The sequence below is a fragment of the Thermobia domestica genome, chromosome 3, assembly GCF_964235325.1.
Source record: "Thermobia domestica chromosome 3, izTheDome1.hap1.1, whole genome shotgun sequence".
NCBI classification, from domain to species: Eukaryota; Metazoa; Arthropoda; class Insecta; order Zygentoma; family Lepismatidae; genus Thermobia; species Thermobia domestica.
The window spans coordinates 292,386,545-292,458,633 of NC_137456.1; the positions used below are offsets into that span (position 1 = coordinate 292,386,545).

Here is a 72,089-nt window from a genome sequence, read left to right on the forward strand (position 1 = left end):
ATGGTTTCGGAAAGAAAAACGTAGCTCTCAAATTTCAAAAGAATTTTGACCAAACCAACATAAAAGAGCACACAAATATGACACCCACATTTTGTAGTAAAGCACGTGCCGACAACTTAACGCAGGTTAGTGAACAATGAAAAGTTTTCGCAAATGAAATTTGAAGGTAATTCAAAATATTCCCAAAATGTGTTTGATAAAATGAATGACATCGATGGAATTATAACGATTATTAATATTTTTAAATACTTTCACCACATTTTGTTATATGATATATGCAGCTCCAAAGCCAGGGAAGCATCATTGAAATATAATATAACAGTTTCATTAAGACCTACCATATTATCAGTAATTTTCTCAGAACAAAACTTAAACGTTTTCATTGTCCTTACTCTGAAATATAATTATTGGATAAATTTGTCATTATATTATGTTCAATTTTGAAATATCCCTACTTATATTTTGAAACTTATATAACATGTGGTTATTTAACGTAATATACCTTATGAATATTAACGTATTGTAGTGCGTTAATATTCAATGAATTTCCTATTTTCATATATAATCATAGTTGTATACACAACTAGGTCTATTACAAAAAGTGTCCTATCTTTCAGAAAAGATTGATTTTTGCGATTGAATTTTTATTACCTTAAACAGCCCGTGACACATCTATTAAGTATCTGCGCTTTAGGAACTGATTTTGATAAAGCTTGGTAAACTAATAGGACACATTGCAAAACTAGTGTAACTAGGAAAAATTCGTCGAAACGGCTGTAGTTTCTGAAACACATTCTATTCATTAAAGATTACGTTTGCCGCGATATCTCGGGAACGGCTGCACCAAGAACAAGCAAACTTTGAAAACTATAGTAGATACATAAAGGTTTTAAAACGAAATTAAAACAAATTGTCTGCACCTGTGAAGAACTGCGCATTATTAGCAAATAATTTTCCAAAAAATGATAACCGATATATTTCTCTAGTTCTTATTTGGAACAACATAACATGTATAACACAATGCAAGAAAAAAATGTAGACTCAAACGTTAGCGTTTCCAAGCGACTGAGGTGAGAAGATGTTGGGGATTTCTGACCCTGATACCCCCATTTGTTATGGTATTCCATCTGGCTTCTCAGTAAACATACCTTTTTATTACTCCAGTGTGGAATTCATATAGTTTGCGTTATTACTCGCCATTTTCGGGACGTAGTGATATCAAGTACTTTAAGCCATCAATGTTGCCAACAGTAATACAGTATTAAGAGAGCTTAAGTATAAACTATCAGGCTTATGGGCGCGATCTATTCGAACACATCAATGCGATGCAGACATCTATACTTAAAAGAAACTTGAAAAAATCATTGGCAATTGGATTACGTATACGTAGATACTGTGGCCAAGAGACGATGCTTTTGGGGTTGTCTCATTTCTTCGCGTGAAGCAGTCTCGTTCACAAAATTAATGTATAGTTTCTCTCATGTCTTGGTCTCGAAGCCTGTGCCTCGTGTCGGTTGTCGTGTCGTCTCGTAGAACATTGTCGAACATAATTCGGGAGTCAATGAAGGGAAAACCTACTAAATGCGAGTCAAGACCCGAACAAGCCTTAGAAACTACCCTCGCAGATTTCTCATATTAGCCTTTGCTTTATAAAACTTTGTAGTATTGCTACGAGACGAGACGGGGTATTGGGTTTCCCATCTCGTCACCTTACAACACTATCGCATGGCACGTCTTTTATACAATACACTGGTCTCATATCGAGTGTTTTTTCCTTGTTGAGACGAGACAAGACATGAAAAAGGGCTCGTCTCGAGGAACACTAATAAATGTAACTGCAAATGTTCAGTACGCAGCGTAGGCGGTCGGTAACCAAAGGTCCTCTCCGTTCACGTTCATTGGGAAAGTTGAAACCGGCTGGAATGTATCCTGGTAGCAGTCGAGAAATATATTTGTTAATATAAACAGATAGTATTGTCTATGTATCATTGTCCTCACTATCTTCATCCACTATTGTTGGAGTGAAAGCAAACATGGATGATATAGATTTTGCTGGCTATGCTAATACAGATTCATATCTAGCGTGACTGCAATAATAAATAACAGTAGCCACATGCGAACAACTTCCGAGTGTGCGAAGTCAATTTACACACCTAGATACGCGTCCTTCTATCGCACCTAAACCCTGTTTCATGGCCTCGTACTTAACAAAAACTGTGTACGTTTTGTTTGATTGGAGACGAGAATTATTTTGACACGAAAAAGACCACTTTGTAATTGGAAGCCATTTATATGGACAACAATATTTTTGATGTGTGTAGCTCGACAGCAGATAGCATGAGCGAGTTGACATGTAACGGTTGTAAATATCTGAAGGTTTTAGATTGAGAAAACCGGGAAGTCTGGGAAGTCTCTGTGATCTAAAATCATGTAATCAGATCATGCTGTCAATAAATTGTTCACTTTAAGGTATTCTAATATTGGGTTTTCCTCACCGTGACTGAATTCATGCTCTCAACTATTGCAGTTGAGTTCTCCTGATCAGAAGATATGCGTGTTCCAAACACGTTATGAGTGACAGCAGCATGTTGAAAGTAATTTCTTATTCTATGTATCTCTTTGTTTCGTACGATGTCTAAAATATCTTAAATTACATACTGAGCACTCCGTGAATGTCTTCGACCGTCCAACGTAGCTTTGTGACAATTTGCGACGAATTCGCTTCTTTAAAAGTCAGCCTACTTTGTTTGTTCTTAACAGCTGGCATTAAAACTTGAATACCGTGAATTGCGAGAGTCTCCTTTATATTTTGAAATCCTCTGTTTACAACTAAAATGTATTTACATGTTGACAGAGTGTTGATCTCATCATCTGAAGACAGAATATTTCTGAGAATATATTTGAAGCACTTTGTTTTGCTGTTAAAGAACCATACCTATCAACAATGTAGCCGGTAGTTGTTGCTAAAGTAAATGGTTTGCAATGATAAACGTGCTTATGCAGTGCAAACGAATCTTTTAAGTAACTGTAATTAAAACTTTTTTGTTGCTAAGCGTAAGTTTCAACTGCAATTAAAATTATATTCTCAGTTGTTTCTAATAATTGCAACGCAAAGTTAGATTTTAATTTATTGCAAATCTTCGCACGATCCAAGATTACACTTCCGAGATAATTAGAAACAATGTCTGACTTCAATGCCTTTTAAACTAAAGTGAAAATACGAGAAATATAAATACAGGTAGGAAAACCAAGAACATAAACCAATTGACGGTTACTAAGATCCGTTCTCATTTTACATAGGTAACTGAACAGTGCAGCTTCTCGTGATATTTCTAAGCTTCAACGAGTTTAGTTTCCCTACAAGTTCATGAAAGTTTTGTTTTGATACACCTGTGAGATCGTAGTACTCACTATCACGTTATAGTCTAGTAGCTTAGCGACTGGATCATGCAAAATGTGTTACCAACATACCACTTTCAGGGATGATAGACCTATTAATAAGAAGTAAATCCTGATATAGACCCAAATCGGCGGGGGTCTTGTTTTAGGTATATGACGTCATCAATATGGCCGCCAACGAATTTCGACTTAACTGAGTTTAAAAGTGTATAACTCCATTACCATTGAAGGTAGAAACTTCCTATTACCTTTATTTTGCAAAGAATACATTGTACCTTTATTGTCATTATAAATACTTGCCTTATATTGCCGCCATTTTTAAATATGGCGTCTCAAACTGGAAAAATGTTTATTTTCAAAACGATTTTCTATGATTTATAGCAAATAACTTTGAAACTGCTATGACTATGGGAAAATACTTTGATATAATCATCAAAGGTCATTTCAATAGCTTTCGAACGCAACCAGAATCATTGATGTATCTCAACAAATAACCGAGATAATCAATTTTTTGTAGGACTAAATGTCGAACTTTCGTGAATAATGTTCGAATGTATTCGTAGATGTAGTTATATGGCATTTGTAGTTCCATTGGCCCTTTGATAATAGGAACATAGTACCGCTACCAGTATGTTCCTTTAAACGTGGAAAATAGCAAATCACAAGTGTTTATCTTTTGTCCGTGCTGAAAACCCTTTATAATGTCATAAATCCATGATGGCCGCCGCGGTTTATCTCCGGTACGAGAAGTGAAAATTTCTCGCCACAGAAAAATAATAGAAACATGCAACAACATGCTCTTACTTTGGATGTGAAAAAGTCTTGACATAACATGTGATTGACTCTCCTTTGTGTCTACAAGCCAGTATATGACGTCATAAACACAGTATGGCGCCATGGCTTACATACGGATTATGAAAATTATTTATTTCTCGCATTAGAGAAACGATAGAAACGTGCAACAACCATCAATATCTTTCTTCATATGTAGAATCATAAAGACATAAGGTTTGTCTTTTCTTTCAGGCGAAAGGCGAGTATATGACGTCATAAACCCAAGATTGCCGTCGACTCTTAAATATGTGTAATGCATAATATTATATAATTTATTTTTTTCCTCGCCCAATTCAAATTTTGGCCCAATTGGTCCCTGTATGTTCGCCTTGGATCATATCAATTATGTCCGTTGGATGTCAGTATTCGTAAAGTCTTTGGGAGAATTGAATGTACGAAACCCACAAGTATATGATGAATTTCAGAAAGGTAATTTTGTGGAAAGAAAGACTAACAGTAAATATTCGTACATGTCCCACGACCTGTTACATGAACAATGTAATAAGGATCTAAAATGTGAAGGAGGTGCCATTGGTCTATTTGATAATGAATGTGCTCTTCTGAGTTGGATGGTTTCGGGTCCAGTGATTGCAGGATTACTAACCGAACTTGAGAAAGAGGCAGAAATAAGTGACGATTCAGATTATCACAGTCATCATGAAGATACAGACGCTTTTTCCTCTAGGTTCAAAAAACATGTGAAACCTTTAATAAATGCATGTGAAGATGATGACAGAAATACATTTGCTCAATAAAATGGTGCCCTATTATGCGTTGCCACATATGCTGTTATGGAAGAGAAAGAAGCTGAGCCTGTCTTCAAAGCAGAAGAATTGGGAAAACAACAGGACAAACATTTGTTCGGAAACGGCTCGTTGAATGCCAGATGCCTTTAAGAGAACCGATTAAAAGAAATAAACTTTCGCTTTTTCACACATCGCAAAAAGAAGGAACGAAGAAAGGACTCAAGGAGTCAATTTTAAAGAGTTACTGTAACCTGTTTTATCGCTTATACATATCTTGTCAAAGTCGAGGTGGAAACATCAAAGATTTCTTTGCTCACGAAAACCTTTCGTACCCTCCGTCACTCTCTTCAAATGGTGAATTGCGCAAGGGAGCAAAATCAGATATTATTTCTTGCTTAGAACCACTTGGAACATCACAATACGATGTACCTAGTGTATCGTGTGTTATATTTGATGAAGCAGTATTAGCTCACATGCTGAAGCCTATTCCGGGACAGACGTTTTCAATGTATTACACTAACACATTTCAACCATTTTTAGAAAAGTTTGCGAGTGATGTCGTCAGAATAGATATAGTCTTTGACAATTATGATCCCGACAGTCTGAAAAAAGAAGAGGACCAAGAATACTTGTGAAAGACTCCACAATGACTCCCAAAAAATGGGCATTGTTTTTGAATAATTCTGAAAACAAAACTGATTTATTTCGACTTCTGTGTAAACACTCACAGAACATAAGTGATTCTGGTGGTAAGAGAGAGATTGTGTGTGCATGTGATGATACCGCAATCAGCAAACTCTAATATGGACGTGATAAGCCTTATGCCTGCAAATAAGAAGAAGCAGACACACGCATGTTCTTGCATGCATTGCATGCCAGCAACCACGGACATAAGATTATCTCAATTAAAACTGTCGCTTCTGATGTTGTTATTTCCGTTGCTTTATTCTTTGAGCTCAATGTATCACACTTGTAGATTGAATATGGGAGTGGTAAAAATAAGAGATATATTCCTGTCCACGAAATTGCAACAAGGCTAGGAAAGTCTCACTCGAAAGCCCTGCTCTTTTGGTACGCATTTGCAGGGTGTGACACAGTGTCCACTTTTGGTGGTCATGGCAAGAAGACAGCTTGGCAGGTGTGGCAAGAATTCCCTGAAATAACGGATATATTTATCAAACTTTCAGTTACTCCTGTTGAAATTTCAGCTCAGGACTTTGCAGCTCTTCAACGCTTCACCGTACTCCTGTACGATCGCTCTAGTTCTTTACTAAATGTTAAAGACTGTCGACAAAGATTAATGACGAAAAAGAATTGTTCTTACGAAGGGATCGCACCTACATAGACAGCCTTATTTCAACACTGTCTGCGAGTTGCCCTACAGGCCGGGTATTACTGGTCTCAAGCTCTCCAGAAAGTGCCCATAATACCCGAAATTTGTAAAGGGGTTGGAAGAAGGTTATTATCCTCTGTCGTGGTTATTATCCTCTGTGGTCCTTACTTCCAAAAGTTTCTGCGCACTGTAGAGAACTTATTCGCTGTGGTTGCAAGACTCCTTGTCAACATTCTTGCAAGGGTCAAAACTTGGGGTTAATGTGCACTTTGTTGTGTACCTGCGATGGACAGTGTGATAGAGTAGATCATTTTATTGTGAGTTGATCTTGTCTAAATAAGAAATGTGATTAACAAAAATTACTTCCCCTAGTTCTCTGAAGTACGTTTCAGATGTTAAGTTAATAGTCATACTATCTCACAAATATTTTCTCTTCCTAATTCTTAACATATTTAATTGCATAACTGTTTATTGTGTTGCAAATTTATCTCTCGCTGATATACTGTTAAATTTATACATTGAGTGTGTTTCATAAACATTTTAATACAAACTCCAAAAAATATCAAATTAAGGTGGGTGGTGGTTTGAAAACGTGACGCCTTTTGCCTCGAGCTATTTTGTAAAATAATATGAAAAGCATAATTTTCAGACAATTACATTCTCAATGGACTGATTAAAAATATTTTAAATGTAAAATATGTCTTTCGAAATGCACAGTTCCCATATTCATTGAAATATTCATTTAGCGCAAATACTAGTGCAAGCCTTATACTTTCATATAGTGCATAATTCTTTGTTTAATAACATGAAAAATATTCACTCTCGGACAATTAATATTAAAGAGAATATATTTCAAAATTATTTTCGAATAATGCATAATTTCAGCTTTGTTAGTTTTTCAGTTTAATGCATAATATAATATTCAAAATACATACAGCGGCTACTTTGTATAACGAGGTCATGCACTTAAACAAGACAAATACTAAAATTTGGACGCAAACACGATACATCTTTCTGTTACTTCATGATTTAACTTATTTAAGGAGAAAAAATAGTGGTTTTCCACGTTTCTATCACCTTTTTTAGGTGAGAAAAGCACAGTTTTCTTCATGTATATTTAAGAGTCCAAGGCAATCTTGGGTTTATGACGTCATATACTTTCGCTTCAAAGAAAGCACAATAACTTAAGTTACTTTTTGATTCTACATATGAAAAAAGATATTGGTAGTTGTACGTTTCTATCGTTTCTCTAATGCGAGAAATAAATAATTTTCATAATCCGTATGTAAGCCATGGCGCCATACTGTGTTTATAACGTCATATACTGGCTTGTAGACACAAAGGAGAGTCAATCACATGTTATGTCAAGATTTTTTCACATCCAAAGAAAGAGCATGTTGTTGCATGTTTCTATTATTTTTCTGTGGCTAGAAATTTTCACTTCTCGTACCGGAGATAAACCGTGGCGGCCATCTTGGATTTATGACATTATAAAGGGTTTTCAGCACGGACAAAAGATAAACACTTGTGATTTGCTATTCTCCACGTTTAAAGGAACATACTGGTAGCGGTACTATGTTCCTATTATCAAAGGGCCAATGGAACTACAAATGCCATATAACTACATCTACGAATACATTCGAACATTATTCACGAAAGTTCGACATTTAGTCCTACAAAAAATTGATTATCTCGGTTATTGCTTGAGATACATCAATGATTCTGGTCGCGTTCGAAAGCTATTGAAATGACCTATGACGATTATATCAATGTATTTTCCTATAATCATAGCAGTTTCAAAGTTATTTGCTATAAAACATAGAAAATCGTTTTGAAAATAAACATTTTTCCAGTTTGAGACGCCATATTTAAAAATGGCGGCAATATAAGGCAAGTATTTATAATGACAATAAGGGTACAATGTATTCTTTGCAAAATAAAGGTAATAGGAAGTTTCTACCTTCAATGGTAATGGAGTTATACACTTTTAAACTCAGTTAAGTCGAAATTTGTTGGCGGCAATATTGATGACGTCATATACCTAAAACAAGACCCCCGCCGATTTGGGTCTATATCAGGATTTACTTCTTATTAATAGGTCTATCATCCCTGAAAGTGGTATGTTGGTATCACACTTTGCACAATTCGGCCCTTTTATGCTGCTAAGCTACTAGACTATTACAGATTCTCGGGCAGCTTTGAAATTAGTTTCTAATATTCGTGTTCACTATCTGCGTTATAAACAGACGTGAGGTCACTTTTAGCAGTGGTTCCAGATGACGATCCTTTTCGAATGTCTGGTCTAGAAAACGACCAAGATTGTCGTAACGAAACTGGTGTATTATTTACGTAACGGGACACACGACAGTGTTGTAAGGAGACGAAATGTAACAGGCTTAATATCCCGTCTCTTTCTGCAGTAAAACTTCCCAGTAAGAAATCTGCGACCCTAGTCTCTAAAGCTTATTCGGGTCTCGACTCGAGTTTAGTAGCTTTTGCCTTCATTGTCTCCGAGTTTTGTCTCGTAACGTTCTACGAAACGAGGCGACAACCGACACCAGGCACAGGCTTCGACACTAAACCATGGGACGAAACCAGCCATTAATGTTGTGACGAGACTTTTTCACGTGAAGTGATGAGACAACTCTAAAGGTCTCGCCTCATGGCAACACTACCTATATATAAGTAATCCCATTGCGTATAAATTTGGCAAATTTCATTAAAGAATAAGTGCCTGCATCAAACTGATGTGTTCCAGTCGACCGCGACCATAGGTTTGATAGTTCATCCTTACGGTCTATAATATATTACTGTTGCGCGACATTGATGACTTCAAGTACTTGATATCACCTTGAGCCAAATGTGGCGACTATTAACGTTAAGAATATGACGTTTACATTGGTGTAATGAAAATGTATGACTGAGAAGCCAGACAGAGTACCGTAACTACTGGGATTATCCGGGGTCAGATCAGCCCAACATCTTCTCACATCAACATGCTTGCAAACGATCACTTTAGAGTCTACATGTTTCTTGTATTATGATATACTCGTTATGTAGTTCAAACTAAGCAAGTGAAAAAGTATATCGGTCTTCACGTTTTCTAGACATTTGCATGAGTAGAATTATTTGCGCATTGTGCGCAGTTCTAGGCAAATGCAGACAATTCGTTTTAATTTTGCTTTAAAGTCCTCGTGCATCTAGTATGGTTTGCATAACTTGCTTGTTTTCGGTGGAGCCTTCCCGAGAAATCACGGCAAATGTCATTTCCAATAAACCAACTAATCTCAAAAACTACAAAGGTTTCGATAAATTCCTGCCAGTTACTTTGGTTTTTAAGGGTGTGCTATTAGTCTACCAAGTTTCCTCAAAATCGGCTGTGGTGGTCTAGACACGTAATGAATATGCCCAGGCCCTTTGAGCTCATATATTGTGCAAATGATCTAAAGTTTCTTACTTTTTCAGGAACTTTTCTTCTATACCATTCCGAAGCATATCTTCAGGACACATAGCGAACGCAGGTATAGGGATTCTAAAATCTTTATAATTCCTCTGTACAGTGAGTACTGTTGGATTTTCTTGAAATTTATTCCAGGATTCTAGAACTAAGTGGCAGGCACTACTAAAAGAGATTGCTATAACAAAAATCCAGAATATCCTGCAAAAGAAATTTTAAAAATTTTATTGTTAAAAGTGTTTATACCATTTTTACAAACATGAAAGCATGTGGTATTTAATTTTCTTTTATATTAGAAAATATACCAAATTATGAAGAAAAGAGTCATTTGGTACAAAAAGCAGAATTTATGAAACACATACAAAAATAGATATAGAAGACCAGGCTAGTAACGATTGCGCTTATTACTATACTTCCAGTGCCGGTGGATTATGATTATTTACTCCGTCGAGTCTGAACAAATGAATTGTTACAGGGTGTTTTGTGTTTGGAAATTCAATATAGGAAATGCTACATATAAGCGAATTGACCAGTCTTATGTACTGATTTTTCCCCACTTTAAAGTGCTTTATTTAAGCGGTTCCAATTAATAAAGGTTAAACTAGCTTGAAAACAGACTGAAAGTAATTGTTTCATATTTAAATCGTAAATCACATGATGGTCTTGTGAAATATTTTAATACTACAATTGTAGCTACTCCAGAGATTTTGCGACACATTAAATCTGTGTGTTGTGTCTTCGTCTAGCTACAATTGTAGAGTGTATTACTCATAGAATTTTCACACTTGATAATGACAATGAGTTCTAATGTTAAAAAAGACACATACATATATATAAGCGAATACATGGGTAGCATCTGATTAAGTTCTTCAAAAAGTTCCTTCTTTGCGTTGTATATTGGATACAGCGTTGAGAAAAAGCATACTGCACGTATACATGTACATGCCAACGTTGTGGAATTCAAGAACAAGAGATGAGATTACAGAGTATCTAGTTGTTGTGTGCGTGTGTTGATACTTCGAATTTCATATCCATTCCCAGTTCACATGAGAAACATTTGGAGAATTGTCTGATACCCAGATGGTGAACGGAAAGACGCATTACTTGTTTAATGTTAAAATAATAATGTGAATGGATATATTATTTTCGTTTTGATAATATCAAATGATAGCTTTAGGCTAAACACCAGCACACACGTAGTGATTGTTTGTGGAACTCCTCGTACCAAACATAAGTGCTCTAATATTGAACAACCGTGCCGCTGTATTATAATATATATAATAGAGTTTTTATCTGCCTGTCTTTATGTCTATATGCAGTCTGGGGACCAGAGCAGTGAACCGAAAATTATCGAAATTTGGACATGGTCTCAGATTAAGACGAAGCGTTTATTGGGTAAGCTGCAGTAGACGTTACTTTCAATCTAAAGCACCTCATTTAAGGAACACCCCTAATTGGGGTGGGATATGGAAACGTAAAAATTATAATAATTGAAAACGATTGAAATTAGTGTCACTTTTCCTCTTTGATGAGATTGATGGTGAAACTCAACTTTTCCTTTCAAATTTATCCCCCACATGACTTAAAGAAGGACCCCTAACAGTGGGGCTATCAAGACGTGTAAATGAATCAAAATTATTAATATTAGTGTCAAATCCATAATATTTGTGATCGTTGAGATTAATTGTGAAACTCCAATCGTAATCGGTACATTTGGTTGTGGATCAGAGTGATCACTGGGGGAACATGTAGAAGTGGTCGATATTTGTGTCAAATACATAGTTTTTGTGGTCGCTGAGTTTAATGGTGAAACTCAAAATCACGTTTACTTTCCAATTTATACCCCACAATTCTTAAGGAACAACCCGTAACAATAGAGCTATCAAAACATGTAAAATAATTCAAAATTATATATTTTAATTTCAAAACCATAGTTTTCGTGGTCCTTGAGATTAATGATGAAACTCCAATCGCATTCAGTACATCTGGTTTGTATTAGGGTTACACTGTGTGAGGGAATACCAAGACATATAAAAAACAATCCCAAATTTTCTATATTGTTTCAAATCCATAGCTTTCGGGGACGCTGTGATTAATGGTAAAGCTCAAAATTCACTTTCATTTTCAAATTTATCCTCCGTATGTGTGAGGTAAAAACTTCTTACTGTTTGTACAACAGATTTAAGCTACGGAAATATCTGATTTTGTTATTTGATTATATAAGGGGATCTGGTATACAAATCCGCCGATCATTGATGATTCTCTTATAAACAAAAAGGCTTAACTATTGGCATATTTATTATAAAATGATCAATCAAATAATAAAGTAAATAATAGTGGAAGTGCGGTTAGCTTTTAGAAGCTGATGTACATCAAACTATATATTTCCAGGAGATAATTTTGAACTTCAATATTTCATATAAATCACATTTAGAAAATACTGTTCGCAATATGCTTTACAAAAAACACCTCATAACTATGTTTCATATTGAAGTAGTAAAATGTATACTGTTTCAATCTGCGTTGAACTTGATTGTTGTCTCCAAAAGAATCCATTTTGGTAGTACACCATCTTGCAACAAAGCGGTACATGTGCTGAAATGTGTAAAGTGTTGTCTTGCAAAATACGAAACGCAGACATATTTCTTTAAAGGTAAATAAAACATTTTAGTGAAGTTCTCTTGGATGTAGGTTGTCAATATGAACAATTAGTTATAATTAAATAATGAATTAAAGTAAATCATCATAGTAGTATAGTAGTTTTGAAATTGAAGCAGTGAATTACGAAATAAGACTACGAAATAAGTGGCCAACAGTTTAGGTTCTAACGCTTCTTTTCAATTGATTAATTATTGGAGATATACCAACCGTTCACTAACTTGCTAGAGGGAGTTGAAATAAAATTACATATTTAAAGTAAATATTAACTGACTTGAAGAAAGCGCTAAAATTAATAGAAAGAAGATCAAAACAAAACATTAAAATTAGAGTGCGGAAAGTCGAGAAAATATATTTGCAAATGTCTACTAAATTTTGTAAGTCTAACCAAGCAAAAGAAATTGTGAAACAGATATAATATTTTATATGATTATTTTATGAGTTATTAAATTGTTTTCTTTGATACAATTTGTAATCGACAATTGTAATGAAATATTGTATGTTTGAAATGGTTTTATTTGAGTATGCTAATAATTCTTTTTAGCTATTTTTATATTGTGGATTTTACTAGTTTTGACATTGGTTATTTGTTATTTAATTTTTCATGATTTCTTCATTATAACAATATATTTGAATATCTGATCTAGAGATTTTAGGCATTCGTTTACTATTGCCTAGTTAGATGTTTCATAGTATACCATAAAACTATAATCTAACCGCGGAAAAAAATGTAGAAACTTGCGAAATATTTATTTACTGAATCTAAGAAAGAAGAAAATCAGTATGTTGATATTATGTGTAGACATTCACACAGAATAGACATAATTACGATATTATTTTCTTCAATGTCTATTTACACAGGATTTTATCACATTCGCTGGAAGTTTACATTGAATCATAATAAAATAATATTCTTTCTTGTAATAAACCGGTGCTCATAATTATAATTTATAGACTATTCAAAGTAATGAGACAAATTGAAAGTTAATGATATACATTTTCATCCGTTGAGAAGATTTATGGTCACTCACCAATAGCCGTCCTTACAAACTTAAGAATTTTACACAGTATTAGAAGAAATAGTATTATAGCGAAAAAGAAAAGAAAAATTAATATCAATAAATCATTTCCGAAATTATGACTGCTCATATACAGAAAATTTAATATGAGAAACTTAGGAATTAAGAAGTTTTAATGTCTAGCTGGGTAAACTCTCGTTATATCCTAATAAGATAAGGGTGTGACCTCAAGAAATAGAATACCGCTTCCAACCTAGAACAATATTAAAATCGATTCACCCACATTTAGGCTGTGCATTTAACATGGACTCAGCAGTTTTATATATATCATAAATAAGTAATAATAAAATAACCTACATCTACTCTATAAATATTATATTCATTTGGTTTAACTTCCTATTTTCTCTTAAATTTTGATATTAATAACCTTTGAAGGTATCTAAGTAATCTTTGTACATAATAATAAAAGTTACAAAATATTACCTCCATTCTTTATAAATTTTCTTGTTCACTCCCAGTCTCATTGCCTGACACGTGTAAATATGTAATACTGCCTCAAATACTTTCCTAACAACTTACTAAATTGTACAACTAGTTGGGTGGAATTTCGTAAGACACAGCCAGCAGTGTTCTACGCAATAATGTTCGTACTGAATATTTATATCAACCCACGTCCGTGAGCAAATAGTTTCTCACTTCGACTCATTTATTACAAGATTAAGAGGGGTAGGGTAGATATTTCGTCAAAGTTTAAAATAAAATTAATGGAAAATGAAGAGTGGAACAAATCAAGATTTGTAGAGTAGATGTTTCATGATTTTACAACTAATATTTGCATTCCTAGTTACAATTAAATTGTGTATACACTACAATATAATTGGTGTTTCGAGTGCATTAGATACGTTCAATTCAATTTACGATTTTTCGGAAACCACAAAAATATAACATTTTTTAGATTCATATATATGTCCCTAGTGAGTTTTGCATACCTGTCACAACACGACCTTCTTTGTCTAACAGTTTCAGCCCAACCGTGGAATCCCGTTGACAGAAATACACGTCCAATTAATTGCCACATTATGTGTAATTCTTCTGTTTCACATAAAGGAAAATCTGAAAAAAAAGATTGTAAATTTAAAGTATATATAGATATGTGGGGGGTGTAAGTGTGTGTGTATCTGTGTATGAAGTACACATTATTCTGTAGGAAGTCATTAAAGTAAGTTACCATACTTTATTAAATGGAGCAATTTGCTTAAGGCTATATCATACTTATAGATGAGTAAAAAAAATTTCCAATGAATGGTGAAGGTGGTTTTAGGGTGGCTCCAAGAAACACAACATATTTATATTTCAGGAACGTTATAGTGCGCAAAATTTGTCAGTGGTATAAACAAGAAAAAACAGAAAAAAATATTTACTAGTCTTCCGGTTCCACATCGCCGTTGCCAAAAGACTCCTCTCGATATTATTTACAGTTCTTGCTATGTGAATCACTATTGAAGCTAAATTCGGTAGACTGTTGTGGACGTTGAGTGCATGTACAATTAAGACGCTGAAACAATTGAAGAGATAAAGTAGAAAGAAAGAATGTCTCTATATGTTATTGATTCCGTTTCTGTTCTATGGTTTAAGGGGTTGAAACCGAAAATGGACGACTTCAACTACTTAGTTTTTAAATAAAGAGTTCACATTGGAAACGTATTTTCCTCTCAAATCGATTCTGCAATATATTTATTTATATGTTTCACTGTGCCACATTTTTCAAATGGTGGATTACAAATAGCCGTTCTACAAACCTTCCTACATATTAGCATCTCATTGTTTTGAAGTCTCACAGCGTATATGCCATTCTTATTCATCTGATAAAAATAATATACTATCAGCAAAACACTATTGGTGAGTGCTGCCTGATTATTAATATTTCTAGGTTTTATCTTTTATCGGTTTTGAAATAATCTATAAACATTGATAGTATTAACGATAATTCAGTTCGAGTTACTAATTTCTTTCGAGTAAGTAATCACTGCACTTTATGTGTTTATTGTGTTCTTCTGTTGGCGTATACTTAGTGGTGTCTGGTAGAACTTAGAATAAGTAACAATGTGCTACTTAATCATGGTTTGTTCTTTTTTTTTTAAAAAAAATACATTTTCCATCACGTGGGAATCCGAATAGTCATATGCGTTTTCCTTGCTGGTTCGATACTATTTCAGGGGAAACAGAGATGTCTTACTTATAATATAGCTGTTTGATACCTAACAAAAATTACGGAGTCTGTGTGATTTGTGTTTCTGTAAATTGTTGGAACTTTAATATTTCGTATTGTAAGTTCGCACATAAGACAGTCTGAGAGAGGATGAATGTTTGTGGTTGTTGCTTTATTTGGTAGATAGGCCCTATGTGTGCTATTATACAATGATTATAAACTCCACCAAAGCTCGATCTCTGTAGTGTACATGCTAATAACTGCACAAAAGTAACCTATGGATTCCAGGAAAATGTCGAACATTGATATCAATATCATTTATACGGAAAGTTTGAAAAGTAGGAATTCTGTTTAATATTACTTGCAACAGATTATCATATCTCGGGATTTAGATAGCTTTACTTGTTTTCAGTTTTGACTATCAAATTATCTGCATTTATTGTTATTTATATTGTTATTTACGATAGAAGTATGATAAGTACTTTGAACTATAATATAGTTTTAAGTTGGTTAACTGTTGAAAAAATACGAAAATAAAGTTTTACTTGTAAATGTACATTAGTCGAGGACGTAGCTACTGATAGTGTTGATTACAGTTTTTCTCGAGAAAGAATTTCATTACACTAGAGATGAAAAGCAGTACTGCAAACATACTTGTAATTCATATTGAGCATGATAGTAGCAATGTTCATTTCAGATTTTCCAGGGTGGGAAGATTGAATAAACGATGGGTGAATATAGTACTGCCAAAATTCTGGTAACTCAGATTGAGCACGCTCGGGGAAATGCCCTAGAAGGAATTTCGAAGTTCTAGGCCCCCGAGTCACCTCTATAATCATCACTGACTGCTATTTCAATAATGTGTTTTATGGTCTTATGTTCATGTTCCCACCCTTTCCCTCCCCATCCAACTGGACACTTGATACTTTTTCTATTCCAAATTTTGCGCTAGATTTCTGCCGAAACCTTGCTTTTTTGCTCTCATCTGTTTCAAGTTATTTAGTTATTTTAGTTTAGATTCCCTTTCTGCATGGAGGTTATAAGAGACGTGGACTCAAAGATTAAGTTGAAAATTCGAATACAGTAATCGTACAAATTTTGTGAGGGACTCCCAACGAGAATCGAACGTGGAACGATCTGCATGAAAGACGGGCGTGCTAACTACTAGAACAACGGGAAGGGCGACACAATTTTCGAGACTCTTCAAAATTAAGTTTTATTTGCATCTTTTAAATAGTGTGTACTTGCAATATAAGAGACAAACGTAAATTAAAATGATAAGTAAATCTTAACGAAAGCCTTTCAAACGTTTAAAAACATGCTGAAACGGCAAGAAATCTCTTACTCTCCCTTCTACGTCGTGGAGCTATTTAAAAAGTATACTATAAAAATACTTAAAACACTCTACAGTCGTACCTAAAACTCTGGATGTCAAATAGACTAGTTTTTTTCTTAATGTATAAGCTTACATTTATTGAACTCAAAAGTTACACTCTACCTTCTTTTTAAATTGACTCAAAACTGCCACTATTCGTTTTAGCACTAACCAGAACTATGGATTCGTCTTAATGCCCACCATTTTTGATTTCTACTAAAATGACAGTCTTCCAGATTCCTCAGGGATGACCTTGAAAGGCATGGAAACAGTAATTATCCATCTCAGCCACTGACCCGAAAACTATGGATTCAACACGAATATCGATAACTCCAATTATTTTTAAATAGTCAGTTCTCCCATTAGCTGGGATGCTAGGGATTCCTTACATTCCCGAGTATTTCTTTCCAGATTGTAAGGCATATATGTATCAAGTTTAGTTTTACTAATTGTTACATAAATAAGTAGAAGAAATGTTTTAAAATTTAAAATGCTGATTCTTGAACTGGAAGTGAAAGAAATCAACGACTTCCGGTTTAAGATTGATCACTGAAAAGAAAAAGACGTTAGTAGAAAGCTAGAAGCGCAATTGAAAATCGATTAACACTAGACTGCTCGCGGGGATTACTATTGAAGTCCAGTCGGTTTCAGTTTTCTGGTATTTGAGGGTTGGCAACACTTGTGACCTTAAGCGGTCGTCTACCTTCATCCCCCATTTCTACAACACCATTAGTCGAGTGATAGCACCCAAACTCAACGAACTGATATTATATGGATTGTTATTTTCGCATGGACTATTATTGTAATCCGTGCGAGTACTGACGTGATAGTTTGTTTTCTTGCTAACGTTTTAACTGTTCTTGTTTTGGATGTATTATTTCACATTATTCGCTCAAATATATGATATATATGTTTAAAATGTCAGAGCAAGAACAGATACGACAGTGGCTAACAGAAACTGAAAGTGACGACGAAAGTGTTTTGAGTATTGCACACTAAGATGAAATAGGGGAGGGTGTTGTCGAGTAGTGACACTGAAGAAAGTGGTAGTGTCGATTTGGAAGAAGTAGAAGATGAAGATAGTAACGATGTTATCCAGGAAGTCAGGCTTCACGGAGAATTTTACATTGGAAAGGGCAGAATTACCAGATGGTATATTGATCCAGTGCACCCAAGAAATACGCGAACACAGCGTCATATCATACCTACACTGCATAGCTATTACTTCATAGAACAACACTAAATTTGGAGTTGACATATTGGACAAATTATGTCGAAATTGTGATACGCACAGACGGCCACTCACTCTCCTCTTCCACGTGTTAAACGTTGCTGAAGCAAACGCTCTCATTGTTTTCAAAGCAAATAACAATGATGCTATGATCAATCGTAGAGACTTCCTGCAATCTGTGGCTATGGAACATATCGAGCCTCTGTAGGTGACAGAAACACCCAAAATTTTGCTTACTTTTGACCTTATTTTCAAGTGTAAAAGTTAAACCTGGAAACAATTTAACAACTTATTTTTATAACAGACTTTAACACTTTAAATGCAAAGTTCCTCTTTTATTTGAATTTTTAATCAAATAACAAGAAAATAAACGAACATTTACAAAAATATAGTAAATTGCATACGCAATCTAAAGTTTGGCTTGTAATCCTATTTGTGCATTAAGAAACAAAATGTTTGCCATGAAATGTGTTCTTTATTGCTTCTGAAAACCCACAAAAATAATGTAAAAAATACCAATTGAATAACCGCTAAGATATATACATGGTCGCTTACTCTGAGGGAAGAACATAGACTGAAAGTATTTGAGAACAGGATCCTGAGAAGAATATTCGGACCCAAGAGGAACGAGAATGGGGAATGGAGGAAGCTTCATAACGAGGAACTACATAGTTTATACGGTTTACCCAACATTGTTAGGATCGTCAATGCTAGGAGGCTGAGGTGGACAGGTCATGTAGCTAGAATGGAAGAAAGTAGAAACGCTTTCAAAGTCTTGACTGGTAGACCCATAGGAAAACGACCATTAGGAAGACCTAGGCGCAGATGGGAGGATAATATTAAGATGGATCTCGCAGAGATAGGAATACAAAGTAGAAACTGGATCCAATTAGCTAAGGATAGAAGTCAGTGGAGAGCTTCTGTGAACGCGGCACTGAACCTCCGGGTTCCATAGGCCATAGAATTAGTTAGTTAGTTATATATATTTATCAAATGGACTACAATCGTAATCCGCGCGAGCACTCATGTTTCCACAATTTCATGCGAGTACTGTAGTGTTAAGCGTTCTTTCTATTCTTAACCTACATCTAAAACAGGAAGTTTATTTAACTATTTCCTCCTTTGAACGTTGTTTGCTATGGAAGAAAAACTGTAATAGATAACAAAAGTCGTAATCGAGTAACCGTCCAAAGAATACATTTCATCTCCATCCTTAACCCTTTACTAAAACCTGAAGTAACGGACATCAACCATTAAAGGTTTTAACGTTGGTCACTGCAGAGCAGAAACCGTAACCCAGTTTTCTACAATCGACTAAGAATACACTAATCCTTTACCTCTACTAAAACTGGAATTTGTAAATATCAAGCTCTATACGGAAATATATAGCAAAACGCAGTTTTCTGGAATCAATCAAGCATCCCAAGAATATCATTGTGTCACCAATCCAATCCCTCTACTAACACTGGAAGTAGTATAAATCTACTATCACTTCCGATTTCATTATTATTAATATAATATTGTGTGAGCTTCCTTCGTGTCTTCATCAGAGTTTATTCAATTCAAGCCTTCGTGTTGCTGGACGCTTTGCCCTCAGACCAGCAAATTTGTTCGGTCTAACGCTTGGCATCTCATACCTGCAATAATCTGAATTTCAGTTCAAATACCTGTAGGCTTTTCTACCAGGCCATCGTGATTGTTCGGCCTATGGCCTTGCACATTATATATCTGGAAGCATACCAATTTCAGTTAGAATACCACGTTTCATGTCTTCAACTTTACTGGATCCCAAGATATAAACATATTAGGATAATAATAATTGTAATATTTACCACTATTCCCTTCCAAACCCTTTTCTTCCCTTCTAGATCACAATCAAAACGCTGCAATATGTATATAATTATTAAAATTACAATGTAAGATTTATATTCCACAGTTAGTCCGCCGTTACTCTGCACTAAAACTCTTAGACGAAACTAAATTTGACTTCTGTTTTTCTGCAATTGATAGCTAGAGTAATTGTCTTGAAAGAGTTTGCTAGTAAGAAGATCCTAAACAGCAGGTTGTCAATCAGAATCCAAGAGTGGTAGAAATCAACGATTTTTTAACGTTGATTTTGTAAACCGAAAAGAGTAATAGATAGCAAGAAACGGTTTTCGGTAGTCGATTTGGCATCCCAAGAATACCTTTCATCTTCATCTTTAATACTGTATTGAAATACAAAGTGATAGAAATAAACTAGTTCCTACTTTAACATTGAACGGGCAAAAACGGTAATGTATAGCTAGAAGCAGTTTTAGAAAATCGACTAAAAATCCCAAGAACACTTTTACGTCTATCCTTAACACTTAGAGGAAACTAGAAGCGGTAGAAATCAACCTTTTCGGTTTATTTTTCATTATTGTCGAACAAAAGCTGGTTACTGTCTTTAAGAGATTTCGTTTTAAAGGAGAAGTCTTAAAGCCAAATTTCATGTTTCTAACTTTCAGAGATTCAGATATAGACATTTTATTATTTAAGTAATAATTGATATTCTCACCTTCCCTTTTATTACTAAGATATAAAAATAATGCTGAAACGCATGTTAAATTATTTTAAACTTGAAATTTGGAAATCCTAATACCAAATTTCAAGTTCTCAGTCCGATACGTTTAGGAGATAAGGGTATCCCTCCCACCTCAATTCCTCCTTTTTTCGTGAATTTTCAAAAATGTTCCTTAGTGGTTCCCCGCGTCACAAATTCTACGTAGCAGTAAATTCCAAGTTTCTAGCTAGATCCTAGAGCAGTGGTTCCTCCGGGGTGCGAGTCTCTGACAGAACTAAATTAAAAATTACTAATATTACCAATGTTGTAACAAACATTAAATATCATGTAGATACGAAATAACTTTTGTGTAAAAACTATGGTTTCATTAAGGACAAAACTGGTAAAATATAATATTCCACTGCACTACAATGCTATGCAGAAGGCTTGCTGGAAATAAGTATAAATTTCTGAGAACGTGTCTATTATTATATGCAAGATCGTTCATCGTAGGGGTAGAATACGTTTGTGGGAAATATTTGAAAGTTATATTTGATTACCCTTTCTATCACACGTAACTTATTTGAACAAAAGAGTAATAAAACCCCTAGCTTAACCATGTTCAAAAATGTGTTTCATGCGAGGCAGTATTTGCTCTTTGCAAGAGATACGCATTTCAGTAAAAGTGACATGATGAAATCATGTTCTAGAATAGTTCTAAATATGTTCAGTAATTCTTCTCGAACAGTTCAATCTTCGAACATTCTATGATGATGAGAGCGAACGCCGATTTGAATGTTGAGAAATAAATAAATTAATTCCTCCCTCCTTCTGCTTAAAAGGAGAATTTCGAAATCTCTGAAATACGTATTCCATTCTTTTTAGTTCAAAGTTTATATACCAAATTTCGCATTTCGAATTTAAGCGAATTTCAAAATTCATGACATTTTCTAAATAAATGGTGGTAAATTTTAATATTATAGAAATCGTCTCTTTTCTCCATCTTTGAGACGGGAATTTCCGGAAACATATGTTCAATTATTTTTAGTTAAGAAGTCAAAGCCAAATTTCTCACCTCAAACGTAAGCAAATGCAGAAATTTTAATAGGTAGACACTATCCCCCATCCCCCTGCTGCGAATAAGTTACTGCACACGACTAAGCAAATTTTTATTTATTTATTTATTTATGTTTTGCAAACTATGGGTAGAGTAATTATTTAGGAGGAACTAGTCAATTGAAGTGATCCATAAATCGGAAGTGGTAGAAATAAACAATTTCTAAGATCTAACGTTCACCACTATAAAACAGAAACGGTTTTCGGCAATCGACCGAACATTTGAAGAATAACTTTCATCTCCTTTCGTTACCAAACGAAAGTCGTAGAAATAAACCATTTCCGGTTTTACGTTGAACACTATAGAAGAAAATGGATAATAGCGACGAACGGTTTTCTGTAATGGTAGATTACCACACGCAAATCAAGCCCAAAATATCCAAGCATGCCATGCCAGAGAAGTTATATAATGATTCACGCTCTGTAAAAGAGAAATATTTTCATTATACTAAAAATAATATTAAAATGAAAAATAATGCTTTCTTCAATTACAACGACGTAAAACCATTTTCTCCTGCTAAACCAGTTAGAAATTCTTCTAAATTTGGTGCAGATAATACGACATATTTTTATTAAACTATTGGCTTTACAAAAATAACATAAAACGCCCTTAGAATGATGTTTGTTGTGAACCAGAAATCAACTACTCCCGGAATCTAAAGAATCGACTTCTCTTAAAATTTCCTGTGACACTAAGTCGCTTATACAATATTCGAAAATATGTTTTTTTCTTTTTTCGAATTGTGAACCGATGCTTTCTAAATGGTTTTAATTCTTTCAGATAGAGTTTGGCTTCAAATTCAGTAAAGCACCGTACTTTATTATTAATCACATCAGCATATTTCGAACGTAAGTCAGCAATGAAATCCAAACTGTCGTTGTCGGTACAATGAAAACTCGAACTCATATCCTTATGTTTGTTAACATTATCCATTGAAAACAAATCTAAATTCAAATTACCCTAAGGGTCAGAAACTCTTACTATTCTCTTCCACTAAATCGTAGAACGTGTAAGATTGTTTTAAATCTATCTCTGGTGTTGCAGAATCATTATCATGGATATGTTTCTGCATCACTACAACACAATCTTCAAGTTTTTGTTTTTCATCAAAGCACTTTTTTTTCTAAATTATTCCGCATGAAGAATTCAAAATTCTTCAAACCACCTTTTTTCTAAATTATTCCCAGCATACAGCAAATATTTTGAAGAGATTCCACTCATTTTGTTTAAAGAACCCGATCTATAACTATTTTCTCTGAATATTCCAAGTTTCTACCGCTTCTACCAAAGAGAAAGATTTCAAGTTCAATAACTCTTCATTCACACTTATTTGCGAAAGATTCTGGTTCAAACCAAAAATTTCAAATGACATTCATTTGATCCTACGTTGGTACTTCCAAAAGCTCTCGTTCAGTCACTGATAACTCAATTTCACACTTAGTTTCAATATTAGAATATCTTTTGTTTTACTTTATTTATTGCCCATTTCCAGAATCCTAGAATTCCTTCGACTGGCCAACGAAGTTTTCTTCCTTAAATTCATTCATCCATCATAAAGTATCTCGTTGAAACGAAGTTGAGCTCTGATATACACCATCTTTCTGTTTGTTTTTCCACTACTTATGTCCGGCAAGATAAACGGACCTAAACCCAGATTAAAATTTCAGGTGTTATCAGCAGAAATTGGAAACATCGAAACATTGCTTTACGGTTATTTCTCAGGTTCAGTCTTCCTTTAGCAAATTCTGCAGCTGGAAATGTGCTCTTCAAGAAAGGAGTCCCAAGTAACGAATCGCACGGTAGATCTCTGACTGCGAGGAAACCGACTGTCTCGAAACACCGATAAAAACAATGTTAAGTTTTATTTTTTACTAGATCCATACATGGATCCAAATAGTGGAAGAATATAAGATTGATTTGTTTCCTCAAGACGATGCGACAGCTCACAATGTTTCATCAACGTTAACGTGATTAAATTATATGAAGATCCGCTATCTAGTGAAGCTCGAATTAAATTATTATTTATCAACACTGTTGCAAAAGTCCCTACCGTGTTTTTTTTAACTGAGAGCATATAACAGTTGATTCAACGTTACGCGCTTACGCGCTTCATGGAGTTAATTGTTGAATCGCGCCCGTTAAACTTATTTTTATCAAAGCATGATTGTTCGATTCATCACTGCTGTAGTAACCAGTACCATATAAGAGAGCTTTTCTCTGTTTTTTATTTACTGAAGTTATTGATGAACTCGTAGTAATTTACTTAATATCTAACTCCTTATTATAATCTACCTGATCTCGAAAGATTTTCGAGAATTCATCAGACATTATTTACGTTTTTCCAAATCCTGAGGTACAGAAAAAGATCTAAATCGTATTGCTGGGTTAATTCCAACAAAATAATATGGATTAACTGACTTTCATTATCATTACAAACTAAAATTAAAGATATATAATAAACCTCATTAATATATAAATCGACAGATTTATTTAGTTTTTGCTTCGCACACACCATTTCGGAAATCAGGTTATGGTTAAATGAATTTCTAATATATTTTTCAAAATGCTTATTTTGAAATGAAAGTCATATGTTATGAATGTATTTGGAACTTGAATTTCTTCCAAAATTCTCATTCACATCTAGATACTAATGAGCTATATACAGCGTTCAGTGGAATCCTGGAATTTTCTCTAATATTTGCCGAGTTTACTAACAAGTCAAAACTAAGATAACTATTCTTACAAACATTTATTTTTAAATTCATAAATTTTGCATTCAACAAGTCAGCCACCTTTTGAAAAATAAATCTAGCACAATTACCTGGAAACAATTGACGAACAGCCTTAAATCCAAATTCACCAACGTGCTATTTTCTTTTGGAACAACTCTCACAATATCCTTGATCTCTTTAGTTTACCTGACCCTATAATGATTATAACTTATTCCTATCCCTATTAATTCATTGAATGTTTAGGTGGAGAATTTTCTATTGTTGAAACCTCCTTATAATATTCCCAGCTCTCTTATATTTATCGGAACACCTACTCTGACCTACAGGTTAAGAATCTTCTAATGATAAATTAAATTCTTCCTGGCGACTACTTAGTAATCTGATATCTACTCAGCTTTTATGTAATGTATATAAATTATCAGAACGCTCAAAATGAGTATTTCTTTTAACAACACAATTTTCTCTTAAGAGTGGCACACTAGTCTTAAGGACTACCTCAAATTAAAACACTCTAGAATCAAAACTCATTCTCTCATATGGTCTATTAACTGAAGGAGATTTTGCTAAATTACTTAAATTTGTAACAAATGGATTTTATTATTTCGAATTGTTAGAGTAATTATATAATATGTCAGATCTCGATCCCCATTTACATTCCCGATTCCCATTTTAGTTACTTTCTCTATCATCTTCAGAACTAACAAAGGATTCTGTAGTTGGTGGAGTTAAAGTCATTGATATTTCAACGAAGTTACTGAGTTCTGTCTGATGGGCAGTATTTAATTCAAAACAGAATCAATGTCTGGCATATCAATGTTCACGTAATTATTATTAGTCATATTCATAGCAAAAATGATCAAATAAGCTAAACATAGTTAATAATAATCTTAAATATATACTATTCTCTAACCATTAACACTAAACAAGCTACATAAGGAATAAAATGGGAGACTACAGAAATTCCTCTATTAGGGCATTTCATCAACTACAATAACACTGATAAAGTTTCTCTGATCCAAAATCCTCCTCCTTGTATCAGTCGGGTTAGGATTTGAAGCAAGATGACATTAATCTAAACTAAATTCCAATATTAAAATTACACGGGAACGCAGTATTAGAAGCTCGCCCAAGGTAGCCTGCATTTTTCTGTTGATTCAGCTCTCATTTCAGCATAACAAAGTTCTGAATGAGCATATACACCCGGTTAATAGCTAAGGGACATACTTCTTGTACAATACGTAATCTCAACTCAAGATGCCTTTACAATTAGATCGTCAGAAGGCCTTGTACCTGTACCTCCTGGTTAATTCACAGGAGCAAATGCCGACGGCAGGCAGTTGCGCACAAATCGTGAAATCCGGGCATGATGTGCTGTTACACAAAAGCGTCACAACATTGAATTAACAATCATACATTTCATTCCTCTTTGTTCTTTCTGCTCTTCATTTTATAAAAAAGTTTTGAACTAATAAACAGGTATTCAAAACACATTCTTTTAAATATTTTAGTTAGTTTAAACGCATTATTAATTCTGTATAATCATAAGGTAATAATTATATCCATTAATGATTTTTATAACAGGGAGTCTCATAAGTCATATCACATAATTCAAATCTTAATTCGATGCTATTTTAGCGCAGTAAAGATCGAGTTTAGAAATCCCGTGGTATGAGTTCCGAGGGGAAAATCATTACTGAGCTCAAGAATTGATTGGAGATATTTAATAATGTTAGAGTAAGGGGAGATCCACTGATATTGGGTGATACAGGAGATATTATCTAGTTTACTTTGGGTTTAACAAACGACAATCCTATAGCTCAAGGAATGTGAATATTTATCCTCTTTCATGAAAATATGAGGTACTTGACGGAAGAAAAACTTGCAGATAATCGGTCGTATCAACAAGCGAATATTGAGTCTGAAATTGGTAATAAGCTCATCAGATTGTTACTAGTCTTTGCAATTACTCATCTTGTATTATACGCGGTTGATATTTTAAGCCCATATTACTTAACCAAACGCTATGTTAGCTGTAATCGACTTTCATAGTATTGGTAGCAATATACCCTATCAACATAGGTCATATTAAATACAACTGAGCATCATTACTTGGACGTATTAAAACTCAAAGATATTTCCGATTTCCTATCACTACAACGTTGCTCTTTATTCCTCTTTATCATCATTTTTGGCTTATATATGGGCAGGCCAATCGTCTAAACCGCAGAAAAAAAACAGTCAGGTGTAAAACGCGAAAATACAGTGTTCACAGTCAGCACAAAATTGTTGTATGCAACATATTTTCCATTTTAATATCAATATAATGAAAATACTTCTTTTTTACAGAGCTTCTATCATTATATAACTTCTCAGGCATGGCATGCTTGGACAATTTCAGAGGTATTTATAATTATGTTTTTGGAAATAATATTTCGTGTTAGAAACTGCTTATGCATTGCTGATACGTTACAGGAGAAATATTTCCAATGCTTTACAGCCAATTGTTTGTTAGATTTGAAACAAAGAAACAAAAGAAATCAAAACGAGCGCATTAAAGTGTAAGCACAAGCGCCACATCACCACGGTATTTGTAGCATATTTTAAGATTAATATTATTTTGGAAAAAAATAATTTAATACTAGCGCCACTTCGAATGTGTAGTAAGAGGAGGAAGTAGTATTAATTGAAGTTAGTTAACTGAAGCCCTTATGACCGTTAGAAAATTGAATACAATCGGGGAGCACATGCTCTTGTTAAGAGTCGAAATGGTGCAATCTTGAGAGCATGCAAGGACTTTGTCTTCAAAAGTTTTTAAGTTGGTGAATTGTACAATACATGACATATTTGGATAAGTATTTATAGTTTTTCTGAAAAATGCCTAGTGACATCAACTGAAGTTGAATGGGATTGTTATTTGGAAAGTTATCGAGGTACTATTTGGTATAAATTAATAAGTTTATTTTGGAACTTTTTTCCTGTTTTAACTGACTATGTGATAAGCCTAGTAACTGTGAAGATTGTACTAAATACCAAAGCTATGAACATGAACATGAATCACTATGAACATTTAGTATTAAGGAATTATGTGGAAAAAGAAAATGGCAACTTTTGATCTAAAGGAACTTTTAACACTAATTACCATTATTCATCGAATGTTACCAATTTTTGTGTTAGTGTTACGACTATACTGTGTACTCAAGCAAATTTTAAACAATAATTATTAAAACTTCCAGTGTACTAGTGGAATTAGTGGAGTTTTTTTTTTTTTTTTTTGCAATTACATTAAAATCTTTGAAATCTGAATTGTCAGCACGGTTTTCGTAGTAGTCTAGTGCTCACCCAAATTCCTTTATAAAGACTTCTTTTTAATAGTTTTGTGTGGGTCCTATAATCCTGCACCACGGCGTCTTTGTTGATAAAAGGTGTCGGCACAAAGTTCAATTTTAACTTTTATTATGAATGGAATTTAATTGCGAGTGCTAAAACTGTGCTTAGTGGAAGAAATGCGACAAGTTTTCTTAGTTGAACAAGAAGAATGAACAAAATACTAGGTATAAAACTTTCTGGTTGAGTTTGCTACACCTTGGAAGAGAAGTAAACGTTGGCGATTAGATCGCCTTGTCTTGACTGTTGGAGAGGGGAGAAGAGGAGAGTATTTACGGCAGTGTTCGGTGTGTGAATGGCCGCGTTTTCCTGTTTTATTCGAGTAGAAGAAAAGAATAGTGATAATTATAAAGTTTGTAGTCAGTAATATTAGTTTAGCCCCCGTTTTATGTCGTGGGGTCTCACAGACCCCAAAGAATCATAACGGTCGATTGTTTCCTTATTTTGATAGTTAAAACAAAGCACGTTTCTGACATCTTCAGAAATTCAATTTTACAGTATATTTTGACTATAATAAATTTTCTTTCGCCTAAGCCATAATTATCTGAGTTAATTGTAAATAACCCTGCTTTTTCTATCATGGGGTATGTGAGACCTCAACTTGGAGTCAGTTTGGTAATAGCTTTGAAGTAATTTTAAATTATATTACTGAGACGTTTTGACAATTAACCTCGTGTAAAATAATGTCAAAATAGTTCGTACTTGTTTGTTGATGGCAGTGGCGGATATAGCCCGGGACTGGAAGGGGGAGGGGCAGTCCCCTCCAAATTTTTGAACGTCAAAAATAATTGAAGCAACTATTTATATTTTTTTTCATATTAAAATGGTTGGCGTAAATTCATGATATACATATCATAGACTGGAATCTGGTTGCTTCCCCAAAGTTTACTTCCTAGATCCGTCACTGGTTGATCGTGCTAAGGCATTAGAGCGATCTGTCTGTAGCAAGGGGAAAGTACTAGGAAAAGACAATTTATAAATTTGTGATTTTAACTTCTCTTTTACTCTAATAATCACGGAATGTTTCCAAATAAGACTGATAGGAGAAAGTTTGTCTTTTTTCAGCGTACTTCTGTATATTAGTTTACCACCAAATCGACCAAGCGGCCGTACCTCAGTTAGACAAGTTAGATGTATTCACCGGTAGATCCAAGATATATGATCAGCCGGTAGATCCATTTTAGGTAGCCAGTGTGACCGCTGTTTCCGTCTCCTTGTAAGCAATCATTGTAGTGTAGTTTATGCCTAATTGGTTTTCCAAACAATTAGCTTTTAGGATGAAATTATTTTATCATCTTTATTATGTCTGAACCTAAGAGACCTCGAAGTGTTGTAACAGACGAAAATATTAGCTCCGTACTGTTTGAAGATAGTGATGATGAAAGTGATGCTAATTTTAGCGAAGTAAAAAGTGATTCTGAAGACGAAGATTTTGTTTGGCGATCAGAAAACGATTATGACGTTCACCAACTGGTATTCAGTTAGCTAGTGAGAGTGAAGATGAAGTCGTCGAATCAAACGCGAATGATTAAGAATCAGGAAGTGAAAATATTGTTGTGAAAATTGGTGGTGATCCACTGCGTGTTTCGAAGAACGTAGTGTACTGGAATCCCGAGCCGCCGCTACCTACTCAAACTAAAATACATAACATAATTAAATCTTCGATTAGTGTAAAAAAGAATGTACACATTACTACGCCATGGGACACATTCAAATTATTTTACAGTGATGGTATTCTTGGCGAAATAGTACAATGCACATATCTGAGATTACATCAAATTCTAAGATTTCTTCGATTTGGTGATAAATGAACACACACAAATAGACTGAAAGAAGACAAAATTGCCCACATCGGATTTGTTTCGGAATCTTTTCTTGCAAACTGCAGAAATTATTATATACCAGGTGATTGTGTAACATTGATGAAGAATTGGTTCCATTTCGTGGTCGTTGTGGTTTCGTTCAATATATGGCTAACAAGCTAGCTAATTATGGCATAAAGTTTTTAGTTGCCGTATGGACTGAACTATTTTGCACTCAATGGCAATGTATACGTGGATCCAGGAGGTACTGTGGAGAAGAATCTGGCTCAGAACATTGTGAAGAAAGTTTCAAAAAAAATATTCAAAAGTGGAAGGAACATTACTATGGGCATTTATTTTACAAGTGTTAAAGTTACTCAGTACTTGCTAACTCAGACTCTCACTCTCGTTGAAAAGATGAAGAAGAACAAACTTGAAATCCTGGACATTATGCAACCTAGTAAATCACGTAGTCCAATGACATCTGTCTTCGGATTCAATGGAGACCTAACGATTGTAAGTTATGCACCTAAGAGCAGCAAAGCTGTGATTTTACTCAGCATGCCTCATCATGACACCTCTGTATCTGTCGCAGGTAAGAAAAAGCATAATATAATTCTATATTATAACAAGACCAAAGGAGAGGTCGATAAATTTGACCAAATGTTGAGAGAATTCACAACTAAACGGCAAACAAGATGATGTTCAATACCTGTTTTCTTCAATATGGTAGATGCTTCTGTGCTCAATGAATCTATAATTTTCAAATTCAGATTTATCGAATAAACCCAATGCGAGGAATTAATTTTTATCCAGTCTTGTCAAGGACATGGTAAAGCCTCACATGCAGCGAAGATGCGAGATGTCAGCTCGGTTGCCAAGATCAGTGACTGAAGCAATGAATCACCTCGGGATCTCATAAACTGAAAGCACTAAGCAATTTCATCATCTGCAAACTGAAGAAAGCACTTTCATCTTTGTGGTAGGAAGAAGGGCAGAAAAAGTAGACTAGTTTGTAAAAAATGCAACAAACATGTTTGTGGAGAGCACCAAACACCTATTCGTGCAACATGTAAATAAACGTGAAAAAGCTGAGTTCTCTAATAATGAAAAATAGGATGAAATGTACCAAATGTGAAATTGTATTTTGAGCATTAATAAATATTAAATTGCAAAAGAGAAGAGGATTTGCTTTATAAATGAATATAAAGGTAAATAATAAATTGTTAAGTTAGGTTAGGTTAGCGCTCATTGTAAATTGTTAGTCGTTAGTTACAATATAGATACAGTCTATGATACTAGGTTAGGTTAAGGTAGTTGTGATTTTAAATTGTAATAGTAAATTGTTAGTAGTCATTTTCAATATAGATACAGTCTAAGATGGTCATTGTAAATTGTAATAGTAAATTGTTAGTGATAGTTTTCAATATAGATACAGTCTACGATATTGGGGTCTGTGAGACCCCACGGCAAAAAAAATACGAAAAAATTAGGACAAAAAAGGGGTTAGTGATTATGGCATCGAATGAAGATTATGTGGAACGTGTTCCAGAGTTAGTGTTAAATCATTTTTCGAACGGATACAAAGGAATCTTCAATCGTTATGAGAATCAAGGGATAGAAGGTCAGTCGATAGCTGTTCTGAAAGACAATGTCGTGGGCCAGGTTATGAGGTAGATGATCCATTTGTTATGTCTAGGAGCTCTGTCTGCTTCAACGAATCTAGGTTTTTGTTATCAGAGAGACATCTCGAAACACAAGTGGACAGTTGCGAAAGGTCAGTTACTCCAGACATTGATATAAACAGACTTGATTTAAATGAAAGTGAAAATCAGATGTTAATACTTTACTTTTCGATAGAGAATGAACTGAATCTTTTGACGAATATAAAGAACTACCGCATAGTAAAGATCTACACAGTATTGGGAATTTAAAAATTCCAAGAATAAATTAACAATATTCTACTAATAATCAAAATGTGAGTAATACATTTAGACCTTTTAGCACTAATTTGGAGAATATTGCTATAGTTGTTGCGAATAATCCATTTGCAATATAAGCAAAGAAATCAATTCTTGTGACAGTAATTATGATTTGTTGTTGTTTAAATTTTTATTGGAAGTAGAGAGTTTTATTAAGGGTAATGTGTATCCATATGAGTCAATAGTAATATTTGCTTTGAAGAAAATTAAGGGCATTTTGCGTACTAAGATCTCAGAATATATGAGACAATGTGATAATTGGTTTATGCTTGCTCACAAGGAGTTTAAAATTTTAAGTTCTTCCTTAGAAAGAACAGTTGTTCCACGCAATTACGTTCAAACGATATAATCCGTAGGTCAAAATCCACTTCACTTTGTAGAAAATGTGAAAGATAGTAATACAATACTGTATTGTAACTTGAATGAGGTTCATGTTAAAGAAATTATATTGAGTGGTGCAGATCCACAACTCATAAGAGTTATTTACGAGGTTCGGGTTCCAGGTACTTTACAGGAACTTGAAAGGGAATTATTTTCTTATGTTACATAAAGAATGTAAATATTTATAAAGCAATTAACAAATTCTGTGAAAGTGAGGAAAATGTTAAAAGGAAAAGATTGAAAAAGGCTGTCTCATGTTTTGAATGTGGAGGACCACATTATGCTAGCAAGTGTAATTTAAAAAGGCCTTAAATTTTCTAGAAAGTCGCATAGTTTACAGTTAGTAGAAAAGAGGAATGGGAATGTTGGAGGAGGAAGCAAAGTTAATGCAAGGTATAGCCAGGAAAAGGGAGAAAATAGTAGGGATAATGATAAAAAATGTAAGACAGTGGAAGACACCGTAAATGTTGGAGTGAATAGTAAGAAACAATTTACTAAGGAAGGAAGTGTTGCAACTTTCGTAGAGGCATTTGTGTTAGGTAAAAGATTAAGAAGGTGTGTAGATACTTGCTCAACTTTCAGCATGATAAATGCTAGGGCTTTTAGAGAATGGAATAACAAAATAAATAATAAATTCAAAGTGGTTGATGATTTATTTATTGGTAAGGGTGTTGATAATAAAACTGTCACATTGAAGGAATCAGTTACTCTGCCCCTAAAGTTGCTGAATAGGGTATATAGAATAAAATGTTATTTAGCGGAAGATCTAAATCAAATGTTCATATTAGGGGTTATTGAGTTAAAGAATATGAAGGTTACAAAGAATATGAAGGTTCTAAATTTTGAAATTTATAGGTTAGTATTAGGTATGGAAGAAAACAGGTCGATTCGTCTATATGATTGATTGTGTCATGCACACAAAGATATTACAAAAAACAAACGTTAATGAGTTTTGGGTCTGTTGATTTTTTTCATAATAAATTGCTAGTACCATCCGAAGAAAAGGTTAACGAAAATGTAGAAGAAAAGTGCCAATTGAAGACTATAAATAAAGAAAAAAACTGAAAGCATCAAGAGAGGCGAAGGTTACCAATAGTTGAGGGAGGAGATACACTTGAAAAGTTATTTTATGTAAACGAGACTGACCATTTGTCCACTAATTCTATTTTAAATACAACTGTGGAAGCGATATTTAACGGTAGTGACTCGTTAAAAATATTCAAAAGTTTGTTGACCTCGTGGTTTTAGAGTTGGATAGTGGGTTACATTATGTAGACGGGTTAGTTAGTCAATTTAAAAAAAAATTGAAGAACATGTAGGAGAGGTGCCTAATTATTATCATCATATAATATTAAATGATGACCATCCGGTAAGAGAAAAAGCAAAATCGCACAAAACGAAATGGATAAAATATTGGATAACTTATTGGAACAAAATATTATTCGAGAAAGTGACAATGCATATGCCTCTCCCTGTTTCTTAGTGGGGAATAAAGATGGTAGTGATAGATTAATCGTAAACTATCAAAAAAATTAATAATAAAATGTTACTAAATACTCAGTACACCCTTAGAATGCAAGATATTATGAGTGAGTTATAGTATTTTTTTTCTAAATTAGATATACATCATGCGTATCACGTGATAAAGTTACACGAGGACTCAGTTAAATATAGTAAAAATCCTCGCATTTCTTACTCATTGGGGATTATACGAATATAGGTACGTTCCTTTCGGTATAGCAAGCTTATCGCTTTAAGTAAATTAGTTACTAAATTGTTGTATCATCTTAAGGTCTTCAGAAAGAACGATTGAAACTTATCGTAAAAAATGCTATATACTTGTGTCAAAAAGTAATCACGGGGCACTCCTATGTAATAAGGACGCCGCACTTAGCAAAATGATCAAGTCACGAAACAAAATATCATAAAGTAAAGACAAGATTACAACCGTTAAATATGGAAACGGTGAGGGCCTCAAATGCAGCTAGCAATGAAGCGATGGTAATTCAATGTTGAGATGAATGAAAACCTGAAGAATTAGTAAATGCTTATTAGGAACTTACGTCAAAAGTAAATGTTATCACAAAGTAAAATTAATCCAAATAATTAATTGTATTTTAATTGTTATATATTTCATTGATGCATAATTAATTATTATAGGATGCAATATACTTATTATTATATTTTACTATACTATAATTTTACTATAAATAGTTGCTATGAACTATGGGTCTCCATATTTCAGTATCTACAAATGGTACAGCACCAGTAATATTACTTAAAATGAAACAAACCAAGTAATTACTAAAGATTATTATTTTACTAAATGACTGAAAAGATATTAAACTTACAAACTTTTAATTCTAAGGATATAACAAAATATCTCCCTCTTTCTACCAGCCCTTTGTTACAAACAACAACGTGGACAAATTTTCACTGGATTAGATCTACATTTTGGCTTGTTACATTTTCAACATCGCGTACTGATTTCTTACCACAATACTTTCGTTCCTTCATTTTATATTCATTCGCTTTGCTAAATACATTTCTTGCAGACGGATCGAGTAAACTTGTGTTTGAATACAGCTTTAGAGTACTTAAGACACTGTGCGAGTAGTTTATTTCTTGCAGCTCTAATCTTTATTCACGGAATGGCCAATTAATGAAATAAAGAGTCCATGATTCAATGGTATCATTTGAGACGTAGTGTAAAGCATGTTATATCTTTAATGGAAATTGTCGACGCACATTACGAATGAGTTAACTGCACTGAGTTAACAATAGTAATTATATTGTAGAAGTTTCACATTGGCAATGTTTTTGTTTTTCTAAAACAATTTGTTGATAGGCAAAGCTGAACAAAGGTATCAACTGCACCCCAATACAATTGTCATTCAAAATTGTATTGAGCTTTACGTTTAAATAGAACTTTCCGCCTTGTAATCATAAACTTCCGAAAAAAACGTAACGACTTGGTTCTGTTCTGCTCGAAGTCACACTTCCATCCTTTTTGCTTGTTGAACTTGGTAGATGTGAATTCATTGGGAAACTTTGGTATACTTTTTTTTGATAGCCGCAATGGAATTCAGTTTGTATGGTCGGAGAAACACAGTTGACAAATAAATGAACAGCGGAAAACTGTCAAACGTTACGTTCTGGTTAGAGCCAGCGATCAGAGTGAATAGTGTTGCAACAAAAAAGTGTTAAAGAGCAAGTTGTTGCAGACTTGCGTTTTTTATGTATGGCATGATATTGATATCATTGTCGAATAACATTTTATACCATATTTGTTATGTTTGCTGGACAAATAGATTTCGAATGGCAGTTTTCTCTAAGTTTAATTAATAGTTAATCGATCGTTTTATAGGAACTTTGTTGTTATTTTTGCAGTTGGAACTTAAAATGTGCCTTAGTCTTTTATGATAGCGGCAATAAATAGTTTGTTAGATACAATACGGTCTGTACTTAATTCCACATGTGTTAGTGCCCAATAATATATCAACATAAAAAATATTATGTTTCATAATGTCAGCTACTATCAAAGTCCGATGAGTACCATTAATTATTCTTTACACATGATATTGTACGTAGATTTTATGTTAACCCTCCAATACGCCCGCGGGCTACTATTGTAGCCCAGCGTTTTTCTTTTCCTTGCCGCAAAGTAATTCGAGATGATAACTCAAAGGGTGTCTGTGTACCTTTATATCTACTATCATTCTGCATGTTTAATGTGTGGTCGAATGTAAAATCGAAACGAGCTCATTGTTATTCTGATTGAAAGTTTCATGGGCTACATCCGTAGCCCGCGCGACTATTGATATCACGGGTGTTCCAAAGCGTCAAAGTTTTTTTTTTTTTAATATAGTTTGAGTGTTGATCAATGATCAATGAGTTTGCAAAATGTCAATTCTGATGAGGAATGTTTTCTAGATGGCGTTATTTAACATTTTGAGACCGCAAAAATTCATTTTTGGGACACAGAAATAGTGAATATTCAGAAGACGTGACTGAGAATTCCGGGCGGAAGGAATCACTGATACCTGTTGATTATAGTAGTAAAGACAGTTCTGAAGTAAATTGTTATCTAGTAAAAGAATATCTAAAATGGAAATAACTCACTCCTACTCGTAATATTTGCGCTCGAGCTCATAATATTGTGTTTCGTTTTCCATGACATAAAGGTGGGGGTAGGTCTGCGTTGTCGGAGCTTGAATATGTAGAAGTGTTTTTAAATGCAAACATTTTGAGACTTAAGGTTGATTTTACCAATAGTTACATTGACAGTGTTAGACTGAAATTTGAACTTAACCGAGATGCAAAACTGACAGATGAGATTGTACGTGCCCTTATTGACATTTTGATGCTTTTGATGAGTGGTCAATACTTGAAGGAAAGTGTACATTGACCACTCACCACTTGTGTGCGGAACATGCTTAGAAGGACATGAATACGGAAACATAAAAAGAAAAATATATAAGTGTAAGTAGCTTAAGTAAAATTATGAAAAATCGTAATCAAACTTTGATACCAGAAACTCTTTACGCTGAAAAGGTATATGCTTTATGGATAATACGTTTATTTGATCCTTTTGCGAAAGTCATTTTTTCATATCTACCATATTTTAAGGAATTGGAAGGTGGCATTACCTGACTTTTCCTAAATTGTTGATCTGGCATAGAGGAAAAAATGATATTGTGGTTGTGCAATTCAATAATCTGATATCGATCGATTTACCTTAAACGCCCAGGGGGTCAAATTGATCCTGCAGTTGAAAATGTTATTATACTTTCTCGTATCAACTATTATTTTGCTTTTCCCTGAGCAGCTTTCAGTTAAAATGATTTAATTTGTCAAACCAAACGTTACGAAATCTTCCTTTCCGGTACAAGGACATTTGTTGGGTACTATTGAGATAAAAAGTGCCGTCATACCGTCATTTGTCATTACGTGGTAGTGACGTGGCATCGTGTTTGGCAGCAGTTGACACTTTGTTCGAAGGTGTGACAAATAAAATCTATGAATAAGTATTTTTATGGTGAAGAAGAATTAACGAAAATGGCACAAAGTAAACTATTAAATCCTCATGAAGTTCTTGAAGAGCTTCAAAGAATATCCGAAGACAAATCTGATGCGGTGAAATGTCATCGAACTCAGAAGACAATTTGTAATGGATACATAATGTAGTGAGAAATCTTCTGAAGACGTTAGTCTTGCAGATGAAAATGAAACTACCGAAGGTGAGTACATTTTATCTCAGTCTGTTTCAATCAACATGTGTTTATATTATCTAAAAGTCAATAAGAAAATCCAATAATTTGAGACAACTATTGAAGAAATGTGATGAAATATTCGTTGTGATTGAAATATTTGGTCCCTTGTGAAGTAACATTTTATGGATCAATCACGTACTTTGCATGAATATTTTATTTCACAAAAATCATGTAATAAATTTAACTACATTATCTATTTGCAAAATACGAAAGCAGTCGCACTGAATTTTTCTCTCTTCCTTTTTTTCAGGCATTCCAGTACATAAGGAGGTAAGATCAGAACAAGATGGACACATGTGTGGATGTTCAGGTAAAGGCATCAGTGCGGCGGCGAAACAGTATACAGCTCCAAACAATACTGCATGGGAGGAAATACCTGCTAATGTTAGAAACGAGGATCGGAAATGTTTTTATAACATTCTATGTGAAATTCCAGGGCCAACACCGCATGCCAGAAGAAATGTAAGTAGTGAATCTGCGTCAAGTGCATGACGCTAATTCATAGAAAAACGCATACTTACCCACACAAAAAAAAACTACCGAAACAGAAGCGTTATGTGCTGAAGAACAATACCTGGCCACTAAGTTTATCGGAACTCGAAGCTTTCATAGCGATTCTGTATGCTCGTGGCGTTAGTGGCAGTAAAAATGTTGAGGTTCATGCAATGTGGTCGAAGTCTTGATGATTGCCATTTTGTCCCGAGACTATGAGCAGTAATCGATTTTGCGAAATAATGAGGTTCCTAAGATTTGATATTAACGCTGACAAATTGATTCGCCAGATAAGATGGGCAAAAATTCTGGCTGGCTGTAGATATAGATGCGAAATATATTTAAAACGGCTTCCTTTGCGTTGGTAAGGAGGAAGAACGCCCTGCAAATCAAAGAGTTCCGGAGTACGTTGTCATGCGTCTTATGGAACCATTTTCTTTCAAAGGTCGAAATCTTACTACAGACAACCATTTTACGTCACTAAAGCTGAAAATCTGAAAGCAAAATCATCTACCATTGTTGGGACAGTGAATAAAAGTAGAAGAGAAATACCGACAGAAATTAAATCAGAGAAAGCACCTTTGAACTCCACAAAGATTCTCAAAAGCAAGGACGTAACAATGACCGTTTATCAAGGTAAGAAAAGTAAGAATGTTTTGGTATTGAGCTGTCTTCATGATACCGTGGTCATAATTGACAATAATAAGAAAGTTCCTGAAACCATTGCTTATTATAATGGAACGAAATACGGGGTTGACATTGTAGACAAAATGGCCAAGCAATTTACAGTGAAAGCGTCATCAAGAAGATGGCCAATTCATACTTTTTATAATATACTTGATCTTGCAGTAATTAATGCAGTTGTAATATACAGAGCAGTCACTGGAATGAAGATATCACGGAAGGAATGTATTCAAGGCTAGCAGAATAATTCCGGACAGAATAACTGCACCTTCGGTCTGAGGATTCAAGTGAAGCCACAAGAACAGAAGACGACATAGATTTAAATTCAGAAATCCGCGTAAACGACGTAATTGCCAGAGACTACCAGTAAACTGCAAGAGACACAAGACGTCTGCAAACTGTAGCACTTGCGCAAAAGGCAGTTTGTGGAAAATGTGTTCGTAAGTAATTTATAAATGTAGAAAATGTGTGTAATCACGGTGATACCTTGGCAGTATTGAGTATCATATTCGTGAACAAAGATGAGGAAAGCTGTAAGCACAACTATAAACAGAAGTAGTTACAGGGCTTCGGAAACAAATTTTGTATTAAGATGTAAGTAATGACTACTATGTACTTATGTGGTAAACACACCAAAAATGTTTGTACACCAAAAATATATGTTCAGATTATACACACACACACACACGCAACACACACACACACACACACATATATATATATATATATATATATATATATATATATATATATATACATACATACATACATATATATATATATATATATATATATATATATATATATATATATATATATATATATATAACTTCCTAATAAAACTTTATTGGAACATGGTTTTGTTTTTCTACACAGTGAAGAAAAAGAAAAAAACTCGAGTAGTGTTTGTTAGAAAGGTAAGTATGTGCAAAAAGAAGCTAGGGATCAACTTGATCCCTACGGGCGATCTAGGTGAAACGAATTTCCGGGCGTTCTAGTGTTATAGAATCCTAAAACATATGTATAAGATGAAGAAAAGTTTAAAATGCGCCAGATTGGTCTATTTATTGATAAATACAAATAACTTTTACAGTCTTATTCCTGTATCACTTTTGAAAAAATGAATTGTGTTGGTCTTCTTTGTATATACATAGCTTTCAAAATAAACATATTTCTCAAATTGTGTATAAAACCCTTAAAACAGTTTATAAAAACAATTCTCTACAAGAAAGACTGAAATATTAACAAAGCTAGGCCACACAATAAAATAAAAACAAATGGGCCACACTGGTAGCCCGCGCAACTATCCACGTCACAAAAATCCGCGCGCGTATTGCAGGGTTAATTCTCTTAATGTGAATTTCTTTGTTTGAGAAACGACTTTTAATACCTAGAATCATCGCAGCTAGACACAACCATCATATTCTTAACACACTACTCTTTCACATCTGACATTGAAAGTTGTTCCACACATTCTTCGGAAGAAGAGCAATTGCTACTTTAATCGCGGTCAGATGGCACGTAAACAGAATAATCATCATCACAGCATTTTAATTCAAATGCTTAAGAGAGCCACACTTCAACAGACGTCTCGCAAGATCTTCTTTACTCTTCCGACAATACCGGCATCGGGAGATTGAGATCCGCCGTTATTTCTTACTCCTTCATAACTTTCAGTCGTCCTCTGCGTTATCCAAAGTTAATAGCTGAAGCTATTATTTATAAAATACTTTTATTAGGAAGCTCACGCCACTATAACGGGTATCGACAAACATTTATTTGGACATGCACGAAACCCTCTCGTATCGAAAATGTACATTTATTAGGAAGCACATATAAAATACGCAGTAGATTTGAAACAGAGAAAGTTCAGTCTCTATGTCGTAGAAAACTCAACCATTTTTTACTGAAAATTAAGAAAAGCTGATTCATCGTTGCAAAGAACTTATGTGATTGACGGATAGCTACACATAAATTGACAGGATGAAGGTCTTAACTGTAGTACTGAAACTGCTCTGAGGAAAGCTGCCCGCAGGTGTGGCTTCTGTGCTTTGTAAGATTATGTTTTAAAAACAAAGAAACACAAGGTCACTTGTCTGTTGCTTGGTTCTTTGTAAAACAACTGATAAGACTTTTTTCTTTTATACAAATCATATTGCTCTTTGAAGCCGCTTTATTCCTTCTAAAACAATATATCCAGATTCACGGAAGCCCAAAGAAATTGTAATAAAAAGTTGGAAAAATATATTTATCACTCAGATTCTTTATTACTATTATTATTATTATTATTATTAGTAGTAGTAGTAATAGTAGTAATAGTATTATTATTATCACCTAATATTTTTCGTTAGTACTGATATCAACACCTACCAGCAGGGGTAAAAGTGCGTGGGAACGCGGGGTATCCCGGACTCCCACCTCCAAAAGCTATTTACGTCGTCCCCCATTGCTAAGCAATTACAATGGGCAAATATATGCATGGGGAACGGCGTGACGTCATGCCGCTACCTACCGTCTGCTTACCTTTTCAGATAATTCCATCCCATCTCGCATAATCCCACCTCACCTAACGATTTATCAGCCACTTATGCATCCAAGATAAAATGTCCACCATTTTAGGCGAGATGGGAATTTCCATCTTACGTAATCCTATGTCGCCTAAAATGGCGATAGGATGCAAGGAGGAAATTTATGTACTAAAGGCGGAATTCCTCTATTAGCATTTTAACCAGATATTTCAATCAATATTGGCAGTCTCTGTCAACTATAATTACTATACAAGCAGAAATCATAGGGGTAAGGCGATTTAGTGAATTTAGTTCATTTTTAGTTTGTTTTGGGAATACTGGAAATTGATAGGCGAAACAGAAGTTAATCAGATAGTGGATAGACATAACACCAACAACGATTATAAGCTGATTTCTGACACCAAGATAAGACAACCTGGGTGTACAAATGCTTCCTTTTCGCGCCATGACCAATCAATAACCTTTCGGAAAAATGCCCAAAACAGCCGTAACTCGAGAACAAAATGTCGGTACGAAGTCAGAGGAAAGAATTATTTTTAGCCCTAGCTTCCATTAATGCACAACTCAATATGGTACAGGGGATCACAAAGGTCACCCCCCAAGACATTGACGAACTGTTGGTATATTTTATGAACCGTTTACTGAGACAAGTTAACTACAATTAAATACGATATTTTAACTAACAGGAATCTTAGAACACGGTCAAAATGGCAAGAACATCGTTAGCATTATAAGAAAAGAGAAGATGCACATATTTGATTGGTCTTCTTTGTCTCAGTATAGAATTGGCTATCGATGAAGAGCTGCAATTATATGAAGCCCATAAAGTTTAAATGTTATGCCTTCTAGGCTTGTGAGGACAGAGATATCACGCATGGCTATGGAGTAGCGTGTGCGAATTTCGCATAGGAGACCCGGCTCCGATTCGCAGCGATAGCACAAGCAGTTTGCATCTCACGTTAATCCGTAATCCCATATCTCATGTAATTTTCCTATCGAAGGAATGCAGAACTGAAATCCGATCTAAAAATAGAGAGAGGTAATAGATGGAAGCTAATTTTTGAAAAATAATTCGTGAAATGAGAATGTAGGAGAAAACAGGACAATCCCGAGAAATCTGACGGGTACGATAGTATCCAATACAACCTTTTTATGGTCTGGAATCGAACGAGACCCATCCTTTACCAAAAGCTAACGCTCTATCACTAAATCACCTTGAACCTACTTTGGAGGAAACACTATGATTCGGACAGATGTATGGACCTACTGAATATTTAGTGTGATAAACCAACATACAAGAAGTGCAAACGGTCAGAATGTGGTATTCATGGAGTTTCCTTCGTGCAAAAATGGTATGTTTTTCTATGTCAGATATTCTTAAATTGTTGCCAGCGTCTCTTAGGGATTTGGGGGAGGACACGGTGACTCAGTAGTAAACAGCTTGCCTCTGGTACGTGGGGACTCTGATTCGATTCTCAGCCAAGAAATTTTGTGGTGGACACCATCTTATAGTATGTAGGTTTTCTTGGGATACTCCAATTTCCTTCAAAATTCTCATTCCATCATATCTTCCATGGTGGTTCATTAAAATGCAATGCTTCATTTCATTTTACCAGGGTTTCTTACACTTTGTCGATGGGTTACCGTTAAGATTTTAATAGGTAGTATTAGTGATGCTATTATTTGTAAGGTAGAAGAAATCTATGGGACACCTAATTTTCGAAAGGCTGGGAACTACAATATTGTACGTTGATTGTAAGAAAGGGTTAAATTCGATTTCTGAGTCTTAGCATTAATAGTCGTATTATGGACAAGAAATAACTCACATGACTACAAACCAAGAACACTAACAGTGAAATTTGATACTCGACAGTGAAAAACAACTTGCATATTAAATTTTGAGGTTAGTTTTCTTGGCTTGAGATAAGTTCAACTTACATCTGTCTTCGTGATAGTCCAAACTTTCAACAATACGAATATAAGTCTCCTAGATTTTCGTACATAACTATGGCGATTATCCTCAATCTAACAAATAAGTATAGATACTAATGATGATCACTAAAATACGTATGTGATATATCAAATCAATCGGTGGCCCTAACTGATATATCACATCAATACCTTTCAATTTCCAAAATTATCACAGATTTCAAAACGGTGGATTTCGGGATGGCGCCGGAGGTTCGTGATGCAATCATCCCATTCTTCTTTTCAATATGTGAAACCACCACAGTTTGCATTGTCCATCTTTCACTATTTTCACGATTCAACAGTTTATTTGATATATTACAATATCATAGTATAGCCCTTTCTCCCATTAACTATATCAGCCGTTATACCTTTACACATATACATATTTCCACATTCTCTATGAGTCGCACTGCGTCTCATTCCGTAACTCGATTTAGGCATTTGGAACCTTTACTTGTCAGACAGTGTCTTATTGATAGAGGAACCGGTAAAATAAATCTACAATGACTGACAAGTAACACTTCCCAAGTGTAACACTTCGATTTTGATAAAATTTGGCAGATAGATACTAGACATAAAATTAACGAATACGATTATTTTTATTTTCTGCGGGAAAAATTGTCTTAGAGGCAAAATCCCCCACCCAAAATTTTGGAAGTTGACGCTCGAAAGACAAAAACGAGGACCGAAAAGAACGAAATTGTGCACAGATATTGAAAACGTAAAATTGATAAACACGTGTCTCATATTATCCTGGAAAAGACAGTTAGGTGTGGCACGGACCTCTACAAATCTTTGATCACGAATAACAAAATAGTTAATAACAGTATGTCAGAAGTGCCTAAACGACATCAAGAATTAGAACACTACTTTGTGTGGGGACAATAAGCAAAAAATAAACGAATACGGGCTTCTTATTTTCTGCGGGAACACAGTTTTAGGGAACAACATCCGCTAAATTTTGAAATTTGCCCCCCGAAACACAAAAAGAAGTGGACCGCAGTGAATGAAATTGTTCACAGATATTGCAAAGGTAAGACGAATGAATACGTGTTTCGTTTCCTCATGAAAAGAAAAAAAACTTTTGGTTGGACCGAGGCGTTAGGTGGCGGAGGAAGTTGACCGAAGCGAATTAAATTGTGTGTAGGTATTGGATATGAAAAATAAGGCCTTAAGGTGTGTCACAAGTGTATCCATCCGATTTCATCAAATTTGGCAGATCAACAGTAGGCACAAACAGTATATATAGTATTGTATAGTATTTAAGGGAGCACCTTTAACACTTACAATGTTTTCGCGATCAAATGTTTGGAAGGCTCCCTGCCCCACCCAACCAATTCCATACGCAAAGTCATGTTGCAATTCTTCATGTCCTATACACACATCAGACATACTGTTAATAATATTTTGATATTTCGAGATCAACGGTTTGGAAGTTTCTGTGCCCCACCCAACCATTTCTTTCAGGAAAATATGAAATGCGTATTCTGCCATGTTGTGCCTACAATACCTGTGCACAATTTCATTCACTTCAGCTCACTTCTTTTTGCCTTTTGAGGCATCAACTTTTAAAATACTCGGTGGGAGCTTTTGCCCTCTAAAATCGTTCTTCCGCGGAAAATATAAAAAAACGTATTCATTTATTTTTGAGTATTGTCAATACACAAAGTTTCGTTGCAATTCTTCATGTCCTATACACACATCTGACATACGGTTACTAATATTTTGATATTTCGTGATCAACGGTTTGGAAGTTTATGTGCCCCACCCAACCATTTCTTTCAGGAAAATACGAAACGCGTATTCTCTCATTTCGTGCCTACAATATCTGTGCACAATTTCATTCACTTCCGTTCACTTCTTCCTGCCTTTCGAGCGTCAACTTTCAAAATTTGGTGTCGGGGCTTTTACCCCTAAAATCGTTTTTCTGCAGAACATAAAGACCCATATTCGTTTATTTTTTTGCGTATTGACCATACGCAAAGTTATATTACAATTCTTCATGTCGTTTACACACATCTGATATACTGTTACTAGCACATTTTCCATTTCGTGATCAAAGATTTGGAGGGTTCGGTGTCCCATCCAACCCTTTTTTTCAGGAATATACGAAACCGTTATTTTTCGTTTTATGTCTAGAATATCAGTGCAAAATTTCGTTATTTCGGTTCACTTTTTTTGCTTATCGGACGTCAAGTTTCAAAATTTTGGGTGGGAGTTTTTGCCCCATAAAACCGATTTTGCGCAGAAAGTAAAAACCCGTATTAATTTGCTTTTCGAGTAGAGTCCATACATAAAGCTTCACTGCAATTCTTCATGTCCTTTACACACGTGTGACATACTGTTACTAGCACTTTTGATTTTTCGTGATCATAGCTTTGTAGGGCTACGTGCCCCACCCAAAATATTTCTGCAGGGAAAATATGAAACCCGTATCCTCATTTTACGTCTGCAATATCTGTTCACAATTTCCTTCACATCCTTTCACATCTAGGTGACTTTTGTGCTTCAACTTTCAAAATTTTCGGTGGGAGATTTTGCCCGATAAAACCGTTTTTCCACAGAAAATATATAAACCAGTATTGGTTTAATTTCTGTGTATTATTTAACACAAAATTTCGTTGCAATTCTTCATGTCCTTTACATAGATCTGACATACTATTACTAGCACTTTTGATATTTTGAGATCAAATGTTGCGAGGGGTCCGCGCCCCGCATAACACATTTTCCCACTAAAGTACGTAACTTGTATTCGCTCATTTTACTTGTGCAATATCTGTGCACAATTTCATTCACTTCAGTTCAGTTGTTCTTGCCTTTCCGGTGTCAACTTTCAAAATTTTGTGTGGGGCTTTTATATTAAACCTTTGCATTAAGTAATTTTTACGAAATTTCTTTTGTTGGTTGGAAGGAGAGAAATGCTTTCCTCTTATATCTGTTTCTTACCATTCATCTTCTTTCAACTGCTTAAGTAAGAACATTTTGTAACTTTTGATGTCATCGAACTCCCTCACGATAATAAAATTGTCATTCTTAACAATTTATTTTATTCTCTTATTTGCAGTTTGCCACACTGATATATTTGTTACAAAATTATAGTTTGGTCCAATGCCTTTCGAATTCGCAACCAAATCAATCGCCGAGCTTTTTGCGTTGTCTGCTATTACAGAAAAATAAGAACTGCAGGTAGCAATGCAATTTTGGAGTCGTGTACACATGCAAATTGAAGACAATGAAGATGCGTACACATGGCAGTTGTCAAACTTTCACCTGTCTATAACTGCAAGAACTTTTTTATTTTTTTTTTTTTGTTTCCCGAAATGTTAATGTAATATGAACTTACCCTTTGTAGAAAACCTATCTTGGCTTGTTGGAAAGAAATTGAAAAGAAATAAAAAATTATACTTCATTATAATTTAATATAATAATTTAATATATCTTTTATTTCTTTTCAGTTTTCTTTTCGGATTAATTTACGAGGTATATCATTAGAGTATTTCAACATCAATGGCAATTAAGTGCTAACATTTACGTGGATATTGAGGAATGAAATACTTTATAATGGAATATTACTGTGCAGCAAAACAGACCACATAGATATCTTTATCCATGAATAATGCATAATTTTATCGCGAAAGGAAAATATGATGTGATGAGTAGTACAATAAACAATGAAGTTACCAATTTTTCCGTAGGTATAGATTATGTATTTATCTTTAATGAGAGTTAATAATGTTAAGTGCTATGATTGTTTAGTCTCATATTTTCCAAACTAAGAAATAAAATAAATAATGCATTTCCTACAGTGTTTTATACATACACCGACTGAGAAAAACCTCATAGGATATAAACTTAATGTATGATAGGGATCCTTCTGGCTCTTTAAAGATAAGCGTTACGGCGTGGAACGGAGTATGCAAGTCATTGGACACGTCCGGAGGCAGTTGACACCACATAACCTGCAGAACGGTAGCAAATTGTGGCCTGGTCGCAGGTTGAGGATCCAATAAACAGAGCCTGATTTCAAGAGCATCCCAGAAATGTTCAATTGAGATCATATCTTGGCTTCTGGGAGGTCGATTTAGTCGTCGGCGTTCACCTGAATGCTCGTCGAACCAGTCTCGGGCGATACTGGCACGATGTGGCCCCGCATTGTCCTGTTGAAAGACCGTGATGTCGTCAGGGTGTTGATAAATGGGTGGAGATGATCTCTGGCAGCTGGCGATTCCGTCGATGAGTGAATTTCTCTTCCAGATCAACCAAGGGCCCATTCCATGGCTGAAAATTGTACTCTACCTAACGACTGATACCCCACCGGCCTGGACCACGCCCTATAAGCAAGCGGGATCGATCGCTTCATGCGGTATGCGTCACATACGCTGCCTCCCATATGCATGATACAGTTAATAACGTAACTTGTCGGACCCTATGTTACTACGAAATTGTTGCAGTGTCCATCCCGGGTGATTGGTGGGAAATGTACGCCGGTATGTCTGATGAAGCGGAGTAGCAGTGGCACATCTGTAGGGCGACGGCCCCCATACTCGAGGACACGCATGTTCCTACGGCTTGTAAACTGAGAAAGGTTTCTATTACGGCCAGTGTTGAATTGGGCCGTAACTTGTTGCACAGTTGCTCCCGTGCCTGCTGACCACTCGTCTCAAGTGTCGCCGGTTTGGTCATTGAGGGGCTCTGAACGTCCGATATGGTGTTTGGTTTGGACTGTGACACCTTCATGCTTCCATTGTCAGTACACTTCGACACGGTTATCTTAAATGCTATCATATATTAAAGGAAAGCTAATTAGTATAGAAGAAAATTAAACCTAATCATATATCATGTAAATAAAGAAAAATGATGATTATTTACAGGCTCAAATGTAATCTTCAATATTCTTTTCCATATCGGCACAATTGAGATCAACAGTATTATACGCACCTATGTCTTTCCGGAATGAATACACATAAGAGTATCAGTCATGTACATGCAATCGCACCAATGATCTATACGTCTCGCCAATTCTTACATATTTCTCACCCTATATTGTTATGTTTTTATGTCAATCACTAATTCGTAGTTTGACTTTTAGTTTTGAAGCATGAAAATAACAAAAATAAATTTAAAGTATAATTCTAAAAGACAATGGAAACTCAGGAACCGAATCTTAACTATACGTAAGGTTCCGCATAATAAAGAAAGGAAACATTGATTGCAGCCAGTTATCTTTGCACTGATACAAATGAATGAGGATCTCCCTTTGAGGATGAAACTAGGTGACTTTTTTTTTTAGAGTGTTACAGTAGTGATCACAATTGTTGATATTTGTTAAAGCTTGAAATGTTATGCACGGCACAGCACTCACTACTAGAACCACATTCCTACAATACTGTTAAGTCGTACGTGTGCTTCGCGAAACTAATATAAAACATTATTTTAATAATCTTTTTCACGTATTTCTACCACCGTATTTTGAATGTTCTGAATGAACACAGTATAATATCTTTGACCCGAAATTTCAAAGGTAGTTCGATATATAAGCCTCGAGCTAACAAAATAAGAGACATTATGTTACAGTGACAATTTGAAATAAAATAACCATTAAGTAAGAACTACCCAGGAAGAACGGAAGACAATAAATACAAGTTCTATACCTATCGTAATGCGTGTAGCAGCTGATGTAAATATTGGAAACATGATTTTTTAAGTCTCACTATCTCCGCTTCCACGCCAACTCTGCTTCTTGCGTGCTGTGTGCAATGCGTCAGATTTAATAATAAATATATTTAGAATCAGAAGCAATGCTGTATGCGCAGTGAAATCACAGGAAAAAATAAAATACAAGCATTTTTAAATGTGGATTGTATAGTTTAATTACATAAACCTGTGAAATATTTTATTTTGATATTAAAATACTGCTCTTAAGGCAAAGCAGTATTTTCTTAAACACTTTTGCATTCTATACTTTCACAAACTACTGTATCCTTATTTTCCATATCCTGTAAACCAATAAACTGGAATGGTATATTCAAAATAATGAAAGAGATGGCATGTGTATTAACACATGCTCAACTGGGAACGTAACAACTGGTTATTTGCACTCAGAAATAGTCGTAATGATTAATTCACTACAAAAGTCTCTAGCCATTCTGCACAGACTATATATTTACCTCCTTCTCGTTAGCTGCAGCTGCAATATGACACAATTATAGTCATTAATTTTCGGCGTGACGGATTCGAGACGTCCTTTGATACTCTTGATATGTAATCGGCAATGTACCAGAAGGAAGAGCAAATCTTCAGACGCCTATGGAATATTCTTTCAACATGAATAGCATGACAAAGTGTTATATTTGTGTTAAGTTAGTTTTCATTCGTTGTGGATGGTGCAAAAGTGACGGTTCATAATTATTTTCTTGGGCAATTATGAACATATAATAATTGGAACTACACTCATAACTAAACTTCGGGCTAGAACATTAATATAATGTTGCTAGTTAGTAGATATCAGTTTGTACAACATTATCGAAAATAATTTGTTTCAGACATGATATATATATATATATATATATATATATATATATATATATATATATAATTAGGTTGATAGATAGATACATTAATACAAGAATGTGTTATAATACTGAAAGAGTGTGGCCCCACTCTATATGAGTGTGCATCTAACATTGTAAGATAGATTCAGTACTCGTATATTATATTCTTTCCAGTGATTTCTATGTGCGTATTTGGTGAACACCACTTATTGTTAGAATAAAAATCGGTTTTGATGTTCCAAATTTCGAGAAAAAAATGTTGTCATTTTTCATTGCACAGGTAAAGTGTAATCCGTTCATGTTATACTACGTATGATTATGAAACCCGAAATTTTCGGACCCACAAATTCTACTCCATTTTTATTATAAAGCAATTCAATGCACAGGGTTACCAACTTTTGCGTTGGGAATATTTGCTAAATTTTAGTTATGCTAATCCCCAGAGAGCAATAAAAAAGAGGGACAAATATTTTTTTCATTTCTTTTATTTCTGGTGTTTTCGGATATTTCTTATATTCCCCCTTTCTCTCTTCGACAAGGTTTAATTTATTAGGGTAATTAAGATACAATGGAAAGTGGTATCTTCGGATACATAATTCGTTAACCGACCTCTTCCCCTCAATAACCGGCCATCATTCAAACAAAACAAAAACTTATTTATATGTAGTAATTTTACTTAAGATTATTCCATCCTCCTTTCCGAACCAAAACTAAAATGTACTTAAAGCAGAAGTTGCCACTGTGGTTCTAGTCTGTTTTTAGTTTTTATCTTGGAAAGAAGCGTTTTAAACTCTGTAAGAGTTCTCACCTATATTACTTTATGAACACTTTCTGAAATGGATAAGTTTATGGAATACGATAACACTTACAATGAACACTACTCACGTGTTTCTCTCTGATTTTGATAAAATTTGGCAGGTAGATACTACACATTAAATGAAGTTACACGTGCTGATTTCTTTATTGTTATTTTTCTTTTTTCATTATATTATATTATTTTTTATTTTATTCTCGCAAAAAGACGGTTTAGAGGGCAAAGGCTTCAACCAAATTCTGAAATTTGACGCGGTTAACGATAAGGGACCGAAGTAAATGAAATTGAGCACAGGAGTTCACTAAACTTTTTCCACATTTTTCGGACGATGTCTTTCGGTGCCGTAATCGACCTAAAGTTTTGGAAAAGGCATTATAGACAAAACGCATTACACTGTATGTAAGCAGTTTGCTTTATCTTCCAATACGGTTCGAAAGAGCATATTTGTCTGTGTAATCGTTCTTCCATTTTATGTGCTATACTGACATCACCAATATATGCAGCTTCTTTCTTGTTTTAACCATAAAATGACCTAAAATAACCCAGAGATCAAACGATCAGAGAGAGCCTGCACGTGGTGCTCCGCCATCCAGCATTTAATGCTAACGATAAGGCATAAAAAGGAAATTACTGCCATTATCATAAGGTCAAATATATTCGAAAGTCTAATATGGTGACTTCATAAAAGAAAACAATCGAGGTGCTAACGGCGGTATATATCAGAAGGAAAGTTTTTGTCTTAAATCATAATATGGCAGTATCATCAAAGAAAACTATCGAGGTGCTAACGGAAACTCCTAAATCAATATTTCTGAGTTGCTAACGATAACGCAAAAAAAGAAAATTAATGCCATTATCAGAAGACAAATATATTCGAAAATCTAATATGGCGAAAATGAGGATCGATTGCTTTCTTTGATGAGGCCTCCATTAAATATTTTCGAATATATTTTATTCTTTTGATAATGGCATTAGCTTTCTGTTTATGCTGTATTGTTGACACTAATTTAACACTAACTTTGTATACAGGCTGCATCTCAATCGGTTGAATGGATCTGCCTAGTAAATTGTAAACTATGCCAAAAAGTTAAATTAGTGCTGACGGTGTCGCATAGAAAGAAAATCAGAGCTACGTTCAGTATCCTAAAAATGAGTATCAATTGTTTTCTCTGGCGATGTCGCAATTTTACATTTTCAAATATATTTTGCCTTTGTATATATTTGGCCTAAATCATTTCCGTCAAGATCTACACAATGGTGTGGTTCGCGATTCGACGTCATCCTTCTTGCAGTGACGGGTCGCGACACGTGTGGAAGATCGACTAGTTTTCGTCAGCAATTTTACTGGATAATCTAAAGAAAGTAATCTTTTCAATGCCACAAATTATTGGCTTTTTCTCACATTATGAAAATATGTTGCTGGAGATGTTCACCGCCTTTTTCAAGTCATCCGGACTCTTGGATAGAGACGAGTAGAATAGGCCTTAAGGGCACCCAAGGAATCCATTCGAGAATTTGTCGCGCCTGACTTTAACTTTGAAACTGATTTGATATGATAGCTAGTCCTCCACGAAAGTCAACGAACCGCCTCTGAATAAAGCACTTACATCGTAAAATGTAGAAGAAAACATCAAAAGTGCAATAGTCGTAGCTAAATCGATAACGGCATCTCCATGTCATACCTAGGCCGTTGAAAGAATGGTACAATAAGCTACTGTAGCACCCGAGAAGAAATATGGATATGAAGAAAGAGACGGCTTTATTCGAGCAAGACTGCTATCCAGGAAAAATAGTCCCACTTCTGAGTCGTTCAATACTTCGTCATCTAAATGTTATTTATTTAGTTATTTATTTAGTCTTAATATCATGTTTATTATGTACTAGGTAGGTGGGTCAGAGGAGCAAAACGTTCAGTCACCTTCTCGTTTGAGTTCTGGGTTATTTTAAGGCATTTGTGGTTAAAATAAGAAAAGAACTGAACATACCCTCTATAGCACATAAAGTTGAAGAACGATTACATAGGGAAATATGTTCTTCCGAACCGTATTGGAAGAAAAACACTCTGTTTACATACTGTGTAATGCATTTGCCTATGTTGACTTTCTCAAATCTTTAGGACGATTGCGGCTCCGGAAGACATCATCCGAAAAATGTGAAAAAAAAAATCAGTGAACTTCTGTTATGGGCGGACAACTTTTTCCGTGTGGGTCGTTATAGTTTTCGAAAAAAAAGTTTTTTTATCGCAAATACAGTAGATGGAAAATCAGGGAATAGGCATTCCTTACATTCTTTTAAAAACGGCTGGTTGTGTCACTTACCTCTCCAAATATTTATTCACGAAATAGCAAAATTTCTGAGAAAGTCTAATTCAGAAGCATCTAAAGCACATGCAGAATTTTAACGAAACTCAATTTAGGTACAATAGCTAAAAATAAGAAAATACTCCTAAGCAACTCTCAAGACGTATGTGTGCTACGTAATACTAATATAACAATTTTTATATATAATCTTTTTTCACTTATTTCTGCCACTATCATCTGAAGTTTCTAACTGACTACAGTACTTACACAAACTACTGTATCCTTAATTTCCATTTCCGTGAACCAATAAATATAAAATGATATATTAAAAATAATGAAAAAGTTGGCATGTTTATTATCACATGTACCACTGGAAATAAAACAACTGGTTATTTGAGCTCAGAAATAGTGGGAATGATTAATTCACCCAAAAATTCTGTAATAATTGTGCATGAACTATATATTTACCTGCTTCTCGGTGGAGGCAACTGGAATGTCATACCATAATCATTGGCGAATAATCAATTCTACTTGCCACGATATCTAGAAGTTCTTTTATATGCTTAGTATGTAATTGCCAATAAAGCAGAATGTTGAGCAAACTTTCAGACGTCTATGGTGTACCCTTACAACATGAATAGTTTACGAAAATGGGATATTTGTGGAAATGTTGCTGATTTTTGTGGGTGGTGCAAGAGATTATTATGGTTTCAACAGTTTATTCATGGACTACTGCTACTGTGAAAGCTTTTTGAGTAAACACGTTATCTATCAGTACTACTAGACGTAAACTGTGTATATGCAATATAACATGCAAGGTATTTGTAATAAAATTGACTATCAGACGAAATGTTGAAAACTCTAGGCACTGGTTTTGTGATCCATACAAAACAAATTACTATTTACATTTCATAGGTCATAATTCGTTTCATAAGTTTACCTTCATATCCATCTCAGAGGCCGCATGTTAGACAACAATCGTGAGAAGTACATTATATATCTAAATTTACGTCCTGAAATTTAACAGATAACATCTGCCGTCGACTTCGTATTATATAGATAGGTGTAGGCACTATGGCACAAGCTGTCATCCTATTGACTAGCAAAAGCTGAAATCGATTTACAATGTGGCCCATACAAAGCCGGATATAAGTGCGTTCATCATTTGAAAAGTACGTTATGAAAGTTACATTTCTCATAGATTACATTAATTGCGAAGTTCAGCGCGTATGCGTATATGATCTACCTGAGCTAGTGGTCTAGAATTGCAAATTTTTGCGAGTATAACCGTTCCACACACACTGTTTTTCCGCAATAAAATAAAAAGACCATTCGTTTATTTGTTTTATATCGTTCCTAAATGACATTTTCTCGCTGTTTTGTATATACGTTAATTGAATTTGAAATACATTCATTTAAAATTTTGATATTCGTGATCATACATTTGGAGGAGTCAATTCACCCACTAAACCGTCTTATTCTTCATGAAAATGGGAAACAATTTACGTATAAAATCTCTATGCACAACTTTTCTCTTCTCGGCCTACATCTTCTTGTAATTCGGGTGTCAACTTTAAATATTTTTGGTAGGGGCTTATGCTCCCTAAAATTAAACACGTATTATTTTATTTTATGCACATTCTGATTTAATGTATTTTCGTTAAAATTTTTAACGTATTATAGATACTTGAGTACTACACTCGTAACCAAATTAAATATTACGTTATCATTAGATTGGAGTGGTCTGTATCCTACTAAACGTTTTTTCCCATAATTACCAAACACTTATTCGTCTATTTTATGTCTAGTGTATATTTGCACAGTTTCGTCAATTCGCCCCATTTCTTCCTGAGCTAGTAGAGTCGATGTCGAATTGATAAAAAGAAAGGTTTGCTTATTTTGCCGTATTGTCCCTAAACGCTGTTTCTTTGATATTTTCACTGCTCTCTATGTACCCTTGAATTACATTTAGTCCCTATTACAAATGTTGATATTTAATAATCATACGTTTGGTGAGGTCTATGTACTACATAACAAATACGAAAGACGTATTCCTTATTCTACGTCTACAATATCTATGCACAATTTCGTTCAACTTGGTCTACTTCTTCCTGCCCTTCAGATGAAGACTTCCGAAATGTTGGGTGGGGTTTTCTGTCCCCATAACCGTTTCTCCGCAGACGAAGGCAGGTATTCGCTTATTTCATGTACAGTATCTACCTGCGAAATTTTATCAAAATCGACTTGGATTATTAACATGATGTTCCTTGTTAGTTCATATCAGTTTGCAAAACTCTAGGGTAAATAATTTGTTTGTGACCCGGATATACATATTAATATAATTACATGTTGTATTACTGACAGAAACTGGTACCGCTTTATATGAGAATGCATCTATGTTATATCCACTATTCATATATTATTTTGTTTCCTGTTACCCTCATATCTTGATTGGCTCTAGATTACCTGATTGGCTGTAGGAGAAACTTCATTACCTCCTTTAGATGAAAACTAAAGACAAAGGACAATCTTACAATCGATGAAAGTTGGGAAAAGTTCAGCTGATAGAACGGAACGAAATTTTTCATTTTTCTCGCTTACCCAGAACTAATAAAATCTGAACTTTGCCTTCTGTAGAAACACTAACTGCCCTTGTAGAAAAGTAACTGTGTCTCTCTCAAAATATATAGCAAGTTATATTAAATTATTCTTCTCTTTACATGAACTGACGATACACATCATTGAGGTCTTTCAACATTATTGGCAATTATGTGGTAACATTTATGTGGCTATTGAGAAACGAAGTGTTTCATAATGGAATATTACTCCACAACAAAACAATCACTTAAGTAGTTGTCCTCATTTATTAATAGCACACAATTTCATAACAGAATTAAACTATTATTAAATGAGAAGCAATATAAAACATGGTACTATCAATTTCAATTGCTTAACTCTAGAACACGCATTCAGTTCTGATGAGAGTTAATAAAGTTGAATGCTATTATTATTTCAGTGCTTTATATTTTTTTCAAAATAAGAAATGAAACAAATAATGCATCTCTTATCGCAGTTTAATCGTAGGACGATACATCATTATATAAGTTTCAAATTTACACATTCTTGGAACTTTTAGTATTAATTATTAGTGAAATTACGATGATTCTCAAAAGTTTTAAATAAATCATTCAATTAGAATAAATTTCATATTTAACAAAAATTTAAAAGAACCACGATCGAAGATTAGAAAAATTACACCTGCGATATAATATACATGACAATTACTTACTGTACTTGTCATGTATACTTGGTGTAGGCAAAACTAGATATACTATTACGTATCGGAATGAATCTATTTATGACAAAGCATTCTCACTTTCAATATTAGATTCTTTGAAAGATCGTAGTGTTCAAAAAATGATATTCGATCAGAGGTATTGTGTGATGGAAATACCGAAGAATTGGGAAAATAAATATAGTAATTTCATATTGTATTTTATAGTTAGGAATAGAAGTAGAATGTACAGTTTATACATATACATATATATATATATATATATATATATATATATATATATATATATATATATATATATATATATATATATATATATATGGTCTAGGAATTAACTCGTGCGGGTGGACAAGAGATGGCGCAACGATCGGAGCGTCCCACAGTTCCGTGTATCCACACATGTGTTGCAAACCCTGTCATCGCGTATCGTTCGTAGTATAGGGCAGTGGATTAAAGCGTCAACAACACCAGTTTGTAGTTAAGTGACCATGGCGCAATTTGTGCCTGATAAAGTGTTTTTGCGGGGTGTCCTGCTGCATTACTTTAACATTCAGAAAAGTGCGACTGAAAGTCATCGTATTTTGGTGGAAGTGTATGGTGACCATGCTCTAGCTGAGCGAACGTGTCAGAAGTTGTTTGCACGGTTTAGAAGTGGTGATTTCGACTTGGCAGACCAAGAGCGAGCTGGACAGCCAAAAAAATTTCAAGACGAAGAATTGACAGCATTGCTCGAGCAGGATTCGTGTCAAACGCAGGAACAACTTGCAGCAGCATTAGGCGTTGATCAAACAACAGTCTCCAAACGCTTGAAAGCCATGAGAATGATTCAAAAGATGTCACATTGGGTTCCACATGAATTGAAAGACAGAGACGTTGAAAGACGAAAAACCATTTGCGAATTGCTGCTTCAACGACAGAGCAGAAAGGGGTTTCTGCATCGAATTATTACGGGTGATGAGAAGTAGATCCATTACGAGAACCCTAAACGAAAAAAGGCCTGGGTGAAACCAGGTGAACCAGGTCCATCACAACCAAAACGAGATATTCACTGTGCAAAGGTTATGCTGTGCATATGGTGGGATATGAAAGGTGTGGTGTACTATGAGCTGCTGCAACCGGGTGAAACTATGAATGGAGAACGTTATCGACGACAATTAATGGGTTTGAAGCAAGCTCTGGCCAGAACACGACCAGAATGGGAGAACAGACATGATAAACTTATTGTTCAACATGATAACGCTCGCCCACATGTCGCAAAACCGGTCAAAACCTATTTAGAAAATGTCGGATGGGAAGTTTTACCCCACCCGCCGTATTCACCAGACGTTGCTCCTTCGGACTACTACTTGTTCGATTGCATGAACAACGATTTGATTGGACAGCGGTTTACTTCTTCGGAAGATATCGAAACATGGGTCTCTGACTGGATCGCTTCCAAGGATGAGGACTTCTTTCGCCACGGAATCGTACATTGCCTGACAGATGGGCGAAAGTGGTGGCTAGCGATGGACAATATTTTTCTTAAGGTATTTATGTATTTTGTGTTTGTACTACAGCTTCAATGTGTGCATACCAACCGCACGAATTAATTCCTAGACCATATATATATATATATATATATATATATATATATATATATATATATATATATATGCAGGATGTTTCAGAAAAAAACGTACAGTGCTTATAAATTCGAAACGGCTAAGACTAAAAGGATGAAACAAAAACTGAGGTAGGAAAATGTCAAAGGACACATCACATGGTGTAGTTGTGGTGACCCCCAGTGCCCTCCTACGAGACGGCCCAGGTGACAACTTCAAATGTTCTCATGAGAACATATATTGAACCATACCTAATTCAATTGTCCTTGGAAAGCGAAACAACTTTTCAGGGAAACAATTTTCGATTTGGGCCACCGTTTCCCAAATGGCCGCAAAAAGTGGGTCCTGTATCAAAAAAATCGTCCAGTGCTTATAAGTCCGAAACAGCTGAGATTAACAAGACGAAGCAAGAACTGAGATAGGAAAATGTCATTGGGCACATCACATGGTGTTGTTGTGATGACTCCCAGGGCTCTCCTTCAAGGGGGCCCAGGGGCCAACTTCAAATTTTCAAACGGGAACATGTATTGAACCATATCTCATTCAATAGTCCTTGAAAAACGAAACAGCTTTTGTAGGAAACAATTTTCGATTTGGGCCTACGTTTTCAAAATGGCTGGAAAAAGTGGGTCCTGTATCAGATAAAACGTCCAGTGCTTATAAATCAGAAACGGCTGAGGATAAGAAGATGAAACAAATTTCGGATATTAACGATGATAAAGAATATTAGGTGGTGTTTTTGCGGTGTCCCTCAGGGAACTCCGTGAAGGGGCCCAGGTGCCAACTTCAAACTGATACAGGACTTTTGGCGGTGATTTTGAAAACGGTTGCGGGCTTTCAAAATGGCCGCAAAAAGTTGGTCCTGTATCAGATAAAACGTCCAGTGCTTATAAATAAGAAACGGCTGAGAATAGAGAGATGAAACAAAAACTGAGATAGGAACGATGATAAAGCATATTAAATGGTGTTTTTGCGGTGCCCCTCAGGGAACTCCGTGAAGGGGGCCCAGGTGCCAACTTCAAACTGATACAGGACTTTTGGCGGTCATTTTGAAAACGGCGGCGCAAATCGATAATCGTTTCCTACAAAAGTTCTTTCGTTTTTCAAGAAACTATTGAACGAGGTATGATTCAATACATGTTCCCATTTGAAAATATGAAGTTGGCCTCTGGCCCCCCTTGAAGGAGAGCCCTGGGGGTAACTACAACAACACCATGTGATGTGAAGTTTTACATTTACCTATCTCAGTTTTTCTATCTTTTTATTCTTAGCCGTTTCGGATTTCTAAGCACTGGACGTTTTATCTGAAACACCTTGTACATATATATAGCGCTTTGGCAATGCTGTGAGGATGTATATATACATCCTCACAGCATTTCCAAGGCTCTATATTTGTATTTTACATTTATTATTGCAACTGGATGTTTCTGGCTGCCATATTCCGTCGACCGATCGTCACCCTTTTTTCTTCGCCCTCACGGTCATTCGAAGAGCCAAAAACGTACTTTGTGCACAAACAGTTTATGGTTGTGAACTCGTAAAGCCTGGTACCTCTGCTTGTTAAGGTCAAGAAATGGGAGAAAAAAACATGTGTAGAATGTAAACGGGGTGCAACAGTGACTGATACTTGTAAAAAACATATTCATTTGTATTTCGTGCACATTCCGCCTGTAGCGCTACTGTGGCACAACTTAAATTGTAACTGTATAACTCTTGTACGCCGCTTGTAAGATTAGCGGTGTAAGTGTCGACCGAAACTATGTTGTCAGCGTTGACTGCGATAAAGCAATGCTGTCCTGCTTTTGCGTTTCTTTTTTATCCTTTGTCATCCCTCCCTTGTGAGACCCTAAACATGTTTGTTTGCTTGTTGCACTTGTTGAACGGGTTCCTGCTAAGCGAAGTGTTTAAGAAGTTTACGTGTTTATGTGTTTACGATAGAAATATGTTAAGTACTAGGAATCATATTACAGTTTTAAGTTAGTTAACTGTTGAAAAATACGAAACTAAAGCTGTACTTGTATATTGGTCGAGGACGTAGCTACTGACAGTGTTGATTACATATTTCTTGTGGAAGAATTTCATTACACTAGACGTGAAAAGCAGTACTGCAAAAATACATGTAATTCATATTGAACACGATAGGGGGCATTGCTCATTTCAGATTTTCTAAGGTGGGTGGATTGAATATAAAACGATGTGTGAATATAATACTGCAAAAATTCTGGTAACTCAGATTACGAACGCTCGGAAAATGTCTTACAGGACAATTTGAAGCTCTAGACCCGCAAGCCAACTCTATTATCATCACTGACTGCCATTGAAATAATATGTTTATGGTCTTATGTCCATGTTCCCACTCTTTTCCTCATCCTCCAACTGAACACTTGATTCTTTTTCTATGCCAGAGTTTTTTGCTCTTATCGGTTTCAAGTTATTTGATGATTTAAGTTTAGGATTCCCTTTGTGCATCGAGGTAATATGAGACGTGGACTCAAAGATTAAGATGAAATTCGAACACAGTAATCGTTCAAAATTTTTAAGGGCCTTCCACCTGGAATCGAACGTGCAACTCCGTTCACGAAAGGCGCGCGTGCTAGCTACTAGAACAACAGAAAGGGCGTGACAATTTTCGAGTCTCTTTAAAATTAACTTCTATTTACATCTTCCAGGTTGTGTGTACTTGCAATATAAGAATTGAACATGAATTAAAATTAAAAGAAAAACGTAACAAAATCCTTCTAAACGTTTAAGAACATGTTGAGAAGGCCCGAAATCACTCCCCCTCCCCCTCTTATGTCGCAGTGCTACTTGAAAAGTATACTTTAGAAATAATAAAAGAAACCTCTACAGTCCCGTCTACAATTTTGGATTGCAAATAGTCTAGTGTTATCCTAATGCATAACTTTACATTAATAAAACTCAAAAGTTGCATTCTAATTTATTTTTAAATTGTATCAAAAGTAACACTATTCGTCTTAGCATTTTAGCAAACAGATCTCGTTTTCCCCAAAGTTTTAAAACTATTCATATCCAAACATTTCGATTAGAACAACTTTCAATGAAACTCATAACAAAAAAAAATTACCGTTCATTTCATATTGAGCATAATTTCAATTTTATTGCCATGTGAACTAGTTACTTCGAGATTAATCTTGAGAACAATTATTTTAAATTATTTAACATCATCTATACAAAGCTTCATTAACATTCACATCATTCATATGGGTATCCAAAAATATTCGCAACAAATACTTTTCCCCTAAAAACCTTTATACCATTAGTACATACAATTACATCGAGGACACAACGTCCACCTCGAAATTCGTGTAGCTATATTGAAGGCAGATCATCTACCTCGCAATTCATTGTCTTCACACATACATTTATTTGGTACTGCTATTTGAGCACAGCTTAATATCATTAACCATTTCGCAATATGTACATCCCGGACATACATCGTCAACGGGGTATATACGAAATAATTCTTTAACCCCTTCATGAATACATATTATCATATTACCAAGTTTTTGCCTTATATGATTTATTTTCTTAACCATTTTTTCATAAAAACATTCATTTTTTCCTTTTGTTGTTGTTATACAAATTATAAATCTCGGCTACTGACATTGATTTAAAACACATGACTGTGTTGCTCCTACTAGATAAAGTAATCATTAAAAAAACCGAAAAGACTTAATTTTCAGATTTTCGGCAGTTACCAAAAGTTCTTGCTATCATCAATCAATTAATATTCTGTGAAATAAAACTCATTTCGCTAAATGACTCGTTGTAATGACTGCTCATTTATTTTATTTTATTTATCTATTCTTCCCATCTAACTTCTTTTATCTTTTAAACTACAACGTTATTCCAAAAAGTTAATTCACATAAATAACCTATCTTAGAAACAGATGAAACCTCACTGACTGCGGACCATGTTGATTTCCCAAAAGAAATTCTCTGTTTCATGTGTTATGGCTGAAACCTACAGATTCATATTCATATATCTCTTTTCATGTTGTCCTGTGAAGGAGAGCCTCCATAACGTACTAGCATTTTGCTAATAAGCATTAAATGGTTATCAAGTAGTTAGTTTTATTCCAAAATTCCTGTAATGTTAATGATAAAAAAAGAAAAAAAATAGTTAAAAGTCTCCGTTACCTTTTTTCTTTATTATTATATTTTTTTCAGTCTTGGGTTCATGTTCCTTCATCCAATAAAAGAAATCAACTTAAAACAGAAAACTAAACGAAATTACCAAACACACAAAATCCAACTAAATTTTCCTATTTTCGTTTCTTTTCTCGTTCTTGATCATTAATATTACTTAATTTGACATATCATTCTCTTCATATGACTTCTATTAAATAACATTTACTATAGACTAAAAGTCGTATGAGGCATATACGTTCAAATAATAATTAAACATATGTATTTGATGAAACTACTAATACAAGATAAAATCTTTTGATTTATTTAAAACTTGTTCTTAATATATATTTTCTTTTTTCAATAGACGACTAAATATTGACCTAATGAAATTAAAATATATAAGATTCAAAGAAACGAAACATCTAAATCGACAGTACTTCTATGACTATTTAAACGAAATATTTTCAGGCATTCCCATTCAGCTTTTTCGATAACTCAAACATACAAATATATATAGTTTTTGCACAAAATCTCTAACAATAAACGTAAGATTTGTAGAAAAACCGAAAATGTGCACTAGAAATATAATATATCTTTAACTATGGAAATCGACTAGTGAAGAAAACAAAAACTCTGTTTATGTAAGAATATATGTGTCTCTACTCATTGGTAAAAAAGATATAATAATCAAAACATATTTCTTTTCTAAACGACATTTATGTACGTTCTGATTTATGCCATTCGGACTGATGAAGGTTTATAGTTTCATCGAAACCTCAGATATTATACACAAGTTTAGCTATAATTGGGCAAAAAAGACAATCTACTGAAAAAGTGTATAGTTTGTACCGAAACTATTACGTAGTATAAATATTGTCGACAAATATTATTATTGGTTTCCTAACCTTAAAAAATCGAGCATAGGGATAGATTTCGACGCCGTTTAACTATGTTAATATAAGTAAATATGTCATCATAAATGCTTTTAATTGACTAAAGTCCTATATAACAAGAATGAATATATTGTATCTTTATTAATACTATGTGAAAATTACTATCAAGCTATATGGATATCACAACTATAATAACTTCAAATGGTATAAGCAATACTAATTTAACATTCTTTAATCATAATATTCATTAGTTCAAACGATCTACACACAGACACACACACACACACACACACACACGTATATATATATATATATATATATATATATATATATATATATATATATATATATATATATATATATATATATATATATATATGACAGTTGACAATTACATCTAATAGATATGACGTTATGTATCTAAATTATCATTAGTATCTACATATTGTACTATTATTAAACATATCTATTAAATGTATTTCTCCTTTTCGTTATAAAATAAAATTTCATGTTTCAATTGCGCCTTCGTACTGAATACATATTTTAACATTACATTTTTCCGTAATCAAATTCGTTCCCTTTAGCTTCCTAAATATAGTAAATTTTAATTTGTATTTGGCAAAAAATAATTATGACCGAAAAAGGTAAAATTGTTACAGAATTCATATAATTTAGAGTGACGAGTTATGAAGCCAAATTCATGGTCCTAGGTCCTGATCAGACGATCAATCCTGATCCACCCCCTTTCCTTAATGAGTAACTATAAGGTTGTAAGCTTACAATGCCATTAATAGTATACTGTCTTCCTTTTCTTTTGCAATAAAGTGATAACAAGAGAAACTAACTTATTGCCTGCCATGACCTTTTAACAAAACATTTCACATGCATGATTTACTTTTGCACCAAAAAAGCATATAACTCTACATTTTATTTTTATCTTTATTTGCAAATAATTTCATAATCATATGAACGTCATATGTGAAACGTAATGATTTGAAAAAAAAAAATAAAAATTAAATTGGTTCTGTATTTTCACAAGCACTATGAAACTTTGGACCTACTATTGACATTGAATTTAAACATATCGAACACTCATAAATTGGTAAAATAACATTATTATTATTGATTTTTTTAATACTTAATTTTTCTACTTTCTGACATGGTTAAATTAAACAGTATCATTTACGAACATCCTGTACATACATGTATACGTATGCATATAGTATATGATCTATAAGGTTCTTACGAAAATTCTGTAAATGTACATAAGCAATCTCTAAGGTTTCTAAAACAGCTTCAAATGAGGTTATTCGGGGTTTAAAAATTTACTAATTTAAATATAATAATAATAATAAAACACACAATATTATAGGTCAAATTTTTATTCAGGTGCCCTTCTTCTTCTTTGTCCTGGTATAGACACAATAGATATGCAAGAATTTCAAAACTATATAAATGTATTGAGGTTCACATATTTAAAAGAGTCATGATTGTAATCGAAACGGGTCAAAGGGTCATAAGATTTTAAAATTGGAAAAACTTTCGCGATCTAATTTAACTCATCATTACCTTTCATAACTTTTATTTGTTTCTCTTTAATCCTATTCTCCTTCCAAACATCTTGAGTCCTGGGTAATCCTGAAATAAAATTTTAATAAAACATATACATAGTTTACGAACCTCATGTTGTGATTTGGGATACGGTTGGCAAGACAGAGTTCTCAGGTATGTTGTAATAGAAGTCCCTAGTTAAACGAATTGGTGTGATTTTTTTCAATGGAGTAACTGCAATTGACTAGAGAGATCCGTCATTATTACTTTGAGACATTCGTCATACTATTCCCTGGAATTTCTGCAAGGTCGTGTAATATATAAATTTAATTCATGTAAGAAATATTTCGAACGATCATGGTCTTGCATCTCCACTATTTTCGTTGAGTTGTTCGAACTGACTGAAAATTCCTACTTTAGGACAAATTCAAACCGATGACTTTTCATACGTCGAAGGATGATGAGGAATGTCTATCAACTTAGCAATTTGTTTTTCGACGAGTTGTTTTTCACCATGAAAATATACGTGGTATAAGTCTTTGCTGTAGGATCCCAAATCCTAACTTTATTCACGGAACCGAATCCTATATTCTGATTATCCTTCAAATCCCATAATTTAACTTCAGAGTGGATTTCCGTACCGGAAGTGCAAATTCATAACGCACACATTTCTTTACCTCTATGCGGAAGTAGTGTTGAGATGCTAGCTACTATCTCAAGGGGTGATATTCGCAGGTTCGAATCCCTGAAAGAACGCTAATGTGTGATTATAGCTTCACGAACCGATTCATGCGCTTGAAAAGTGAACGATGTGTTTTCAAAAACTATCAACTTGTCAGTGCTGTTAGTTTTCGATTTACATTCATTGACCAAGACTTTACTAGACGATGCGGAAACGGAAAATAAATGTGGGCGCACCGCTCACAATTCTAAATGCGGGTTGTGTATTAAACTAGGGAGAACCGCCAACACTGCACGCAACACGTTTGATTCACACTGAAAAGTACGCGAAGAAGAACATTCTGTTTCCTTATCTGACCCTGCGTTATATGTAAACAAATCACCAGTTCCATATGTCACACCAGGCTTCTGCGTTTTAGTCAAAAACAAATTATCTCTTAAGTTACACTGAAAGTGATCTCAAATATAACTCTCACTATTACCATCTCGTTCGCATTATTATTCTTTCCCTGCGTCAGGTTGCCCAAAATTGTGAAAAATTCCTATTGTCGTACATCTGGCTAACTTCGCTTTGAGAATCTGCTACATCACATTCTGAATCGCGCACCCCGCTGCTCTTAATCTGTCGAGCTACTGCTGAGCTGACGGTTGGCTTAACAGCTGATCGCGATAGAAAGTCATACATTTGTTTTATAGCATCCTGAACAGATTGCAACGTGTGATTTGCTGATTTATCAACTTCTATCGTAACTGAGAAACATTAGTAGTGTTCTCTAAAGCTACAATTTCAATTTCAAGAACGTCGTTCTGTATATCATTTACTTTACGACCCTGCTCTTGTAAACATGGCGTGTGTTCTTGTGTTTTCGTATCCTGTACGTCACCTTCACTTACTTCAAAATCTAAAATCTGTTTTTCGGCCTGCTGATCATTTATTTTTTGCTCTGAGGCGGTTTGTTTACTTTGTACATTTTCAAACATAGTCTGGCTTTCTTCGTGGTCATGCGTAACTTCGGCTCTACAACTCTCCTCCTTAGACCCATGGGCTTCTAAATTTTCATGTAACTTTTGGGATCCATTATCTATTGTTTTCCTTAAACGTTCAATTTTACTACCAATGACTTTCTTAAAATTCATAATATTTGCTTCTATTCTATTGTTTGAACGTTCAAATCTGCGGTTCATGTCTTCCCTGAAGGTACTTACTGACTCGTCAAGCACTTCAGTAAGTTTTTGCTCTATCTCTGCGAGGTCTAACATTTTGTCTACTTATTTCTATTGACTCTCTCTAAAATAGGCTAATGGTATCTCTAAGAGTGTCTAAAAGTACTCTAAATTACAACTAATATATCTAATAAATCTGCACAAACACAATAATAAACATACACTTTACTCTTGTAATGCACAAACCACCTTTTATGTCAGTGATCCCGAAAACTATCCATTCGACACAAATATAGGATATTTTCGATTCTTTATTCCTGTCACCATCCCATTGTCAACTCGAAGCCAACCAAGGCTTATTTTGGACTTACGCAGCATCCACAGTGTCACTTTTCATCTTTGCATATGAATTCGACACTAATTTCGTTCGTATTTGACTACTTTTACATGTCACCTTCACCTCTTGGTAGGGATTTTTTCAGTATCTCGCCCCCACAACTATGGTGAAATTTCAACCAACTAAGTATAATTATAAATTATCAGAGGAATTATTTAACTACTGTTTCAATATCAATGTATTGGCTTTTTTTGCTGTCCATGCTGAAGATTGACAAAGGGCTAAACTTCATCTGCACTATTGTGCAATGAATATAGGTTTTAGTGGTTTAATTTACTGAATACTCGCTTAGGTGTTCCTCTCGTCACAGAAAAAGCAATATACAGTTATAAAAAAATGAAATGAAATATCTAATTTTTACGTCCCACGATTATGACGACTATGCTAATGGAGAGAGAAATGGTGAGAAATAAATGACATTGTTTAATGTAAAAAGTAGGAGGAAACGGGAGAAACCCAAGGACACTAATGCACACGGTGTTTGTCCATAATAAAGTTCATTCGGCGTGAGCTGGGATCGAACCAAGGACCCCATGCACCATAGGAAAAGTTATAAAAGAATAGGCGTCTAAACAAATACGGAACACTACTATCAATAAGAGTTATATAAGATTAGATTTTTAGTTATTTCATTCTAAGTTAAAATTTCAATCAATCTTGTTCTTCATTACTATTCGAAAACTTAAAGTTGTTGCTGCAAGGACGTGATAAATCTTGTCAGTAGACGTCGCAGTACCCTCCAAAGCTTCTTTTTCATGTAAGGCTAAAGTAGACTCATTTGAGACATCGAGGAAAAATAGTGGGATTACGAATTTTCAATGCGCCCCGTTTTACTCTGGGTTCCCTCAACGCACTGCCGTTAGTTACGTCACTGTTCAGGATGTATGATGCAGCTTCTGCGTTTAGGAATACTTTCTAAGGCAGTACGAGTTTTCTTTTAACTGCTGTGTGAATTAAGTTGTATTTGCTAGAAGTGTCGGTTAAAGGAAACTAAAGATCCTACACTCAAACACAAATATTCTCTTTCGAAACTCTAATGGAAAAGGAAACGAATCGTCCTAAACATGTTACGATTTTGAAGTTGAAAAACAGCAAAGCAGTAGTTGCACATACGCTTAATGGTGTTTCTTGGAAACAAATTTATAACTTACAAAAGTCATGTTCACGTCATGGTTTGATAGATGAAGGGTTAGTAAAAGGAATTATTACGCTGGTGGTCGTGGGTTCGAATCTGTGCTCTTCTTGTTACTTTTTTCTCTTAGCTACACTTAGTTTGTGCATTCCAAACCTCGAAGTTTGGTTTGGATTATTTATGAAAGCAGGTAGAGAATTAATTGTAGTCGAAATTAGTTTCAAATATGAGATTATAATTACATATTTTGTTTTTAACTTATTACGTATCAATTTTTATATCAAATTTTCCAGTCTTTATTTAATTCATCTTCCGGTGTAATACAATGAACATTTGCAGAGCGACGTCAGTCGGACGAAAATACTATATTCCATTGTTACTCTAATATACCTAGGTATTTGTTCATATATTTATAAATTGTTTACTAAGTAAAAATTTATGGCGGTTCACATTATGTGTCATATAATAGACCGTACGAAGGCGGATATAGCAGAAGGCGTATTGCAAATATCCCTGGTGATAAAAAATAGATTCGATTCGAACCACTGTTACAGGCGGTTTTGGTTTACATAGCAAGCATAATACCACTCGGCCACCAAGTATCGCACGTTAGCCTCTTTATTAATGCAGAACATACTGAGACACTTACATTCACTGGTGTCGCGTAATGTATTTCAAAAACTTTTGTTAATAAGTGGGTCGAATTAGGTAGCCCTCGAGAGGGCTGATGGTATTGTGGGTGAGCATTTATTAATAGTGTGTATAGTCCCCTTGGGACTCGATTACAGCTGCCATACGCCGTGGCATTGAATCCACCAGGCGAGACATATAGCGTTAGGTGCAACAGATCAACCACCCATCTTCAACACTCTCCCAAAGATCATTAGATGTTCGTGGAGGATTGTTCGACCAGGTTTCCCGCAATGTTCTTGCAACAGAGGCCCACATATTTTCAATAGGGTTCAGATCTGCTCCATGAGGAACCCAGTCAACTATTTCGACATCAGGTTGCCTCTGCAACCATGTCTGAACCACATTGGAATTATGTATCGAGCTATTGTCCTGTTGCAAATATAATATGCCGTGACCTACATGAGCTTTTATTTCCGGAAGCGTTTCATCCAGATGTTCCACATACTTGTGAGCGTTTAGGCGACCAGGAATCCTGTAGATTCCTCCGAAGTTTGCAGCCTTCCTTATCCATGCCCAACAGTGGACAGTTACATGTCCCATTCGACCAGAACGGGAAACATATTCAGAGGCATACCTTTTTCCAGGGGTGCGGTAAACACGCTTCGTTCCGAAGTTTACACTCGAAAATATTTTTTTGTCTGTGAAAACGACCTCATCCCACACAGGTGCAATATTTAACTGTGCAAAAACCAGACGGTCAACCATGTGGTCTTCTGTTAGTCGCTCCTTAACAGCTGCCCTGTATGATCTCAAACCAAAAAATTTGAGTCTACGACGGACAGTCGTAACATCGCCAGGGAAATTGGTTTCCTCTCGTAACTGTCGGGCAGACATGAAAGGGTGCTCATGGCATTGGGCAATTACACTCTGGTCTTCTTCGGCAGAGGAAACTCTTTGACGCCCACTTCCTCTTTTACGTCTTACATCTCCTGTTTCCTCATATCTCCTCCAGCAACCCCGTGCTGTAGCACGGTTAACGCCATATCTCGCGCCTGTCTCGCTATAGTTCATGCCCGCATGCTCAATTAAAGCAATCACTCTGCTTTCAACAGAAGATTCGTAGTGAGCCATTTTCACACCAGAAGCAAAATGATAGGTTTGATTATGTGTTTGAACGGAACTTGCTTCATGTGACGTCACGTAACAAGGCGGAGTTTAATCTGATTGCTGTAGGCGATATCGTACGCCCTCTGCTGGGTGTTTCGTGACGGAAAAAATGCTTTTAAGCAGTTCATGGCGACTGCTTTGAAATCAAATGTAAAGTATGGGAATTAAATTTGTCATATCTGTAGTTTGGTGTAGACACAAAACAAAATTGGAAACCAAAGGGTTAAGAACAACTCAGATTATTAATATAAAACAAATAAAAGATTATGAACTTGTATTATCATAAAAGAAATGCGAGAATTTTGAAACAAAGAAAAATAACTTAGAAATTTGCAACTTAAGACAAAAAAAAACTTAAACACACTAAAGGGTATGAGTAGGGGGATTAATGGGGACGTCAGCAATGAGGCTATATGTCCCCGTCTCGATTAACGCAAGGGATGGATTTTACCATTTCACTTTGACGGAATAACATAGAGGATGGAGAGGAGGTGGAAGATACATAACGGCTATCAATATATAAAAATAAAAGTGACAATGTTCGGTGGTGAATAACTCTTGAGTACCCGATCGTTCTCAATCACATTTTAACATAGATAAAATTCGAACCTGGGAAGCTTTTTGTTATTTCATTTTGATATTAGAACTTGAGGAAGAGGAGGGTAAATATATGAAAATGAATACAACTTAATAACTCTTGAACAATCCGACTGATCCCAATAAATCAAATATTCAATATAGATAAGGTTCGGACCTGGGATGTTTTCATTTTTTGCCTTGACGGCATAATATAGGGAGGGGAAGGGGACTATGTAAAAAAATAAAAATAAAAATGCTGTCTTGTTGCCTTCATCACGCTTAAACCACCGAACTGATCTTAATCAAATTATCAACATAGATGAGGTTCGGACCTGGGGTGGTTTTTATCATATCTTTTTGATGGTAGAACGTAGGGCAAGAGGAGGGGAGGGGAGATATCTATAAAAATGAATGAAACTTAACAACTCTTGAACCACCTGACCGATCTCGATCTAATTTTCAATATAGACGACGTTCGGGCCTAGAAACTTTTGTTTTAATATTTTCAGTTTGACGGTAGAACATAGTAGAGGATAAGAGAAAGATGAGATTAATATATAAAAATAAATAGAACAACTCTTGAACCATCCAACAGATTTCGATCAAATTTTCAACGTACATGACATTCGGGCCTGGGATAATTTTTGACATACCGTGTCCCCAACATGGAGAGGGGAGAGGGATACATAAAATCATCGAAAATCACTAATATCAAAGAGTGCTTTAGTAATAGTAAAACCATAACATATTACTATTTTTCTTTAATTTAGCCCAGCTAAATCGGGGTGCGACTTAGATTCGAGGACGTCTTAAGTTCGAGTAGTTAATGAGAAATAATTAAAGATATTAACGTGTTATTGAATTACTTTGCTAATAATAATAATAATAATAATAATAATAATAATAATAATAATAATAATAATAATAATAATAACAATAATAATAACTATCATTATTAGTAGTAGTATTAGTATTAGTATTATTATTATTGAAGATTTGATCATTCAAATATTGAAAGATTAAAATATTCAAATACCTTAAGACAATTAAACGTGTGTCATCGCCGACTAATCACCAAAAATTCTAAATTTAAACACAATATTCACACATGGTTCCGACATGAGAACCTCCAGATTATTAGCTAGCGCCTTGAGCACAGATCAACGCTCTATATGCGCTAAATGGTATGTTTTAGTATGTTTAAATTAGATTTCCTTGCCTCCAGTTACAAAGTTCTAAGTTAGTATTTTTCGTTCTTTCAAAATTTTTTTCGATTGTTTTTAATCATATAGGGCAATAATCTTTGGCATAGTTTCTATTAATAACGTGGTTGTTCTTAAAGCTTTCGTTCGCTATTTGGTTTCTTCTCCACACAAAACTACAGATATGATACGTTTAATTCTCATACTTGTCATTTGGTTTCAAAGCAGTCACCATTATTTGGTAAATCAATTTTGTTCGCCACGATTCATGAGTTTTGTAACAAAACACGTCAATAAATGAGTTAAATGAATGCTGCAAGAGTTTATATCAAAGTTGAGTATTGTGAGCTATTGACAAGCATGTAATAGCGTCTCGTATTTAAAAATAATGATAGCTACTTTTAATTCACTAACTGGTATTAGATTAAATTCAAGCTTAAAGAATTGGAATGAACAAACTCAGTGTAGCTTAAAGAAACAAAACGTAAGAAGAACGGACGAGATTCGAACCCTGGACCACCAGTACAAAAATCCTGTTCACTAACCCCTCACCTAACAAGCCATCAACTTCTGTAAGTTTTAAATTTGCAAGCAAATGATACCATTATAGTTTGTGCAATCAATGTTTTGCTGTTTTCCTCTTCAAGAACGTGACATGTTTACGACGATTCGTTTTGTTTTCCATTAGAGCTTCTAGAGAGATGATTTCTGTTTGAGTATAGCATCTTTTGTTTCCTTTAACCGACAGCTCTAGCAAATACAACTCAATTGAAACAGCTGTAAAAAAATAAAAAATAAAAATAAATAAAACTAGTACTGTCTTAGAAAGTATTCCTAAAAGGGAGA

The 72,089-nt window shown here is 34.7% G+C and overlaps 1 protein-coding gene across 1 annotated transcript; it reads left to right on the forward strand.

Annotated features, from left to right (window-relative positions):
• Positions 1–30,165: 30,165 nt before the first annotated feature.
• LOC145682251 (uncharacterized) lies at positions 30,166–30,522 on the forward strand. The gene has a single exon (XM_081753833.1). The coding sequence runs from the start codon at positions 30,166–30,168 to the stop codon at positions 30,520–30,522; it is 357 nt and encodes a 118-aa protein (XP_081609959.1).
• Positions 30,523–72,089: the final 41,567 nt, after the last annotated feature.

Bases quoted from the DNA above. Each gene is read 5' to 3' on its own strand.
- LOC145682251 (XM_081753833.1), top strand. From the start codon at position 30,166: ATGGGCATTTATTTTACAAGTGTTAAAGTTACTCAGTACTTGCTAACT.